Below are 72,089 nucleotides of genomic sequence, written 5' to 3' on the forward strand. Positions count from 1 at the left end.
GCACTACAGCCAATCCCCAGCAGAGCAAAGCTGCAAGAAGACTCATGGGAAGCTAATACACTAACTCAGAAAACATTTAGGGCAAAGTTTGAAGGCTGAATAATATTGTTAATGCAAATTTCCTCTTCAAATAAAATGATTAATCCATTGGTTGGATAACAAAAATTCATTGTATTTTCTAAGCAAAGTACCACAAATGTTTGAAAACAATAGAAACACCTTGGAGATCAGGCAGCATCTGTGAAGAGTTGACATTTCATGTGGGTGACATGCCTATATTTTGTGTTTACCTTGCGCTGCAAAACTCCTTTTTTTAAATATGCAATGATCAATGACTTTGAGAGCAATTTTTAGTTATGAATGTGCTGAGCTTAAAACACGTGTTTTCTGCATTGGACACAAGTCTAGGCCTCCATTTATTGGTACTTAAGTCATTACAAGTGTTAGCCAGGTAGTGGGCTTGAGATAAGGAAAGCAAATTGCATTCCTTAATGATAATGGTAACTTTACAGTTGCCAATATTATAATTCACCATCTAACATTATTTTGAAATTCACTGGTTGATAATATTATGACTATTCTGTAGCTTTGTGGATCCCAGTTTTTTTATTCAAAACTTATTTTATTTCAGAATTTAAATTCTTTAGCTCCTGTGGTTTGATTTCACTATTGCAGCATTTGTCTCGGTCTTTGAACGCTAGCACAGTAACAACCATTCTGTTCAAAATGAAACAGGCAGCCATGTGAATGTATCAGATAACTATTACTCAACTGCAAATTACTTTTAAGTGAGAATGGGATTCACAGAGCTATAGATTTACACAACCCTGCATTGTGAACAAAACTACACCAGCTTGCTATCAATACCAGCAACTACTTCCAAAACTTTTCAAGGCTCCTAATGAAAGCATGTCCAATATCATTAACTTATGCTGGCAAATGGTTTTTACTGGTACCTTGTTATGATTTACTCTTGATGCAGTCAGTACAAATAATCAACTTGCAACCATCTGCTCATTGAAGTGAAAGAAGATACAGTACAACGGGCAGGAAAACTCCTATTTAATGTGTCTATGGATTTCAAAACACTACAGATCTCATATAGAACATAGAACAGTACAGCACAGGTACGATGGGTTGGATAGTTTGAAGTGTGTATATTTTAATGCTAGTATTGATGAACTTAAAGCTTGGATCAGTATATGGAACTACGAAGTTGTGGCCATTACTGAAACTTGGTTGAGAGGGATAGGAATGGGTGATTAATGTACCAGGTCTTCAAAGTTTTAGAAAAGATAGAGGAGCTAAGGAGTTGGGGGGAAGTTGTACTACTAATCTTAACTACATTCTATAGAGGCGTGGTTGAGTGTGCTAACCTTTTGCATCACAACCTGGTACTCCAGCTGCAGTGCTGTCAATAAAAAAGCCTTGCAGAGGGTGGTTAGGGGAGCAGAGAAGGTTATTGGTGTCTCCCTACCTTCTGTCCAAGACCTCTTTCAGAGTCGATGCCTCCAGAAGACACGGTACATCATTAAAGACCCCTCACACCCTCTCCATGAACTATTTGTTCTTCTGCCACCAGGCAAATGTTACAGGAGCATCAAAACTAAAACCACAAGGCTACTAAACAGCTTCCTCCCACAGGCAGTCAGACTGCTAAATTGCTGCTCTACCTGACTCTGCTTTTGGACACTTTTAACTCGCACTGGACACTTATAACTTGATTTTAACTGACATGTGGCTGTTGTGTTTTACTATTTATTGTTATGTTATGATTGCACTGTTCCTGGGAAATGCTGTCTCATTCTGCCCTGCAGAGCTGATGTATGGTTAGAATGACAATAAAGTTTTTTGAATCTTGAATCTTAATCAGGGACAATATCATAGCTGCACTCAGAGGAGACTTAATGGAGGGGCCGGGCACCGAGTCCATTTGGTTAGTACTCAGGAATAGGAAGAGTGCAATCACAATACTGCAGACCACCCAATAGACACCAGGACATTGAGGCACAGCTATGTAATCAGATTAAGGAAATGTGTAAAATTAATAGGGTTGTTCTCATGGGGGAGTTTCAACCTCCCTAATATAAGTTGGGACCTTCAAGGGGTTTAGATGGGGCAGATTTTGTTAACTATATCCTGGAAAGTTTCTTAAATCAATATGTGAAAGGTGAAAAGTGGAGGGGTCGTATCTTTACCAAATTATGAATTATATTACTAAGAGAGTGACCATGTCGCTCCTTGCAATAAGTTAGTTTATACCATTATTTCTCCTTCTTGAAAGGGATTATCATTGACATAACTGAGTTGTGGTTGCACTGCAAGTTTATAAATAGGGGTGCCAGTGTAAAATATTTGGCAAGGACAACTCTTGTTTTCACAAGTGATGCTGCCTTGCAGCTCTACTGACCTAGGTTCCATGTTGACATGAGTAGTAAATGTAAGTATCAAAATTTTGCCCTTCATGTTAGCTTTGGATGTGCCCAAAGTCACAACAGACCTTCAGAATTCTGACCAATAACAGCGAATGCAATACTGGCTCAATACCAGCATCTTCGAAAATTTAAATATACAAAACAAGGACTCTTTCTGCAAACGCACCAACTGTGACATTTCCAACCAACTTCCCCACGGGCTGCAAATGGAATTTGAATTGAACAGTTAGCTGGGCTCTTTCAAATCACAGTTGAGAGTAAATTACTTGCCTGGGTCTGGATTAGATTTCCTTTCATAAATGATATTAGTAGACCAGATGGGGTTTTTACTGATAACATACAAGTTTATGATCTCCATTACTTATGCAACTTGTTTAACAAGCTACAGATTTAAACTTAAATTCATCATCTGCATTGATGGAACTTGTATTTTATTTCAATCAATAACAAACCTTTGGATACCAGTAACAATCTATATCCCATACTGTATCCCTTCTTAAAAAATTAGAAATAACTATTGTAGACTGAGAAACAATCAAATCACAATAATTTTGGGAACAGAAATAAACTGCATAGGAAGACTGTATGATTTTACCACAGTTAAGTTTATCATTTGTTGAGTGATTTTCTTAACTACAACACTTCCATGTTTTTAATCTTAAGCAACTGAAACAATCTTCCATTAGAAGAATCAATAGTTGAATAGCCTTAAGTCTTTTAATACATGCAAGATCAAAGACTCTCAAGTGCCAGTCCAAACATGCCCTTTAAAACATGAACTATGAGGTATTTCTAATGGAGAGGCAGGCAGGAAGATTTTAAAGATGATAGAGCAATAAATTTAGTAAATTAATTAGCATACATATGCTACTAGGAAAAAGACTGAAGGCCAAAATTAAACCTGAAACTTTAGTATAGTTCTAAGTTGGTGCAGTACAATAAGTTGGTGCATCAGAAGTACTATTGTTCATTTGAGATGCTAAACCAACTTGGATTTTTCTGGTTGATGTAATCAGCCAGATGGATATTACTATTAAAAAGCAGGGTTCTAGGTGTCTCTCCTGCCAACGTTTATTTCTCAATCATCATAATAATGGATTACCCCTTTCTTGTTTTGAGAGATTGCCTTGCAAAAATAGGGAGCTGTACTCCTTAAGAGCCTTTGGTTTCAATAGGTACATTTAATGTCAGAGAAATATATACAATATACATACTGAAATTCTTTTGTGGTGTCATTGTACAACCTCGGCAACGTGCTTAAAGTCACGTGGGGTATGTAGTTAGTGTGACATTTGAGATATATGAGCTAATGTGGAAAAAACTGAGAAACTACACATCAGTGGCCTACTGCTCACTTGATGGTTGCAACACTAATCCCACGTTAAAGCTGGCTCCTTTTCTTCACACCAGGCTGGGTCACAATTATTTTGGACATTGTACCATAGAGTTATATAACAACTGGAAGATCACATTTGGGAACAAGTCACACTGAAATTTGTTACCCATTAAACGTAGTAAGATGAATTTCAGGGAAGGGATGCAATCCTGAGCACAATAAAACAATAGTATAACTTAAGATTTTAATGTTTTATGTACTGAGGTATGTGTTATAGATATAAAATCAAGTACTCTGATCTTGAAGTCACCAAAATTCTAATGAAAGCTGTTGGACAGAAACAAATGGTAAAACAAACAATAAAACAATCAATCATTAAGTGTCAGTTGCCACAGTTAAGTCGAAAAAGTACTGGCCTATAAAGGTGGGTGGAAAAAATGGGCTAGGACAGTATAGCTGATTAGGTTTTTTTTAAAAAGACCTTAAAGAAATGTACTTTCAAGTGACAAATGAAAAAAATGCTTCTCAGTGTTGGATTTGTAGTTGTTACACAAGATGAAAGAGTGCAAGTTTATGCTTGCTTAAAACTAGTAAAACCACAGCTAAAGGAATACCTTGAGCAATCTTACGAATGATATTTTTTTAAAAAAAAACCTACAGCCAGAATAATGAATCTTTTTTGAGGAAGACTAGTATTACTGCCCATTCCTATCTGACCTTCAGATGGGGGTGGTGAATTATGTTCTTCAGTGTTATTTCCTTTTGCTCCCCCAGATGCTGCAAGGAATAAGGCCTTCCAGACCTTCGAGCCATGCTGCCAAGCAACCCCCGATTCAATTCTAGCCTAATCATGGGACTGACGACTTACAACAATCAATTAGCCTACCAACCAGTACATCTTCGGACTGTCAGAGGAAACTGGAATACCCGGAGAATGTACAAACACCTTACAAGCAGTAGCAGGAGTTGAACCCAAGTCACCTGTACTGCGAATTGTTGTGCTAACCATTATGCTAGCAGGCTGCCCCTAGGTTAACCCTCAAACGGGGACTAAGTACTCCCTACCCTCTTTTGTTGATTGTTGGGTGGAGAGGCCAGAATTTAGAGCAAACAATGACACACGGCATTAGATTTTTAAGTCAGGAAGGGATGCAACTTGGAAAAGAAACTCAGATGGGTGTTCCCTTGTGCCTGCTGCCTATGCTCTTCAAGTTTGACAACCATTGTATACACTCTACAAAATGCACTGCAGTTACACTGAAATTATTAGTAGGAGGAAAAGTGTGAATCATGTGGCAATCAAGTACTTTCCTTTGTTCTGGATGTTAGCTTTAAGTGCTGATGGAGCTCCACTCACGAGGCCAATGGACATTATTCCATCGTACCACAACAGAAATTGGAGGCATGAGCAAGTATCATCGTGGCAGTGGCTGGGCCTGATGCAAGATCTCAACTAGAAATATTGGCAATTCCCTTCTCCTTCACCTCCAGCAGCTTGTTTTTTTTTTTGGCTCTCGACTCTATATTTTACAGCCTCTTGCATCTCTATTCCATCCTATACCCGACGTGCATTATGGATGGAATGGGCATGAGATGACAGAAAGCATATCTCTTGCTATAGGATGCCAGTGTCTGACTTGCTCTGTCAACCATTGTATTTGTGACAGGCCCACAAGTTGAGTTTCTGGGCAAAAATAACCTCCAGATATGTTGATGTGGGACTGAGCAATAAGATTGTCACAGGGCTACTGCAATGATCTGTAGAGCAGAGATTGACCCATTCAAAACCACTACATCTACTCAGTGCAACAGTGAGGTACAGAACAATGGAGATCAAATGCAATTTGCAACTAGGTCATTCCATTCCTGGGCTGAGCATTGAATGCACAGTGATTTTGTCACTTACTGTGTTAAGGGGCTGGACTGCACTGTGCATCTGGCACCCTAGCACATGCTAGCCATTGCTGGCATATTATTTGATTTGGATGCTATCTCTAACATTAAAGGAAAGCTGAATTTCTCTAGTTGAAGCTGATTTAAATGTTAATTTTTAAAATAAATTGTAATCAACTTCAACTAGAGACATTCAGGGACATCTGCCATCACTTTATAGCAGGGGTTCCCAACCTTTATTATGCCAAAGACCAATACCACTAAAGGGATCTGTGGACCCCAGGTTGGGAACCCCTGCTTTGTAGATTAGAATAAGCTTGATGGTGCTGTTAGAGGAGTAGTCAGATTAACTTTGTACCATTTCATGGATTGAAATTACCCAGGCAGCTTTCCATGTTGTCAAAACACTGGAACAAGTTGCTTCTTTGTCAAGCACAAGCAATGTAGCTGCAATGTGTTCTGGTTACACAATCTTCTCAGCTGTTTCAATACATGTAGTGAACGAGAGAGACTTCGATAACGGTGGGGATATAAAAGTTTGAACTGGATCATCCAATTTATCCCTTCAGGCAGGGCACTGTAACAAATGTTTCAGCTTGGCCTCAGTACTAAGATGTTTTTGTAGATTTCTCTTTCCACAAAATGGCTAACAGAGAAAAATATAATTTGTTTTGAATAACAGAGCAAACATTCAAGTACAAGTCAAAGCAGCAAGGGTGTTTTGCATGCATATTATTTAAGTTATTATAGGCCTTAATTGGAATTACTGTTGGAAGCAGCGAGGTGTTATAAGAATATGGGAACATGGAATTTGATTAACTACTCTCAGGTGGAGAATAGACGACTACATAAGCCAAATGATCAATTTTTGACAAAGACCCAGATTAAGCAATGATAAGCAAACAGCCACCAGATTGGACTTAAAATTTACAAAATGAAACTGTGCAAAAACAAGATTTGGTCTTTGTGACAAAGTAACCCATACACTCCCCATAGCTGTCTGAAATGTATGTGCTCAGGAAAAGATATGAGATACTGTATATTCACTTGCACAAACGTGATATACAAAGACAAGACAGAGGCAACCGGTCATTGAAAATAAGACAGAAGTCCAGAACTCAAATTTTATTTAAGCTCTTACTGACATCCATAATGGTACAGACCAAGTTCAAAAAAGCAGTAGTAATGATCACTAATATGAGTCAGTAGCTTCTAATCATCTTGTCAAATCCAACATTTTTCCAAGAATTACACAAGATAGTTCCACAATTAAATTCCGCCTCTTTCTGTATGAGTGTAATCAATAGATTGTGGATCAAGCTGCACATATCAGAAAATGTTCATGAAATAAGATCAGGGTGATAGAAAAGTTGCTCACCAACAAGGCACAAATTATTTGGACTAACTGTAAATAATTCTTTATTGATTATTAGCTATCCAAGTCCTAACTTCCTCTTACAGATGAAGAGGATACATTTCAAAGAAAATCAACAAGGATAATGAAGCATACGTTTGTTGATCCAACGTACATGGATTAATAGTTTGGTAACTTTATAAATTGTTACATTAAAAATCAGTGACTTTAGCAAATTTTCTTTTAACGTTAACCTGCAGGTCAACAAACTAAAAATAAATTTTACATAAATTCATCTGTACAGTTAGTACATTTAACAACAATTGTAGCCTACGTCACTGAAATCAACAAAATAGCTCCAAAAGGCGTTAAATTTTATTTAGGTACCTGCTTTTAGTCTGCATATTCTTTAGGGTGTAGGCAACAGTTATAACAGTACAAAAGCATGTTGATAATGACTGCATTCCCACATTGCAGTATAAGAATACATGCACTTTATGCTTATTTTGCTTTACATAACCATATCTGACCCAGCTTAAATTAGAATTAAATGCTAAAATTGGTCAAACATATGCACAGGTGACACTAGTTTAGACAAAAATCATCCAGACACCAGCACTAAAAAAAATGTAAAGTATCTACAAAATTTACTAAATGACAGCTTTTGCCAAGATTTCATGAATACATTTTACATACTTCCATATTATGGTAGTAAAAAGAACAGATTCAAGACAATCTTAAGTTAAGCACTTAAGCAGCAAAATTCATCACCTGCACAAGGATAAAGTAAGTAATGCAGCAGATAGTGGAGGAGCTGGTAGACTGTACAGCAGAAAATATTTGAAACAGACTTCCAACTTGACCTCAAATGTGAGAGTTACAGCTTAAAAAATGTACTTCTGTAAATGTAAACTCAAAAGTACCTTTATCTCTGGTCCTATTGATCAGAATTCTATGTTGTAAAATGTCATCCTTTCTGTAAGTGGAGTGGACATCTTTTTGGTGGAGCGCATCTTCTCAAATTTAATAGACACTGCCAGAGTGACTGCAATTTTATTAAGTGATACGTTTGGTCTTTCTACTCTCCCAAATACTCAATGAATCGTTCCAAAGGATACATGTACAAACGTTAAGTCTTGAATACAAAAATGCTTATTTTGATCAGTTAAAAGTGTATAAAATATTGGCATTACCTTTAAGGCAATGTAGAACAACAATGGTTAGTACTCTGCTGTCAGCAGCAGAGAACTGATTAAAACCCTTCTTAAATGGAGCAGAACATAGAATTATGCTCCCAATCATGGTGTGGAAGCAAATAAAGGTGATGATCACAAGAAACTTGTTAGCTTGATACATTCATGCTACATTCTGCCAAGCATAGTACCCTGCACAATTAACAAGGCATGCAGAACTAACCAAAGCTAGAAAGGAAATGTGCTCTTATTGTCTTGAGTAAGCCAAAGTACAAATTTTCCTCCTCTTAGAGATACAATTCTAAGATTTGAAGGTCTTCAGAAAATAAACTTGTAAAACATCTTACAATAAACAATGCTACAGTTACAGGCAAACAAATTGGACAAAATACTCAAAGTATACTATTCTAATTACTTATAAAATATACAAGACAAACATAAATAAAGCTGTTACAACTGGCAAATTGTACAGTACTGGTCCTCCAATCAGTATGTCTTCCCTTAACTTTAATCCAGAAGCAGACAGTTTGAACTGAAGTTATTTTCAATCTGTAATAAAATAAAACCCTCCATTTAAAACAAAGCTCTCCACACTTTTTTTTAGAAACATTTGTGATATAGCATTACATTCAATTTTAATAATTGCATTTCCAAACTGAAAAAGGCTTATATTTACATCACCAGTACAGCCAAATACACATTTTATTTAGTGACATATTTTGAGAAATTGGAAGTCACCACCGCAATACTGAATACTTATCTAACAAGGAAATCATTATTACCTATGCAAAAATCTGAACTAGTGACTTGTATTCAAAAGTTATTCTTATCCATTAAGAGCAGATTCAGATTTATTTAATTAGGTCCTGACGAAGGGTCTCGGCCTGAAACGTCGACTGCGCCTCTTCCTATAGATGCTGCTTGGCCTGCTGTGTTCACCAGCAACTTTGATGTGTGTTGCTTGAATTTCCAGCATCTGCAGAATTCCTGTTGTTTTCAGATTTATTTATCATGTGTACAACCAAACATACGGTGAAATGCATCACTTGCATTAACAACCCACACAACACCCTAAGGATGTGTTGGGGTCAGCCCAGAAGCGCTGGCACACATTCCAGCATGTTCACATTAATCAGAACACCACAACCAACAAAAACAAAAACAAACATTTTTCACACACTCCCACCCACTCATGAAGGTGGACAGACATCTGACTACAGGACAGGCTGCCTATGGAATCCTTGGCCCTGGATTCTCAGACATCAGCCTCTAACCTCCAGCCCCTGGCCCACACTCAGATATCAGGATTCCAACTTCCAGATATTTCAACCCAGAGGCTTTGGCTCTCAGGTTTCAACCTTCAGACCCGCCAACTTCTGTCTTCAACCTTTGACCCTCAACCCTGATTTACAGGACTTTGAACTTCAGGCCTTGACCTCTGAACTTGCACAGACCTCTAACCCTGGGTCTCGCCAAGCTGGGGGAGAGAGAGTTGCCAGCCCTCGCCCTCATGGCCTGACACCCACGAGGACGAGGGCTGAGCAACTCCAAGATTTCTGGCCTTTGTCCATGGAGCACTCCAATCAGATTGACCACTGGCTCCTGCCTGACTCTTCATTTGCTACCCTGACTCCAAACTTGCCCTCATCCTTGTCCCTAATCCCTAATATGATCCACCTCATTGATTCCACGTCTGAGTGATGACCTAGATAGACATCGCAGCTGATGCCATCTTGAACTGGAAGCTTCAAAAGCATTAGATTTCATATTGACAACATTACCCATGATTTTTGCAGAAGTATATGAACAGCCACCCAAACAATCTAGATTTCAACTACAATGAAATCTGAATTAAGTTTTGTACATTAAAAGAACTACTCAAAAAATTGTTGTCAATAAGAGAATTAAATAAAGAAAATTAAGCTACAGGAATTATTTGTGGTATAAGATAATGGAGAGATTTTGGGGATGGGTGGGAATAAAGTAAAATTCTAAAGCTTGGTGATTTCCAACGAAGACTAGAAGATCAACTGTAAAGGCTTTCCAATGTATCATTTTACAAACAGCTCCCCACCCCCCCCCACATTCCAGCTGAAAAATGCTACCTTGCCTATCAAAAGAAAAAACAAAAGGCAACTTACCAATCCCTTCAACAGCTTTAAAACAGACCGCAGTCCTTTAAATTATTCTTTATAATGACATCAGTGACAGCATCAAACACAAACTGCACATTTTTGGTGTCTGTGGCACATGTAAAGTGGGTGTAAATTTCCTTGGTGTCCTTTCGTTTGTTCAGATCTTCAAACTGACATTGTATGTAAGCTGCAGCCTCTTCATATGTGTTTGATCCTGTATAACAGAGTAAACAAAAGCAATGGTAAAACACCAAGCCTATTATGAAATGCTCACTTCCTGTCACAACAGCCTTTATTATATTCTTAACTGCACTATACAGACCATTCTATGGATACAAGGCCCACAAATTATATTTCAAGCCAAATAAGCAGTCTTTTGAGGCATTCTTGTCATGGGACCAAATTGATTGGTATAAGTACTTAGCAACCAAGCAAAACAAAAAACACACATCATTCCTTTAAGATGGTGCATCTTTAAGTGAATTACAAGAACAAGACACAGCACTAGGGACCAATGATTATAATCTCATACATTAGGTTTAAAGACCACATTGAACTGTGGCCTTTCTGCTTGATCAATATCCCGAAACAACCATGCTATGATAGCCAAAATAAACAAAGTAATTGTGCACACAAGAAGTCAAAGCAGTGTTCAATGTGGATTTGCCAAGATCCAAACACCTTACAAAGGAATTCAATTCTTCAGTTACCAGTAATTGAAAAGTTTTTTTTTGACACGTTCAAGTCTACATAGCAACAACACCACCTTGGATTCTGACAGTTTACTATATAGCACAATACTGCATTGCATTCAGCAAATTACCTCATCCAAACCACGTCCTCTTCAGATTAAGTGCCACCTCCCAAACCACACAATCCAGGCTAATTTTGCAACCACCCAACTCCAAGGCCATAGCTGGAATACTACAATCACGTCTGATCCCTTTAAGTAAACAGCACTGAACACACACACAAAAAAAAAACAGGAGACTGCCAGACCTATCAACCCTATCTCACCATTCAGTAAGACTGTGTCTATAACGGCCTGTACACTACTACTGTGGCAGTTCCCAGAACCATCAATTGCTCAATCTTTCAAATATTTATCTCCACTGTAAAGCAATTTGATGGGCTGACTCCACCACCCACAGTGGGGAGGGGGGATGGGGGAGAGGAGGATTGGAGATTAGGCAACCACAGAGAAGATTCACTACCCTCAGAAGAAATAGCTATGAATCTTAGTTTTAAAACAGTGGCTTCTAGTTCTGTAGCCACATTCCCTTGTTTGCCACTCTTCCACTCAGGAAAATATCTCCAGCTTGACATTATCAAGCTATGTTACGATTTTGTGGTCAAAAAGAATCATCCCTCATTTTAAATTCCAAGGAATACATAGTCAACTGTGTCAGAACTGCTTCCTGTGACAGAATGCTCATCCCTAGAATTAGCCTCCTTAGGACTGCCTCCAAAGCTGCTATATTCTTTTTGACGTAGCCTCACAACCACGACAAAATCTTTATATATTCAAACTGATGGGTACAAGAATAGTATCTAACAACCAAGCAGAACAAGACTCACATGTCATTCCTTTAGGGAGGTGCACACTTCAAGTGAATTACACTTAATTATAATAGAGGCCTTCATGCAGTTTACCTCTTAACTAGTTAAGATTTATGTACTGAAATAGCTGGATCCCTCTCAACTTCACTCAGTTGTAGTCCTTCCCTATGTAAATATAAACTAGCTTTTTGATTCCATTTACCAAAGTGCATGATCTCACACATCCCCATATTGAACTCTATTTTCCAGGTATTCTCCCAGTCACTCAATCTATATCCTGTTGCAGAATAACATTACCTGCATAAAAACATGCCCATCACCTAGTTTCACATCCTAGTTTTCGTATCCTTCTTCTAAGGTACTTCACTAGTAATATCCCTCCAGCCTGAAAGGACCTATTTTTTCAATGACGACCGTTTTTCCTTCTTCCTCCAACACTCTGGGCTCTTCATATATGCACCAGTCTCTTATGGCCCTTGTTAAATGCCTTTTGGAAACCTAAATTCATCTATAGGCTCCCTCCGTCAACATTTCCTGAGGATTTGAACAAACTTGTCAAAAAAAAATTTTCTTAACTTCATGTTGACAAAGTTTGGCAATATTCAGCTTTCTTAAATGATTGGTTATTTCATCTTTGATTATTGATTCCACAATCCTGTCAATAATAGATGCAAAACTAACAGGCCTTTAGTTCCCCATTGTCATCCTCCCTTTATCAACAAGTCACAGTAGCTGTTTTTCACACCTACTATGTCACATTTTTATAGACAGATCCACAGAAATTCTTGCCATTTGTTGTGACATATACACAACTTTTCTTTCAGAATCAACTTTCTCTTCTGGTGAGCTTTCAGCATTTTTGCGGCTGGATCCTAAAATCTTTGCTGCTTTCTGGACTATTACCAGCTCTTAGACATCACCTTTTCAACTTAACATTATCCTTTTGTTGACCACTTTCTCATGGAATTCCTTGCTGAGAGCTGGTGAAAAGCTAGCTAAAAAAGGCTGACTAGAAGCATTTTTAACATTTGAAAGGTTAATATGATACCTATCAAGTATGTCATGTCCGGTATTTTCATGCAAATATTGAAGTGTTACCTGCATACTCAGGAAAGCAAATTGTAAGAGGACTCCTCTTTATCTTCTCTTCAAACAGATCTTTCTTGTTCAAAAACAGTATGATAGATGTGTCTGTGAACCATTTGTTGTTACAGATGCTATCAAATAGCTTCATGCTCTCATGCATTCGATTCTGTGCAATAGAATTAGTATAATATTTTATGATTTGATTCAATCTGTACAAATAACCTGGCTTCAATTCAATACATCACAGTTGGACAGCTGAATTTTCAAAATTGTTGTCTTCTAGACCAGTTATTTAAAACCTGTTGTCTGCACTACTTGTGGACATATTAAATTCCCCGGGATTTTTCAAAGAACAATTTTTTGCTAAATGTTCAAACCAATATTACTCCGATAATATCTCCAAGTTTACATCTCGGTAGGCTTAACGTTACATCCAAATTATCAAGACTGACAATCTAGCACTCCCCAAGTCCAACACTGAAGTGTCAGCATGGAAGTTAGCAACAATTCTCTACTGAAACTGCAAACAAGAGAAAATATGCAGATGCTGGAAATCCAAGCAACACACACAAAATGCTGGAGCAACTCAGCAGGCCAGGCAGCGTGTATGGAAAACTGCACAGTTCACATTTCGCACTGAGACCCTTCAGCAGGACTGGAGGAAAACAGAAGAGTAGAGATTGGGGGTGGGGGGTGGAGCAAACACAAGGTGATGGGTTCACCTATCTCCTTGTGTTTCTCCCTCCCCCCCCCAACTCTACTCATCTTTTTTTCCCCTCCAGTCCTGCTGAAGGGTCTCAGCCCGAAATGTCGACTATACTCGTTTTCATAGATGCTGCCAAGCCTGCTGAGTTCCTCCAGCATTTTGTGCGTGTTGCTTCTATTGAAATTGATCCCATGATATTTTGTCTTCAAGTGCCTAACACCAACAAAAATAAATTTTTTAAAGACCAATCCATGCAAATCTTTTCACCAAGTTGAAAGGCTATCAATTTCTTTTGTGAAATTAACATATATTTGCAGCTGTTAATGCCACCATCAGGGATAGCTTTACAAAAGACATACTAGAGTGATGGGTCAGAGACCAATATGTACACAAAAAAAAATCAACATAGTTGACTAATGAAAAATAATGACATTTTAATAATAGTTCAATTTTTAAATATTCTGTAGACATGTCATTTGTTAAAATTGTTCTAATTACCTTTAAAGAAAAAAACAACTATGACCTGTGGTACTGAACTCTTCACTGCAAATTTGTTGCAAAATAATTCAATACTTATGATTACTCCCAGATAATATGCATTTTTAGATTCCACTCCTTCTGCTTCCATCTCTTTGCAAATGATATTTTGACCCTACAAGCCAAATGTACATAGCAATATCCAAATAGATACTGCAGTTTTCCCCAACTATTCCTGATGCCAGTCATCAATGACGAGAATTTTAGTTCAGCAAACAGCCTTATTCTACCCCCAATGTTGCACCAACAAACAGCATTGTACCCTGAATCTGAACTATTGTATCATTTCTTAATGCATGTATTACTAAATAACAATAAAAGAGTACTGCATGTCTTCATAATCTAACAAATACAAGAATGCCACTTCAGCATTAGGAACAGATTACTTGCCTTTGGTGACTAAGAATGCAAGATGACTACCTTTAATTAATTAACAGAAAGGGGGTTAGGGAAAAAAAAAGGGCCACAGAATGTATCTATTTAGGACCTGCTTTAAAAGAGCATCATTCATCCACTTACCATCTCCTCATCTTCGGCAAGCACGAGATCATAATCGCTGAGAGCCACACAAAATATAATGGCAGTTACTCCTTCAAAGCAGTGGATCCACTTTTTGCGCTCAGACCTCTGGCCTCCCACATCAAACATTCTAGGAGGAAACACCAGAGAATATTTTGCATTTAAAAACATCTGATGTAATCAACTTAAAAAGACTACACAGAAATCTGTCAACTCAGGTCACTAAGGTTGGTGTACTTGAGAAAGGCAAGAGATCCTGCAGATGCTGAAAATTCAAAGCAACACACACAAAATGCTGGAGGAACTCAGTAGGTCAGGCAGCATCTATGGAAAGGAGTAAACAGTCGGTGTTTCAGGCCAAGACCTTTCATAGGACTGGAAAGGAAAGGGGGAAATGCCAGAATAAGAAGATGGAGGGAGGGGAAGGAAGACAAGCTAGAAGGTGGGTACAGGAGGATGAAGTACGAAGCTTGAGAAGGACATGTTTTTATAAGTACATAATGGACAGTTATGGATACAGTAGTTACCCTAGCCATGTGCTTCACAAGCTTAACTGTAATACAAACAGTCCTCATCTCAACCATTAAGAACATTACAAAAAATTTGGACAGATCTTCTGAATTCTGAAAATCACAGACCAAAGTACTTTCTACCCAAACCATCAAATCAATAACAGACAAGGACGCAACCTGAATGTAGCAGACACAGGTGCTGCTTAACCACTGTGGCAGCACAGTGTAGTATAATGGACTTGCAGTACAGCTAGAGATCTGATTCACTGATCTAAAGACACAAATTTCAAATTCTTATAGGTAGCTGGGGAAATAAAATTTATTATGAAAACAAAAATGAAATAAAAAGGAAAATATCCTTGATACCATCTGATTTATCGGATTCATTTACATCCTTTGGGGAAGGAAAAATGCTTTCCTTCCTGAAATCTAATCTCAGACCTACCTATGCTGGTTGGCTCTTCACTACCTCAAGTTCTCAAAATATGAAGGTACAAATAATCAACACATTAGCCTACACCTTTAAGAATGCATTTATATTTGAAGCATTATAGGGAATTCTACGAGTTAGTTTGGTTATCCAAACTTTGGTATTTCAATTCAGACTGACAACATTTAGAACTTCATAGGAAGTGTTATTTTTTTTAAACAATGACTGCTAGCAACTGAATAGTGACCAAAGAATGGAAAGTGCCCCAATCTCACTGTAATTGTTTCATATGGATACAATCATGACATGAAATATACCATACTGTTCAAAGCCCTTTCCAAGCCACTTCTCAATTGTATTATTTGAACGTTTTTGGCAACTTGATTAAATGATTCAAAATTTTCTGCAGAAAATTCTTGCCAAAACAAAAAAAAAGTCTAGTTATGCTACAGTAAGATAACTGAATTATGTTCTACAGAATTTACGCTTATAGCCAAAGTGATAATGATGAAAACTTAAAACTCAGAAACAATGCCTTTTAAATTAGAACTGCATGATAGTGTTTTTGTATCGCATCTTACTCTGAATTCAAAGTTAAGTTGACTCAAAAGTACTATCATCACACATAGCTACAATACACACTGCTCAATTCAATTTACTGGACAATCCATATTTTGGTGAAATAGCAAGCTAAACTTTTCTATGCTCATTTTCAAGTTTCAAAACAAAAGTTTTGATCAGTGACGAGATTAAATTATAACAAAAATAATTGTAAGAACTACAATACTTACTTAAAGTGCAGGTCCTTAAACGTGAAATGAGTCTCCACAATGCCTGTTGTTTTAACTCTGGTCCTCAAAACATCTTGCTGAGTTGGAATGTAACTTGCTTGTGCAACTCTATCTAAATCATTCAGATAACTGAAAGCAAAAGAAGTGATCAACACTACGGTGATTCTCAAATCTTTTTCAACGTTTCCATGAACTCATAGTAAAATCCTTAAGGCTAAGTTGATTAAAAAAAACGTTTGAAAGCATTTACCCCTTTTCTCATCCCAAGAACTAACTCCTTACTACTGTCCATTATCTGCACTGATTTTGTTCACTTACGGTCAATCAAAGAACATGGCAGCATACACTGGATAAACTCCTCTGTCAATAACTATTAAGAACTAACAGTTTTATAGCTCTACAGTAGTATTGGCAGTGTTCTAAATAATACTGCATTTCATTTAAATACATAATTTATTATTCAGTTAAACAGCAGTTTGTCTATTTTATACATTTTTAAAACTGTAGACACAATAGGGTCTTTTAAGAGACTCTTGGATAGGTACATGGAGAATAGAAAAGGAGGGCTATGGGTAACCCTAGATAATTTCTAAAGTTAGTACATGTTCAGCACAGCACTGTGGGTCAAAGGGCATGTATTGTGCTGACAGTCTTCTATGTTTCTATCTCAATGAAATGTCCGCTAATTGGGGTAGCCACTTAATTAGGCCAAAATGTACTGATTCTGATGTGTCCAAATTAACTGCAAGCCACTGTATTCAAGTAGTTAGTCTCACATCAAACCTGAGTTGGTAGCTGCTAAGGACATCTCCACACCAGTTGTTGAATGTCATTTAGAAATATGACATTGTTAGATGTGCTACCATTTAACAGCTCTGATTCACTTCCACTGAAATCAGTCTTTTTTAGATTAGCCCTGAATCGTCCAACTGACATTTCCCAGATAAAATGCTGCAAGTTGCTATATAAAAGCTTGCAATGTTTGGAAGCACCACATTAACTACAATAAAATATTTGGAACATCATTTTTTTTTAAACTACAAATTCTCATTCATTTGATAGTATAAAATTGCTTCAGAGTGCTGAAGCAGTGGTGTTTCCCTATTTTCTGGGATTGCCATAGTGTATCATACTTACTATGCAGCAGAGTCATTCAGTTGATATTCTCTGGACCTACTAAAACATGCCTGAACACCACTATCCTTCCAGAGTCTTTTGATTACGCCTGCAAGTTCCACTGTCATAAAACCTTCTTCTGCAGCACCAGCCAAGACAAACAACTGGCGAGCATCATCCTAAGAGAAAATGTTGATATTTTGAATGAAAATTGATTTCAGAAACATCCTTAATGAAAAAGAAACAATAGGACCTAATGTTTGCCTAGAGCATGCTATATTGGTGCATTTTTCTGCACTAGACCATGCTTTGTTCAAGTATGAGAATGGCAACTTTTTTTAACATTAACATAAAATTATTTTAATGACAGACCATAACTCAAAGTAAATAAATCTTCAAAAGAATTGTTACTCTAGCCAAAAGTATGACTTGTATTAAAACAAAATTTTTTGAAACAGCTGACATTTAAAGACAGTGCCAGTGCAAATAAATAAGAAACCATATTATAAACTAAATATTTTAAATCGCATTTTTATTATGATGCGTTTCTGACTGCAGCAACCTTTTCAAGAGATTGATGTTTCCATCGGAATGGCAAAATAAACGTGCTAATTTTAGCAAAACTGGTGACTAGGAGACATATCATTTTGAGTAGGATTTGCTCACCATCTATCAACTTGAGCAAATGGAGAAGTTTACCTGAAATGGCATCAGCAACTTGAATCAGGGTGTTAAAAGCCAACAAGTTACAGGAGTATTTTTACATGTAAAGGACAAGCAAAATTCATAATCCCAAAGGAGTAGGATTGGAAGACATTTTAACTGGTTGTATCACTTTCTGGTATGGAGGGGAGGGGCCACTACATAGGATCAGAAAAAACTACAGAATGTTGTAAACTCATCATGGGCATTAGCCCCCACAAGCATCAAGGACACCTTCAAAAGGTGATGTCTCTAAAAGACCCCAATCACCCAGGACATGCCCTCTTCTCACTGCTACCATCAAGGTGGTGGTACAGGAGCCTAAAGTTACACACTCAACATTTCAGGAACCACTTTATTTTTTATTTATTTAGAGACAGTAAAGAATAGGCCCTTCTAATCCTTCAAGCTGCATGCCCAGCAACCCCTGACAATCACAATTTAACCCTAACTACAGGACAATATACAATGGACAGTTAACCTACGTGGTACATCTTTGGAAAGTGGTAAGAAACTGGAGTAATCCCACGCATTCCATGGGGAGGACAAGCTGAGACTCCTTACAGCAGATGTTGGGATTGCATTACGCTAACCGCTGTGCTTCGTCCCCTCTGCCAAATGATTTCTGAACGGACAATGAACCTTTGTACGTTACATTGCTAGTTTTCTTTTTGCTCCTATTAAAAAATGTTAATATATACTTTGTATTGTAATTTAGTTTTTCGTTATGTATTTTTAAGTGCAGCTGCTGCAAAAAAAATTTAACAACACATGCCAGTGATATTAAACCTGATCCTGATTTTGATTCTGAAATGAAAAATGAAAAACACAATTAGTCTCCCTTTCATTAAATGGATAATCCGCGATGATGCATGGAATGTGAAGCACAAGTCAAAGAAAGGTTGCACATAATCCATACACATATTTGATTGGACACATTTTGAATTGACACTGACGTGAAACAAATGGATCTTCTTCATCCTTCCTACTATATTGACGGTTTCATTGAACTATCAAGTTCAAATTACTCAAGCTTGGCCACATTTTATCTTTCATTTGCATTGGAAAAGCATTTGCAAGATTAGACCTTGGGCGACCATGAAATTAGTTAAAATTTTGCCATTACACTTACTGCTCTCGCAGAATCGCCAAAGTCTATCTTCAATCTTCCCATTGCTCGAATGATGGCAATAATGGACTGAATTGTATTGCTGTACACAACAGCTTTATATTGCTTACATTCTTCTTCTGAATAACCAGCCTCATGTATAATCCTGCAGACAAAAAAGTGTAATAATTTATAATCTCTTAATACAAAAATTGGATAACCCACCATCCCCTTCCCACAGACATCTAGCGCCCAGCCAAAAAAGCACTTACTTCATTTGTTTAACAATGGTGCTTTTGCCAGACTCACCAGCACCTGTGAACAAATGGAAACAAAATCAAATGTAGTTTATGTAAAACAATTTCTGTCACACTCCTCTCTCTTCCTGTCCTCCCCTACCCCACCCACTACAACCCTGATCCATGTCTAACCAAGCTGTCTGACACAAATACTGGAGGGAGAGTACACAAAATAAAATAAGTTTTCATTACAAAATAAATTTACTGTTTCACCAGAAAAATACTGATTTTCCTAGGACACACAAGGATATATCAAATCCCACATTTATAAAGTTACTTCACCAGTGAAATCTAAACACAGGCAGGAGTATACTTTATTTGCCCTAGTAATGGTACGCTATATAGCAGTTCCAGGTGTATTCTTTTCAGTTAGAAAATTACAGCATCTCATCTTAATCAATCATACAGTTGACCTCTGCACTATGGGAGTATAAGGAGTGTGGTATGAGGGAAGCATTCTCATAATTCTAGGTTTCAGAAATTTCTGTAATATCAAGCCCCATCATCCGTACAAGCATCAAGAAAAGTGAGTTGAAAAAAAATACATCTTTTTCCCCCAACTTAAATTTCATAAGAACAAGTTTCTGTTCCATATCCGAGGTTTTTGCTAATGATTTGTGAATTCTGCAAGGAAAATTTCCATTACCCAAACTACCACAGCAGAGAGATCACTTATATTGAGCTTAAAAAGTTCAAAGTGACACTCCAAGGCAATACTGAACGGATGCTGCATTGATTTCCATTCAGCTGAATTGAGGGAAATACAGCATTCCAACTGGAAGTATTTTAATGTCCAAGGTCTCCTGGTGCCCTGATTTGTTTTCACTTCTGAACATTGAGAAGCAAATGTAGCAATAATCTTATTTCTGTTTCACAATCTAATCACATGAATTGAACATCCTACCTCCTGGTACGTCTCAGTAATTGTCTTAAAATCTTATATTTTAAATTCCTTTTAGATAATGCACCAGAGAAAATGCAATCTATTTGAATACAACTTGTAAGTGTCCAACGTTCCTACTAGAAGGCGGGGAGGAGAAGATGGCAGCGCAACGCAGTGCGCGTGACCGCTCCGAAATGATTTCGTATTTGTTAAGTAGGGGCCGTGCACAATCCTGATTTGATGGAGACAGACATGAGAAGCACGGAGGAACATCTGGAGAAACTTTTGAAATGCCTGCTTCGCTGCCGCAACGACTGCGCGATCAAGAATCTCCGGAGGGGAAGGCCCCAAATCCTCGGCTTTGCCTATTGCCTGTTGCCGGGGCTGGGGTCAAAGCACTCGGCAGAGATGGTGCTCAGTGTCGGAGGGCTCGTCGGAGGGTCGAAGTTTTTGGATGGACTCAAGAGTCAGCTGTGGTCAGGTGCTTCCAGGGTGCTGCATCGGCAAGTTTGCGGCGCTGGAGGTTCATGGCAGGGAGAATTTTTTTTTCCTTCTATCGACCGCGTGAGATGATGGGACTTTCGAGAGACTTTGAGATTTTTTTTTACCGTGCTCATGGTCTGTTCTTTATCAAATTACAGTATTGCTTTGCACCATTGTAACTATATGTTACAATTATGTGGTTTTTGTCAGTTTTTCAGTCTTGATTTGTCTTGTGATTCTGTGATATCATTCTGGAGGAACACTGTATCATTTCTTAATGCATGCATTTCTAAATGACAATAAAAGAGGACTGCGTGTCCTCATTATCTAATCTAGCCTAAAATTTTCTTTTAAGACAGCTGCGCAGGCCAACTATTGCTCTGTGCAGGAAATTTTTTTACAAGGCTTGAAAACTGTGTAGTACTTTAAAATCCCAAATAAGAAAACAATCTGCAGATGCTGGAAATTCAAGCACAAAATGCTGCAGGAACTCAGCAGGCCAGGCATCATCTATGGAAGAATAAACAGTCGATGTTTCAGGTTAAGACCCTTCATTAGAGCCAGAGAAAAAAGATTGCATCAAAGAAAGAAGGTGGTGGGGGGAGGGGAGGAAGAAGTGCAAGGTGGTAGGTGATAGATGAAACCAGGAGAGGGGGAGGGATGCAGTAAAGAGCTGGGAAGTCAATTGGTGAAAGAGATAAAGTGCTGGAGAAGGGGGAATCTGATAGTGGAGGACAGAAAGCCATCAAAGAAAGGGAAGGGTGAGGAGCACCAGAGGGAAGCATTTATTATTTAGGAAATTTATGGATTATATTCAGCAATGTAACTTCAAAATTATATTAACATTATATACAAGAAAATTCCAGCTGCGTGGCAACGAAGGTTGTGTGTGCAGGAGCATTTCAGTTCCTGTGCAGCCACACACCTGTACATCTTAGAGGGAACAGTGATCTGTCCCTTGTCTTGAAATGGAGAGAGAACAATATCAGATTAATTATTGTATCCAACCAATTATTAATTATTGTATCCAACCAATTACACCTACATCCTCAATGGAAAGTAATGAGAACAACAAGCAAACTTCTTTTACTGCACTTATTCCCATTTCATAATATTTTTAAAAAGTATTTTGCATACCCAGGAAGCATTAGGTTCAATCTTTCATTGTGCTAACAGCCTTGATAATGCAACACACACAAATTGCTGGAGGATCTCAACAGGCCAGGCAGCATCTAAAGGAAAAAAGTACAGTCGACATTTCAACACTGCTGAGTTCCTCCAGCATTTAGGGTGTGTTGCTTGGATTTCCAGCATCTGCAGATTTTCTCTTGTTTAAGCCTTGGTAATGCAATTATTTTATATACTGTAATCTGAATATTTTTTCCCAACTCCATTTTATAGAAAACTAACAAAACTACTGCTAATCATGCCTAGCCAGTCACAAAAACTAGTTTATCAAACTGCTTCCTCCCTCAAATACACAGGCAATTTTTCCCTTAATTATTTCCTTTATTATATCATCTTCCACATCTTGCTTGCTTTAATTTGGAACACCTGTATAAAGAACTAAACACTGGCTGTTTCAAAGCACTTTCATTAAAGTCCAATTTTATTTATTCTCCTTGAGGAAGCAGATTTTAAATGGCCTGAAAGGTCTTTGTCCAAAATGTCAACTGCTTATTCCTCTCCACAGATGCTGCCTGACCTGCTGAGTTCCTGCAGCTTTTTGTGTGATGCTGCTCTACATTTTGAGCATCGGCAGAAACCTCTTCTGCTTAAGGTTTTAACTGGGTTCATTCTGAACAAACTAGTATTCCTAACCTTTTTACATTTCAAAATGAAAAGCCTTAGTTGTTTTATGTTTGCCTAAAGGCCTTATATGTTGTGCAGAGATTTTGAGAAATTAAAGATAAAGAATATTGAGTGCAGAAATACACAAAGTAAATTGATCAAGAGCAGAAGGAAACAGTTAATATTAATATTTCCAGTGTTAACCTTTTCTTAAATTTTCAGTAAATTTCTAGGATAAAATTAATGTACATTTACTTAAAACAATCTGAGTACATTACAAAAATTGGCTACACAGGAGCATTAACCACCCGCCGACATAATTTTCCTACAGTTAAAACATACAGGGAAGTTACAAACTTTGTATTTTTCCACTGCAAATTTCTCAGAAACAAAGGTACCTGAAACAGCCACAAGTTTATTTCATTACTGCTGCCTACATTAGTACTGTTACATAGCTTAATTAAGAAAGGTATCAACAAAAGCGATTGTTTGTCAATTTCCAATGGCCTCCTATGGTGAAACTTGCAGCCTGTGTTAAGAGACAATTGCAACTGCTACAGAGACACGTAAACCACTATTTCCACTCCCCAAAGGAAGACTTTTATTTTGCATTCGTCAATTTCCAAAGTAACTCCGCAGTGGTGTGCTTGTTCCTGAACAAAATAACGCTATCACTAATTCAGCCCAAATTTATAACTTTATAAACAACCTGCTTTATGGAAATGTGTTATAGCAGAACTGCCTGCGCAGGAAACCAAAGAGATACAATTTTGCAGGAACATGGTGAGGAAATATTAAATGACCAAAAGTTTAAAATAAATTTATGTTTTGACGATTCTATTCTTCTAACTTGATGCAATGCACAGAAGTGAACAAATCCATTAAGCTATAATTAGAATGTAATACAAAATTATACCTTTTTATAAAAACAGCAATTAAAGTCTGAAGCTGGTGGTGGGGAAATGGGGAGGGTGCTGTGGGTTAGAGAAGTTTGTCAGAAAGCAAAAGATATTATGGTTAAACTAGGTTGCCAAATATAAATTTGACAAAATAGTGAATTCCAAGTGCCCTTAAAAATGGAGGCTTTGCCATTCTAATCAGATATTGATTATGAAATATGAAAAATGGGAACAGCATACCTTGAAAAAAAAATGGTCTTACATTGATACAAGCTGGCAATCGGCTTAACTGAAGCAGCTGTGGAAACCTTTATAGAAGAGGGGAACCGCGTAAACATCACTCAACTACAGAGACTTGATGCAAAACAAAAGAGACATTTCCTGGTGTGACAAACCATAATAAATATTACGGATATAATTTATATCACAGATGATGCCTTAAATTAAAACTTCCGGCAGAATTCTGCACTAAGGATCCTGATGGTATATTTTTTCTTTGCACTTGAGACTTAAATTTTGATTCCCCCTCCCCCCCCCACTCAGTTTCAATTCTTTAAAGTACAGATGTTGCCTAATAACATATTTCTCTATATGATAAGGATTTTTTTTTCCTTTTTTCTTTCTTTACCAAACAGCTCCAATCTTGGTAGTGGGTTTAGATTTTTTTTTGTATAATAAAATTATCACATTTCAATATTATGATTTAGTTTAATTTACATGAATACAGGGTAATGAGATTGCAAGTGTCACTCAAATATAATGTATTTGGTATTATTTTATCTTTTTTGACTTTATAATATATATATCTTCATGTATTCTTCTACAGAGAAATTAATAAAAATATTGAAAAAGAAAACTTCCTATATCTGGATTAGACTATTCTCTCCCTTGGTAGATTTAGACCAGAACTAACTACCAGCACTAAATCAAGAAAGCGTTCAATGATTTTCCACACCTGCTACCTTAATGAACACAATTTTTTTAAACCTTGGAAGTTGCATGGCAAGATGACAACTTCCTTTATAAAATGCAGTTATTGGCCAGTTGGAGACCTGAATATCACATGTATTGTCCCTTAAAAAAATTGAAAAAAAGCACTCTCTGCCCATTATATTCACAGCCTACAAAATCAATCTAATCTGACATAAATGATCAATTGTTCCCCTTATCACCAAATTTGCAATCTTAGTATTGTTAACATATTATGTCTTTATTTAGATCGTCAGTGCACATGCAACATTTTGATTCTATTACTATCCGGCTAAATATAGCAAAAAGAGAATTGAAGGCTGAAAAATTAAGTAGTGGAGACTGACATTTCTACTAAAACTCATGTGCAAGAAGCAGTTTAATAACTAAAAATAAATCACTTTAATGGACCTGTATACCAATTCATTTAAACCTGGAATGTGCCAGGGAGATCTACAAATGTTTGTACTTTTGAGGATAACAAACCACCTAAATAGTCAAACTTAAAATGGCCAAAACTTTGTGCATAGTCTCTGTAATTTTACTCCAACTGGGTACTATGTTTAAAAGTGGAATAGATTGACTGAGAGGTGCCACTATGCCCACTCATTTAAGGAATATTCATTGTTCATTTATTTTTGAACTGATGCTAACACAGTAACTGGAAACAAATGTTTGGCAGCAACATGCATGAACTATTCCCTTTCATGAAAAAACTCTTCTTAATGCATTTATATTAATTAGTGTAATTTTCATGGTCTCATAAGTATTAATTCACAAAACACTGCAATATTTTAGTCCAATCAATAGCAACAGCCTGAAAAAAGATAACAACCACCAATTACCTTCCACTACTCAAAAAACCTTGACAAGGCAAGTATCCCATTGGACATATACTGAACCACAACCTGAATATACAGCCCTAATTCAGTACAGAACACACTGAAGAATGGAACTTGTCCTTAGCAAACCCAGATCACCATCCACCAAGCCGAGCGTTCAGTTAGTTTCCAGTTTCAAACTCAAACATTTCCTGCAGTGACCATGGATGGCATTGTTCTAATTGTATTTTACTATAGCATCAGTAAAATATTTTGACAATTTTCTAACCAATCCTTCTCAAATTGCTTTCGCCTTCTCCTCACAAAACTCAAATTCTCCATTTTTTTGTACAACAAATTACTAAGACAGACAATACAGCAAATAATTAGTCCCACTTCAATGAGGGAACAAAGGAAGTAACCAAGATTTTCACTCATTTCCTTTTGCATTGTTTTCCAGCAAAGTATCCACACATACAAGCAAAGATGGATTGGATACAACTGTGATCTGGCTCTACTGCCAAATATGACAAGCTGCTTCAAAATCAGGTTTATTATCACTGTCTTATAGTGCAAGAAATTTGATATTTTGCAGAAATGCAAAGACACCATTAATACAAAATAAATACAGTGCAAAAAAAGGAATAACGAGGTATCAATTCATGGACCATCAGAAATCTGATAACAGAGGGGGAAGAAGTTGTTCCTTCCTGACACTATTAACAGAGAACAAACAGCACAGTGCAGGTCCTTCAGCCCACAATGTTGTGTTGAACCTTTAACCTATCCTGAGATCAATCTAACCCTTCCCACCTACATAGCCCTCCATTTTTCTATCCAAGAGCCTCTTAAATGTGCCCAATACATCCATCTCTACCACCACCACCACCTCTGGCAGCATGTTCCACACACCCACCACTTTGTGTAAACAACTAACCTCTGACACCGCCCCCCCCAATACTTTCCTCCAATCACCTTAAAACGATGTCTCCGCATATTAGCCATTTCCACCCTTGGAAAACGTCTCTGGCTATCCACTCAACCTACGCCTTTTATCAGCTGGTACACCTCTAACAAATCAACTTTCATCCTCCTTCATTCCAAAATGAAAAGCCCTAGCTCAAACTATCCTCATAGGGCACTCTCTCTAATCCGGGCAGCACACTAGTAACTCTCCTCTGCACCCTTTCTAAATTGTGCACATCTTTCCGATGATGAGGCAAGCAGAACTGAACAGAAAATTTCAAGTGTTGTCTGACCAGTTTTATACAGCTGCAACATTAGCTCGAGGCTCTTCCAAGGGCACGCCCTGGATGGTAACAATACTAATGGATCAAAACTTTTTTATAAAATGGTCATATTGGGGAGGGCAAGGAGAGGAACATTTGCACTTCGGGGAAAAAAAAAGCAAATTAGACTCTGGTAACCACAAAATTCTTACATTGTGGCAGAACAAAACATGAAATAAATTACTGCTTGGAATAGATTAAATTTTTAATCCTTTGTGTTCTATAATGTTATCTTTGCTGGATTATTCACTTTGTTGAACAAAATCTTTGAACTGTGTCACAACAATAAACACAAGTTCTTGAATATTTCAAACCCAAAAATCTTGAAAACCACTCAAACAGTGTCAAAATTGAAATCCCCATTGCCCATATTTGGTAGTTTCCCTACAATTTCTCAAATATTACTCAGCCACGTCTGTTAACCATATCAATGATTTTTATTTTAAATGACTAGGTTCTTGACAATTGCAACCTAGCTTCAAAAAGCAATCTGACTCAAGACTCTGAACAGCTAATTCCAAAACATTTAAGCTCTAAAAATAGCACAACTGGAAGTTATTTCAAACAGCTCCACTAAACAATGCATTCCATTAAAGGCAAGCTACACAAAGAGCCAATAACATCCCATCTAGAATAGGTTTTATATTAGTTTTCTGTATTAAGAATCTTCCAAAAGTGATTACATCCAAAGTGTAGCTGAGTACAAATACAGAAAAGCACCAGTAAAAGTAGAACCCAACAGCAGAATTCTGCCGTGTTTCTCGAAACCTTCAAATTGTGGGAAACAGTAAGCGTCCTCCAGATTAGATTTAACTCACAAGCCACTATGACTAATTCAATACCATTTGAAAAATCATATGTATTTGCAGGTTTCTTCACTGAAATCTGTATGCACTAGCAAAGATGGATTGGACACAGTGGTGTTATCTTACTGCCAAATAACAATATCATGAACAGTCATTACAAAATGTGATTGATAAAAAGCGATTTATAAAAAGCTCATTACATGCAACCATTCCCCAGGACTTCAACCTAAGTAAATAGAATGGGAAGTGGGTGAGGAAAGGCACATTTAATTGTGTTAATGAAGGGCCCTGACCCGAAATGATGAACTGTTTATTCATTTCCATAGATGCTACCTGGCCTACCGAGTTCCTCCAGCAATTTGCACATGTTGCCATAAATGAAAAGGTGTCTTCAGCATTAAATATGGTCAAATTCATCTTTTGAAAGTACTAAACTACCTCAATGCCTTTGAATAGCTCTAATAACTTAAAAGCTTACAATATCTTGAAGATTCAATTTTTGCTCACCGTAAATTGCAGATTACAGTCCAAGAATAAATTTAGATCAAAGTGATCCAGCAATTTAAGAGCTAGAAACATTGGAATATAAATTAAACACTTACTTAAAAAGTCAATGGATTTCATATAAAATGTTTGCTGTTAGATAGCACAGCTAGATTATAGTGTCAAAGTTTAGAAGTATTAGTTCCAAATCTACCACTTAATGCCATAATCCTCATTTTGAAATAAGATTATTCATTCCCTTCAGATCTTTCACTAGAGTGAGCATAAAATTTAGCATCCATAAACTATTATGGATAGAATATAAAAACGTTCTTGGGGACTTGTTCAACGTCAGATATTAATTCAATATCTTGGCCATATCTGGGCGACCTGCACTAGCTGAAGCAAGCAATAGATGTGCAGTAATTCATATTACAGATTAATTAACTCTGCAATACTAAGGGAATTCTGGAAAGGCAAGACAGATTTTAAATTTAAGTACACTCAATTATATCCTACAAAATTTATGGTATAAATTTAATCCTGAAAATTAAATTAAAATAATACCATCTGAGCATTTCTCCTGTTGCACTCAAGTGTGAATATACTGCTTCTAGACACTTGGGGGAAAATCCCCCTTTTAAAATATATTTTAACTTCTGCCACATTCTAAAACTCAGAAGATAGAAATGTTTACTTCATAAGTGAGAATTACAGTATGCTGCTTCAAGACTTCAAATTGATTATAACCACAATGCTTTATTTTTTTAAGAATTGATCAATTAAGACAAATACAAGTGTAAAAATAAGCATTTATGCTCATGACATCATAACAATAAACTGAACAGCCCGGGGGGAAAAAATCAGCCATTTTGCATTCCAATAGAAGTTTAAGGTAAATAACTCCTCTTCAAGGCCTAAATATTTCTTTCCACAAAATTTATAATCTTGCCAATATTAAAAAGCCGAAGATGTAAAATTCTTTGAAGATTACATGCAAAAAGGCAAAATGACATCAGACTTAACCTTCTGATAAAACAAATCAAATAATAATGTAAATACCAACCAAGCAATCAGACATTCGTGCAGAGTAGATTCAACATCTTATCATTAAACATTAATTTGTTCCTCTTTCCACAGATACTACTTGAACCATTTAGTAATTTGTGTCTAATTTTGTTTCACCACATGTAGTGAATTTCAATTTTATCCTTCTGAATTTGAGGATAAACTACTTAAGTCTTCTTTTCCCCACCAGCCCTCACACCTCCTCATCAACCCAATCGCCCTCAAATGTTAAGTATTCAACCACTGAAGATGTTACGATTCTAGTCCCAAATTTACGTGCTACTTCAGTCTTATCAGATCTAAGACAGAACAGTCCAATTCAGCTCAGACTGCTGTGCTTGTTGCACTGAAAACCACAACAGTAAATACTTAAGGAACCATGTGCTCTGGGCCATTCCGACCTCAAGCATAAAATGTAGATTTGCTTGTTTGTACTGGCAGAACCACTGGCCAAAAGTCTGGTCTCTGCAGTAATAGTTCTTGACTGAATGCAATATTAAACTACTTGGATAGGAGCATAATAAAACAGCATTATAGAACATCTCATTTAGGGTCAATGATTATTGACCATGTGATTAGCCTTCTGATGGATTTTAAAGATTACCTTTACATTACTTAGATCAAGATACTTGTGTATCAGTCATTCATTTTACTGGCCATCTTGCATCACAGCTGAAGTCCTCCACAACAAGGTGATAAAAGCTATCATCTGACAAGTTTGATGACTTATTATTCTACTGACCAGTTTTCTATTCTTGCAATTGAAATTCAGAATTGTTTCTTTCACCTTTTAATATCATTCAACTTGAAGAATCCTATAGAATCCTACAAGACCAAAAGTAGTTTTAGGGCCAAATTTACTCAGAGGCAACAAACTGTGATGTAGAGGCAGTTAATCACAGAAGGAAACACATCTGCTATTTATCATTGATGCAAGAACAATTATTTAACACTCTTCTGCCAATCATATTTAGGTGCCCAGGGATCTGTTATATGAATATTCCCAAAGGAAATACCTTAGTGACTTTGTTAAACATTAGGGTAGTAATGATAAAGATCAGATTCTCAGATGCTCGAAATCCAGTGCAATCCACACAAAATACTGGAGAAAATCAGCAGGTCAGGCAGAATCTATAGAAATAAATAAACAGTCCACATTCGTTGCTGAGAAGTGATCAGTGCTGAAGTACCAGTGATCACTAAATTGGGGGGAAAACTGCAAAAATCCTATCATGTTTTACTTATATCTCTCTACATCACCAGCACACAAGTAGAAGCTGAGGGCAGCTTCAAACTCCTGGGCGTGCTCATCTCGCACAACCTCTCACGATCACAGAACACATCCGACACAATCAGGAAAACTCATCAACGCCTCTACTTTCTGTGGAGGCTGGAGAGAGCTGGACTATGCAGATCTATACTCACATCCTTCTACAGGCAGTAGTGAGCATGCTATCATGCTGCATCACTGCATGGACAGGAAAGCTCAACAATGGGTAGCCAAAACTGCCCAAAGCAACTCAGCACTAGTGTACCTGTGATAAGGGCCATACATACATATATACATATAGACAGATAGAGAGAAGGGTGCTGAAAAAGGGCCAGTAACATCAAGAATGATCTCACACACCCTGCTCATGGACGGTTTGTCCCACTGTCACTGAGAAGAGGCTATGCAACATCAGGACCACAAGAGCCACAAAAGTCATTTTCCTCAAACACTATACCCCCCGTCATCACATTTCCTGTCAGAGTCACCTTTTTGTACAAACACTCCTATCCCTAATATCATTTTATGGACATACAATGTATTTAAACTATCTTGTATATTTTAATTTTTTTTTAAAGTGTATCTTATTGGTTTATTTGAGCTGCATCAGATCCAGAGTAACAATTATTTTGCTCTCCTTTACACCTGTGCACAGAAAATGACATTAAACTAGGTTGAGCTTAAGCCAGAACTTTGGGGCAGAAATCTACTTCCACCTTCCCACATTCTTATAGCATATTAATCTGCTTGATTTAATTGGAAATTATTTGCCACTTTTTGGGCTGTATTCATAGTCAATGGAATTCACTGCCCACGGTGCATTACTTTTTCATTGTTCCTAAATATATACTCACTCCAAGAATGTATCAACTCCACATATTGCACCAATTTACGCAGTTTTCTCTTTTTCCCCTCCAGGCTCAAATTCCTCTTACAATAAGGTGTGGCTTCAAGAAATCCAGTACCAAAACTTCATTTCAAACCTATGGCATGTATTTATTTTTACTATTTTGGTCCCAGAAAGCCAACAGAAATTTGAAAACTAAGCTACCAAAAGTAACAATCATTGGGTGTCAAACCAAACCCTAAATCCACAATCGCTTAAATCCAAATATGTTTTTTTTACTGTAAACATTGGGAATCAAACAGAAATTATTCTTTCTGTCCCAATTCTATAACTCAGCATTAGAAAAGCAGAAATGCCAAGCCTTTGACTAGAAAATGAATGCTGGAATATTCAACAGTACTTACAAAATTTACTATTTCACCACTGCACCACTGACCAGAGACATTACCAAATAGCCTTTGGAGAAAAATGTGTTTCATTAAGGCATTCATCAACAGTCGGGTTTCATTCTCGGACAAATGAGTCAACCAAGTCAACCTTCAGCCAAGTGAACTTTTCATGGCTTTCATTGCCCTCTCCATTTTTTCAATATACAGTGGATTCCAGTCAATTGGGACACATCACGACCAGTATATTTTGGCCCAATTAAGCAGCTGCCCCATTAGCCAAAGTTTCATGGAAATAGTTGAAAAGGTATAAAAAAGACAAACTACCATTTAACCAAGTAACAATTTGCGTATTTAAATGAAATGCAGAACAAATCAGAGCACAACCATTATCTCTACAGTACTATAAAACTGTGTTAGCTCCAATAGTTATAACAGAGGAATTCATCCATGGGGGTGGGGGTGGGAGGCACATCACCCTTGGTAGAGCGCACCAGCTCTGACGCCTCTCTTCTGGGAGTTATTAACAGGCAACGCTGCAGCTTGAGGTCTAGCTCCTGCACATACAAGATGGCTAGCACAAATAGGATATCAGTTAAATACAACCATGCAAATTAAACCGGCAACATCGTGGGTTGAAGCCTAGTCAGCTCCCCTGCCATCCATCCCTGCTCTCCACCAATAAATCGGTGAAGCAAACCTGCAGCATAGCACAATAACAATGTCTAAAAGGATCTTGCGATCACAAGACGGTCACTCGCTATTTGACTGTAGGCCTCCTTCAACTCAGGCAGCAGCACATTGCGTAGCTCCTTCATTTTCTCCACCAGTCAGCAACTTTCTGATGGGGTAGACCTGCAGTATTTTGTTCTTAATGTGTAGCAGGATCTTGAGATCACTAAAAATATATTTAAATACGACAGTAGCACCTTTTGTTGACCCCACAGAAGCTGCTGCAACTAAACTCATTGCCATCTTATCAGACAAGCATGGAATGGCTGCTAGAAACTACACAAATGCACGTGACTTATGCTAGTTGGAAACTGTTCGGAAACAGTCTCCTGTTCCATTAAGTAGCACAGAGTCCCAAATAATTGAAAGGACTCCCAGCTATTTTCTCAATTAGTTTTTTTTTTGTTCTTTAAGAGTTGTCCCAAATAAGCAGTTGCCCGATTAACTGATGACCCAATTAACTTGCATCCACTGTACTGAATATTTAAAACACAAAATAATCTGCAGATGTTGTGATCAAAGCAACACTTTCAGTACGCTGTTAGCAACACTTTCAGGATTTTTTTCCTTCATTTTTTCATTTTTCATTTCATCCAGCATATTGAAAGTGTTGCCTTGAATATTTAAAGTTGGGAAGTACTGCCATTGTAAATATCTAATTCTGTAAATTTACCTGACTATATTCAAAATGCTAAAATAGGTGATTATATCAATTGAAACTGTTGTTAATCATTTATTATCTTTGAAAACATCGTGTCATAAGGAAACCAAATTATCTTGGGACTCTCTCTTGAAGATCTGCTGTGTGAATAAAGACTCCAACAACACTCCAAATGTAGTCTGACCAATGCCATATAAAACCACAGCATTACTTCGTATCCTGATTTTATATTCCAGTCCCCTCAAAATTAATGCTAACATTGTATTTACCTTCCTTATCAACAAATCGAACAGCAAGTTAACCTTTAGGGAATCATGCACAAGAACTCCCAATCCCTTTGCATCTCTGATTTCTGAATTTGCTCCTCTTAGAAAATAGTCTATGTACCCCTATGTCAGTAACTTTTAATTCCTTCTACCATATACTTCTGTATTCCAGTGGTTCCCAAACTTTTTTTTGAGTTGCAGCCCCCTTGGCTCCAAGACCACATTCCTAGCACCCCTTCTCCCTTTCTGGCCATTACATAAAAACTATAAAGAATTCTGATTTATGATACCCAGTGAAAGAAAATAGGAACTGCAAATTCAAAGCAGTGACAAATAATTACAAAAATTATTCAAGTTTACTTAAAGCCACAACTAAAATTTTATCTATATTTAATTACGGTAAAAACAATTTTCATCAACAACTTTAGAAATCCGAATTAGCCCATGCAGGAAGTGATGTGAAAACAGTTTACCAGCAGGAAGTGATATTTGTACAAAACAAACTGCATACAAAATGCACACGCCTCTAGAGGCAGAACACTCGCCGCCTGACATCCATGACGTCAAACTTTAACCACTGAAACAAAAAGTCAAATGATTATTTCATTACATCTTTGACAAAAGAATGGGCAGTCTCAGAGACTAGTCTTGAAACAGTCTTATTGCACAGGTGAGCGATTGAAAATTTGGCTGAGTGGTGTATTAACAAGGTCCTCTCACTCAAGGTCAATAAGACCAAGGATCTGATAGTAGTCTTCAGGAGAGGGAAACCAGAGGTCCACCAGCCAGTAATCACCGGAGGATCAGAGGTAGAGAGGTCAGTAACTTTAAATTCCTGGTTGTCACCATCTCAGAGGGCCTGTCTTGGAGCCATCATATAAATATTATTGCAAAGAAAGCACAACAGCACCTCTACTTCCTCAGGAGTTGGCAGAGATTCAGCATTACATCAAAAACCTTGGCAAACTCCTATAGATGTGTGGTGGAAAGTGTGCTGACTGGCTGCATTACAACCTGGTATGGAAACACCAATGCCTTTGAACAGAAAATCCTACAAAAGGTAGTGGATTCTGCCCTGTACCTCACAGGTAAAACCCTCCCAATCATTGAGCACATCTACGTGAAACACTGCCGTAGAAAAGTAGCATCCATCAAAGATCCCCACCATGCTCTTTTCTCACTGCTACCATCAGGTAGAAGGTACGAGTGCCTCAGGACTCACACCACCAGATCCAAGATTCCCTCCGCTGGTTGGAATCATACCTGACACAAAGGAAGGTGGTTGTGGTGGTTGGAAGTCAATCATCTCATCCACAGGACATCACTGCAGGAGTTCCTCAGGAAAGTGAACTAGGACCAACCATCTTCAGCTGCTTCATCAATGACCTTCCTTCCATAAGGTCAGAAGTAGGGATGTTTGCCAAATGACTACACAATATACTGCACCATTTGCGACTCCTCAGATAGTGAAGCAGTTCATACTCAAATACAGCAGGACATGGACAATATCAAGGCTTGGGCTGACAAGTGGCAAGTAGCAAGTAACATTCAGGCCAGGCAATGACAATCTCCAACAAGAAAGGCTCTAACCATTGTCCCCTAACATTCAGTGACATCACCATCACTGAATCCCCTACTATCAACATTCTGGGGGTTACCATTGACAGAAAACTGAACTGTCCAACTATATAAACACCATGGCTACCAGAACAGTTTCAAAGACTAGGAATCCTGCGACGTGCAACTCACTTCCTGACTCCTCAAAGCCTGTCCACCATCTACAAGGCTCAGGTCAAGAGTATAATGGAATACTTGCCACTCACCTGGATGAGTGCAGCTCTATCAACACGCAAGAAGCTTGATACCATCAGTACAAGGCAGCCCACTTGACTGGTACCCCTTCCACGAGCATCCAGTTCCTCCACCATCAACAAACAGTTGCAGCGGTGTGTACTATCTACAAGATGCACTGCAACAACACACCAAAGTTCCTAAGGCAGCACCTTCCAGACCCACAACCACTACCATCTAGAAGAACGAGAACAGCAGACAACTGGGAACACCACCACTTGGAAATCTTGCTCCAAGTAACTCACCATCCTGACTTGGAAACATAACACCGTTCCTTCATTGTCACTGGGTCAAAATTATGGAATTCCCTCCCTAACAACACTATAGGTATACCTACACCTCAGGGACTGCAGCAGTTCAAGAAGGCTGCTCATCACTAATTTCTCAAGGGCAACTAGGGATAGGCAATAAATGCTGGCTTAGCTGGCAATGTCTACATGCCGTAAGTGAACAAATTAAATTAAGAACAGTCACTACTCCTCATTCATCAGGCTCTTCAACAAAAAAGGATAACTACAATCATTTAAGGATTCTTATCTTGTTATTTCATGCTTGTTATTTATTGCTATTTATTTATCTGTATTTGCACAGTTTACAGCTCCTGATGCTTACAGTTTACAGATCCTGTTTAGTTACTGTTCTACAAATTTGTGAATTATGCCCGCAGACAAAGAATCACGGGGTTGTATGTGGTGACGTGCATGTACTCTGATAATAAATTTTATTTGAACTTTAACTGTCCTCACTTTGAAATGTTGTCCCTGATGACATCTTTATTTGCTCATGGCAATGTCTGATGAGCAGACCAGTGACAGGGTGCTCACCCAGAATGACAATTGGGTGAGGTACTTCTGAAGTGAGTTGTGCTCTCTTAATATACCCTCCAACTTGCTGCAGCGCCTCAGAGTCAAGAAAGAGAGAGTTCATTAAGGTAAATTTGGATTGGGAGAGGATTCTGCTTTGTGATGCACTGCACTTCCTTTGCATACCCATGCCTTCGCTGATTCAGTTACTCTACACTGAGGATGCTTACAACCACTGCGAAGGCTGTCTTTGGTTACTCCCACCATCTTCTCTTTCAGAAATATACTACTCTCAAATGGTCTGAAAATGACACCCATTTTCCAAGACATTAATCTTCAAGGTGCTGACGGTGGACTGATGAGTATCCATTATGAGGCACAGGCAGACTTGACCCACTGTGAACCAACCCAGGTCCAGTCGATGAGCACAAAGTGCATCATGCCGGCCACTGTTCACATAACTTACGTGCATGGATAGTGTCTCTGTCATGCAACAGGAGAACATCAGTAGAAGAGTAATATCGCTGTTAAGATGTGAACGACCTTGTGCCGCTTGTTGTTGGGAATATGGTTGCAGTCAGTGAGATTTGGCAGGGGTGAGCAGACCTACCCTCCCACTGACACTGCAATAAATCGACCAGTTCTGCCTCCTAGAACTTCTGATGTTCCAGAACATCAGTGTCCGGGGAAATAGCAACATCTGATGGATGCTCAGATATCTCACTGCCGTGCTCTGCTGCAGGTGTACTGGAACTAGAAGCCCAAGATGCTGGCCCTCAAATTACAGTTGTACCTGGGTCTAATTCTTCTGAAATATAGGTAAGCTTTTGGCTCAGTTTCCTGAAGACCACTGGTGCTTGTTGCACCGTGTATCCATTCATGTTCTGCAATGTATTGTTACTGCTTCTCCAGCTCTCCTTGCTACCCTCCCCAGATTCTTCATCATGATACTGATGAATATCTTGTTCACATTTGGACTGACTGGTTCAGGGCTTCTCTAGCCAGACTCAGCATGTTACTCAAACTATTGTCCAATGGTAATCTACCATCACAGCCTGCTGCAGCCATGAGGGCTGTGCAGTTAAGCCTGGTTTATACTTCTGCGTTAACTGGACATCATAACCTACGCAAGTGGCCTGCGCGTGTTGTGAGCATTTATACTTGTGCGTTCGTTTGTCTGCATTGCTCTGCAATTCGCGCACGTCACGCATGCGCACTCATCTGCCCGCGCAAGGCTTCATGGTCATGGTAGTTTCTCAGGGTAAACAAGACGCGAGCGTCTTTTTTCGTAAAAGCGAAATGTGTCCTCCATAATTTCGAAGGTCTGTAAAGCTTTATGGAAAGCATTGCAGCCAGAGTTCTTTCCCTGCCCTTCAGTCGCCCAATGGGAACCTATTGCAGCATAGGATGAAATGCAATGCTACCAAGCGGACCAATCACAGCTGTTGCGTTCTGCGTTGCCGCGACGCGCAGTTACATTTTGGGAGAGGTGCGCATCGCAGCAACGCAGGCTCTCGCGTAGGGTTCCGCGTCAGCTTTGCGGCGATGCAGACCTTACGGTGACACGTTGACGCAGAAGTATAAACCAGGCTTTAGTTCTGTGGTAGCTTTTATCAAAAGGTGAGCCACTGTTGCACTTGGTGCACTGTTCAGCTCATTGAGAGGTGAACACCCATGTGTTTCCAAATGGGGTGACTCACGGGAATTTTCAATTTGTTCCTTAAATGAGGGTTCTTCGTTCTTTGGGTTTGAATGAGGGTGCAAGTTCAGGCAAAGGACTGGGAAACGACTTGGTGTGAAGCACAACAGGAAGCTGGTTCCTATCTTGGTCTACTGCTTTGATTTTATCTTTTTGAGCAACCATGTCACATTAGAGGGCTTGCACTAATGGTCTATAGACACACGGTTAGGATTAGTGACTGTGGGCATACTATTTTAGTGCCAGAAGCATAGTGACTCCTGCAGGCTGTCCAGCACAATCCTTGCTAATTTGAATTGAAGCAAGCACTGCATTTTGTAACACCTGTGTAGTGCTCGTCTTTATCTCATGTAGCTGGTCGCCACACCCTTTATGAGAAAATCTACTTATATAGTTCTACACTAGGTGCTCAATTAACCACCAGCGACAACCACCACTAAGTCAGCTGCTGCTTCACATACCTTTGCCTCTAAGGCAGCCTCAGCTTCACACTCCTTGAGTGCACTCAGTGCAGCTTTTACATGAGCCTTCTCCATGTCTGTGCACTCTTCCTCCAGGTTTACATGAGTTTTTTCCATTAGCAGTTTAGCTTACACTGCTCTCATTCTTGCTGTGGGCTTGTGTTGAAGCTTGTGTGGTGCTTAGCATGCTTTTGCTTGAGCGTTATGAAGATGCAATCAATGCGTCACGTTCTGACCCGCCTCCAGTTCGCAGCAATGCCTTTGAAGACCACTTATCTTTTCAGTTGACTATCATTGCATTGCTCCCTGTTACTATTGATGGTGAGGACCTACAAATACCTGGGAGTGCACCTGTATGACATACTTGAGTGGAGCACCAACACAGAGGTGTGAAAGCAGGTCCAGAATCGCCTATACTTCCTGAAGAGTTTGAGGTCCTTTGGTGTATGCAAGCCTCTCCTTCACATGTTCTACCAGTCTGTTATTGCCAGTACAATCTTCTACATGGTGGTGTGCTGGGGCAACAGCATCAACACAGGTGATACAAGAGGCTCAATACATTGATTAGAAAGGCTGGCTCTGTTATAAGAGTCAAACTGGAAGCACTACAGGCTACGGTAGAACACAGGACCCCACAGAAAATCCTGGCAATTCGGGACAATGTTTCTCACCCTCTGCATGCCACCTTGGCTCAACAGAGGAGCACCATTAGTATAGACCAAGACAACTGTGCTGCTCCAAAGAACGTTATATGAGGTCATTCCTACCCTTGGCCATTAGGCTCTATAATGAGTCAACATATAGCCGGAAAGCAATGATCCCCTCCTGTTTGAGGCAACTTACCTTTTTTTTTATTTTTTTCTTACTTCTCTTCTAATATTTGTATATTTGACATCTGTGCACTTGCAATGCTACTATGACACTATAATTTCCTCTGGGATCAATAAAGTATCTATCTATTCTCACAGTACGTTCTGTACAAACCTAGGAAGGAGTTAAACACCTTCTCAAAAATCATCTGAGCCACCAGCTTTCTTAAGGGTTTTTAAAATGAGAACTTTGTTAAAAGACATTGCTGTTTCAAGGTCAAGTAAAGAGTGGATGGAGATGAACTTTTTTTTTTAAGACCACATGTGCTTCAAGCCGAAATCCAAATTAGCCGACAAAGAAAGTAATGTGAAAAAAGCTTACGAACAGGAAGTAACGTGTGTACAAAATGAACTGCATTCAAAACGAACAGCACCTCCAGAGGCAGAATAATCATCTGGTATCTTTTTTCTCCTCCAACTCAAGAGTGGCTCAGAAATCGGAGACGGTCAGGAAGGCCAATGCTGCACTTAAACAGAATTAACTTAGACACAGGTGACTGATTTGACTTTGATAAGACTTACATCATTTCCTTGCAACAGAGTATCAATTCCATTAAACTTTGCAAATAATTCTGACAAATAAGCAATGGCATGCTTAGTATTCTTGATGGCTTAATGAAGTTTTTAAGTCGTCAAAGAACTTTACCAGCTTCAAAAAGCGCACAAGTGTCACAGGCAGTTTCCTTTTGAGAGACATCTGACTTCTGTGTGCAACAGCAAGCGTTCAAACTGTTCATCATTCTCAATACAACACTCACAAAATAGCTGAGAATTGACAGCATGGGATGATTTTTTAAACCACTGTGATAATGGTATTTAATCATTTGTTCAGCCAATCACATAGATTTTCTGTGGCAAGATGTTGTCTGTGAGACATTTATTTAACAAAGCAGTGCAGAGTACACCCTTAGAGCCATGCCACCCCCAGCAACCCCACAACCCAAATTAAACCTAACCAAATCATGGGACAGTTTACAATGATCAATCAACCTACCCAGTACATCTTTGGACTGTAGAAGAAAACCATAGCACCTGGGAGAAACTCGCACATTCCACAAGGAGGACATCCTGAGACTCGTTACAGAACAGCGCCGATATTGATCTCCGACAACAGCGGCAATCCAGTCTACCAAGCTCTGAAATCTTTGTAACTTACTACATAGTACTTTATATGGTTTATTAGTACTTTCTATTCTATGATAATAAATTAGGCTCAAGTTACTTTTTGTGCTTGTACGCTTATCACATTTCCTGAACACTCCAATTGGTTTCGGTCCCCTGGGTCTCATCATCTCAGCCCATTACAGGATACTCCACTCTCTACACTTCTTTGCTGGTTTGGCCTGCTTCTGCCAATTCTCATTATGAATTAATGATCACTGTCAATCGCCTGTTGTTTAAGCCCAACATGAAGCACTGCATCAATAAAGGGGAAAGGTATGGCATCATCATAGCTCAGGCAAAGCCTGACTCTCTGCCTGGAGGTATACAAAGTAGGGCAGTGATATCTTGGTTGGGTCAAGGGCTCGAGAAACGCAGTCAAGACCATTTAAAAGGACAGATTCTTGTCTTTACCCATTGAACACCACACCCCAATTCAAAAGAATTGTCACTGCATGAGTGGAATATGGGAATCATGCTAACACTAGTAACTAGTCTTACTAATTACTATTACTAGTTTTTACTGTTCACCGCTGTAGCATGCAGTACAGCAGTGAAAGGCAATAATACACAGGCTGGGCCCAGATATAACATCATTTCTTCAGTCCAAATTTCTGATGATATGCCAAATACAGAAGTGTTACATTGCTTTTCAACAATTATAATATGCTTCGAGCAAAGTCTAAGAACAATGGGTTAGCAAGAGGAGTGATTACATGATCATTGTAATTAATTATGAGGCACTGAGGATCAAATGCTTATAATAAATAATTCATTTCTTAAATTAAGTCCATAAAACCTTAGCTGAGCTCTTGCCCCACCGCCCCCTATATCTTTATCACCCTCTTAGAAACTCTCACCAAAGTGATATCACACTTTGGGAACCACTGGTCTCAGGAATAAATATTAGCTAAGACATTAAGCATAGTGTCTTGAGATTTTGTTTAATGATTTTAGATTTTTTAAACTTTTTTTTAAAGAATGTATTGGGATTGTTATATCACTATGAAATCCATCATTTAGCCTATGTCCTTGACTTAAAGTTGCTCAGCGAGCCACTTCAAACCACAGCTTCTTAATATTGTGCCTTTGGGGAAAAATTCCCAGGAATCACATCAGAATCAGGCTTAATATCACCAGCATATGTCATAAATTTGTTGTTTTGCAGCAGAAGCTTAATAAAAATCTAAAGTATATACAAAAAAGAAAATTAAGTCATGCAAAAGAAAGGAAAAAATACTGAGGTAGCTTTCATGAGTTTATTGTCTATTCAGAAATCTGATGGGAGGGGAAGAAGCTGTTCCTGAAACACTGCGCCATCAAGCTCCTGTACCTCCCCCCCGATGGTAGCAATGCGAAGGTGGCATGTTCTGGGTGTTGGTAGACTTTAATGCACCTTTTCCAGGCATCACCTTTTGAAGATGTCCTCAGTGCTGGGGAGACTACTGCCCATGATGGACCCGAGAGAGTTTACAACTCTCTGCAGCCTTTTCCGATCTTGTGCAGTGGAGATGACTCAAACGTGCGAAGCATTCATCACAGTAAATGCAAGTGCCACAGGGCGATAGTCATTGAGGCAGCTCACCCTTCTCTTCTTGGGCACTGGTTTGATTGTCACCCTTTTAAAGCAGGTGGGAACCTCCAATGCAGGGATTTAGTCCCTGCAAAGGAACTATAATATATTTTCCAAGCCAGAGACATATAAGTTGGAGGTGGACCTGCTTCAACAGGTTTCAATAGGTTCAATATAATGTCAGAGAAATGTATACAATATACACCCTGAAATTCTTTTTCTTTGCAAACATCCACGAAAACAGGAGTGCCCCAAGGAATGAATGACAGTTAAATGTTAGAACCCCAAAGCCACCCCAGCTCCCCCCTCCCACACATAAGCAGCAGCAAAATGACAGCCACCCCTCCCCCACCAGCAAGAAAGTATCTGCACCCCCCACCGAGCACTGAAGCGTGCAGCAAAGCATTAATAAAGATACAGACTTGCAGTACCCCAAAGACTACTTATTTATTTGGTAATTCGACATACCAATAAGGGAAAATGCGGTGTCCCTGTTTCACAGCGTGAGAGGAGACATAACAAAACAACTCGCCGATTTATGGTGTTAAAAGTCCACTGCATCACTTTTTCCGAGCTTCTTTGAGGAAATTACACATAGGATAGGTAAAGGGGATGCAGTAGGTGTTTGGACTTTCAGAAGGCCTTTGACAAGGTACCACACATTAGACAGCTTAGCAAGAAGAGCCTATGGTATTACAGGAAAGTTACTGGCATGGTTAGAGCCTGGGCTGATTGGTAAGAGGCAGCAAGTGGGCATAAAAGGATCCTTTTTTGTTGGCTGCCACCGACTAGCAATGTTTCGCAGGGGTTGGAGTTGGGACCACTTCTTTTTATGTTGTATATCAATCCTTTAGCTGATGGAGTAGATGGCTTTGTTGCCAAGTTTGTAGATGATATGAAGATTGGCAGAGGGGCGGGTAGTGTTGAGGAAACAGGCAGGTTGCAGAAGGACTTAGACTGATTAGGAAGGAAGTGGGCAAGAAAGTGGCAAATGAAGTATATGGTCATGCATTTTGGTAGTAGAAATAAACATGCAGACTATTTTCTAAACAGGAAGAAAATCCAAAAATATGAGATGCAAAGGGACTTGGGAGTCCTTGTGCAGAACACACTAAAGGTTAACTTGTAGGTTGAGTTGGCAGTGAGGAAGGTAAATGCAATGTTAGCATTCATCTCAAGAGGTCTAGAATACAAGAGCAGGGATGTGATGCTGAGGCTTTATAAGGCACTGATGAGGCCTCACCTTGAGTTTTGTGAACAGTTTTGGGCTCCTCACCTAAGAAAAGATATGCTGGCATTGGAAAAGATTCAGAGAAGGTTCACAAGGATGATTCTGGGAATGAAAGGGTTATCATACAAGGAACATTAGGTCTGTAGTCACTGGAATTTAGAAGTATGAGGGGGGATCTCATTGAAACTTTTTGAATGTTGAAAGGCCTAGCTAGAGTAGATGTGGAAAGGATGTTTCCATAGTGGAGAAGTCCAGGGCAGGAGGGCACAGCCTCAGAATAACGGGGCATCCAATTAAAACAGAGATGCAGAAAAATTTCTTTAGCCAGGGGGTGGTGAATTTGTGGAATTTGTTACCACAGGCAGTTGTGGAGGCCAGGTCGTTGGGTGTATTTAAGGCAGAGCTTGAATAGGTTCTTGACTGGACATGGCATCAAAGGTTACAGTGAGAAGGCAGGGGAGTGGGGCAGAGGAGGGGGGTAAAAAAGATTCAGCCATGATTGAACGGTGAAGTAGGCTCTATGGCCAAATGGCCTAACTCTGCTCCTATGTCTTATGGTCATGTTATTTTTTTCCATTCATCTTCTTGATGATAAATAGTTTGGATATCAAGAGACCATTGCTTGAAAGGCATTTTCAACAAGTTCTCAGTATTGCCTGATTACATTGTAATACTCAAATTGTCGAAGTGGGAATTGAATCCATACCTAGAGTCAATGGTAAGGAAATTATCGACCTAGACAAATGTTACCAATAATAAACAGTTCTGTGGCAAGGTAAATATAGTAAGTTACAGGAGGTTGGAAATTTTAAAAGATAAACTTCGACTACTCAGCAGATAGTCATCTCATTATTCTAACAGAAACCAAGTTTAACTCACAGTATGCAGCAGATACTATCTCACCTGGCAAATATTTCACCAGACTCATTTTGTTTTGAGTAATGTTTCTGAAGTAGAGACTCCATGAGTTAACAAATTACAGGGCATGTTTTGAAATAAAAAGTCACAGTATTCACAACAAAATATTTTCAATTTTACTGCAAGTTATGGGTTGATACATGTCAAGAGATGTCAGTAACACAAACAAAATAGATTTTGCAGATGCTAGAAATCTTAAGCAAAACAAAAAATACTAGAGAACTCAGCAACTCAGTCAGCATCTATGGAGGGAAATAAATTGTCAACATTTCTGGCTCAGACACTTGATCAGGTCTGGGAAGGGCCTCATAACGAAAAGTTAATTTGCTGAGATCCTCCAGCAAACTGTTTGTAAAAGATGTTAGCCGGTGAAGTGCTGGATTTTAATCTGATAAAACATCAAACTATTCCTAGGTAATTATTCCATGAATTTGGTGGGTGCACTCTGCCACTGCAGTACTCACAGAAATCTAGCAGAGCAAAATTTTGCTGAATTTCCCTGCACTTACTCCAATGAACTCAGTCACTGAACTAGGACGTTTTTGAACTATTTTAAAAGAGGAACGGCTAGAAGAAAGGAGGGCAACTGGAGAATGATATTTGTTATTCAATTGCATTCAGTTCAATGTTCTTAATTATTTATTTTCCCAATGTTCAATTTTTTGGTATAAAAATTGATTTTTAATGGTTTTCCATTCATTGCCCTTAATGGACTCCGCCAGCTGCTAGACTGTTTAGACGTTCAGTGGGTGTGCTTCACTAGCCAAGTAACATGAAAGCATTCCATCATGCACAGCTCACCATTTTGGATCCTGACCTCACCAGCAGGTTGACAACCAGATATGTTGGAAGGACCAGGCCATGAAAGATAACCTCAACAGCCTGCTGTGGCCAACAAGCTCCAGCCTACTACTGTACAGAAAAAAAATATGGAATTTGGCACCTCCCTATCTAGCAAAAATCCAAGATGTGCCATTTACAAGGAATCAAGAAGTACCGTTCAGAAATTACCAAATTAAAACATTACACATGATCCCTTTCATTAAAAATCACTCCATACTTGCTATGGACACAAGACCAATGTTAAATTCCAAGCTCAACACTGGCCTTCAAGCTCTGGATATGCACTGAAGCATCAAAACAATAGTCACATTGAAACTTTCTGGGCACCATGCCAACTGCCAGATAGCTTGTAAACCTAGCAAAAATTTACAGTAATACCAAAGATGCACCACTTCAGCATTTATAATCAGTATTTTAAAGCGTATTCTTAGAGCTTTCATTCTTCAGTTTCAAAGAGATAAATGAAAATGTTTGTAGGTTTGCTTGATTAAATATCAGTTTTTCTAGCTTAACAGTAGCAAGCAAATTAAGAATGAAACCAAGAGATATTTCAAGCTGCAACTTTCTTTTTACAAATTCACTCATCAATGATTGTTACAGGGGTTAGAAAATAATGCAGGTTATGATGTAAAATTTGGTGATTAAGGGGTACAAATGAAGGTACGAGAGAAGGAGAAATGAAGATCATTCTCCCTGAAAATGAAATGGTTCAGGTGAAATCGACTGAAGTTACACAGAATTATGTATAACTTAGGCAATGAAGATAAACTATTACCACTGCTATGCAAGCTAGTAGCTGAAGTTTATCTGTTTTAAATATGTTCACATGAGGTGGATATCACTGTTAATGGTGACATATATTATCCATCACCAACTGGATATATGCTAGAAGAGAAAACATTATAAACCAAAAGGCAAACAGAATGCTGCAATTTGGGTACCTCTTTCACTTTTCAGCACAACAGTTAAATGGCTTTGTTCCATTTAAAACAAAAATCGAATTAAATATGTTCACAATTTACTTTTAAGTATGACTCCTAGCCAAAGATTGCAACTGTTATGATCTCATTTTATTTCTTTTGCCCAATATGATTAAACGTAATTATGGTTTTATGTGCTGTGTGTGGTATGAGCACCATGGTCTGGAGGAACATTGTTTTGTTTGGTTGTATATATGTACAGTTAGATGGCAATAAGCTTGAACAATCGCTGAAACATCTAACTAACATCCCAGTTACACAATGGAGTTTCAAACAATAGCAGAGTAAACCAAGAAATGTTTCTATATAGTTTGGTTCAATTCAAAATTCTGATGTGCAAATGTTATGTAGATTTTCTGTAATTAGTTGCATTCAAAGTTTACTACAGCAAATTTTACATAGATTTTACATGTCAATCACTTTAATGCAATATATTCTGAATATTAACCTATATCAACACAACCAAATTGATATTTTAGTTTACATTCCTAACCTCCAGGTCAACGATTTTTTTTAAAAATTCTAGTACAATATTTTATGAAGCATGACTCTTAAAGGAACAGTGCTGTTTTCATTTCATCTCACTTCCCAGCAATACCTCAGAATTCGATTGCAAGATGATAATACACACACGTACACACAAATAAAATCCAATATTACAGTAGTATATGTACACTGCTAAACAGCACCGGGTTATAGACTTGATGATTTTAAATTTAGAATATTCCTGCAAAACATTTATAAAGGACAAAATGCTAGTGGTAAAAATTTGAGGTGATAAATTTATAAGTCTTACTTTGTCTTTGATATATTACACAATATTTCTCCAAAAAGAAAAATAGATACTGAGTAAGAATGCAGAGCCAGAAACACAATTTGCCAGATTACAAATAAACACTGACATGCAAAGTTAATAGCACTAATCCACCACAGGTTGAAAAAAGTTGCAGAACTGTTGTTAACTTGCAGAGAATACAAGATTGTATAATACTACAAGTATACTCAATAACACAATCACTTCATATCCACTTTTATGGAAAGAACTGCAACACACTGCATGGTACTTCAGCTAACAACTCCCTGCTACTTAATGGTGTGGCCAATTTTATGGATAAGTTCAAGTTTAATTGCCATTCAACCATACACATGCATACACCTAAACAATGTTCCAATTCAATGCTTTCTAAAGAATATAGGTACTAGTAATACCAAATGCACAATTCAATGCTCCTCAAACCCAATGTAGGCAAGTAGCCTTCTGAAATCTCCAAATCTTACACAATTTTAAATCAATAAAACCCCAAAAAACCTGTGAGTACATGCCACATGATAGTGAAAATACTGAGCAACAACTACCAAGGAATCAAATTGAATTTGTGCATTCAATTTGATTCCACAGCATCTATCTCTCAGTATCACAGAATGCTGGTCTAGTCCAATATTATTAGATTAATTAAATAATCCAGTTAGCTGCCACAACAATTGTCCACTGGACAGAGAAACAGACCAATTTATAACTCTTGCAGATATGATTTCCAGTCACCAAACTGAAAAGTATTTGCCTATGAATATTTTTGGCGATTGTAGTCAGGAGGTTCAACAAAAAGGTTACCTCAAGGCTGCTTCCATTTAAATAGCCTCTAAAATGACAAAAAAGGTCCAAGGTACTTCAAAAAATAACTGACAAAGCTGTCCAGTGATGTCAGACCAGCTGAGAGAACAGCCTGACAACATAAAATCTGACAGTCATAAAAATACAAATGAAACACAGTTATAAAGGAGGTATTCTGTAGGTGCACAGAATTAGCAGAGTGCAACGTTTGAAAAGGCAGGGCTAGAAGTTTTGCAAAGTGACCTATAGTGATTTGGAAATAAGGATGAGACATTAAAATTAAAATATTACTTAACTTGGAATAAGCACAGGCGTGATTTTCATTTCAAAGCCAATTAATTTATAAAACTATCTCCAGCATCAATTTACAGTGATTGCATGGCAGTGCCAAAAGAAAATAACAAGAATCATTTTTAGAGACATTTTCAACCCTAACTTTAAAAAATCACCAGTAGACTGAAGTAGTAATCATAAAAATCAACTGGCAATTTTGCATTATTGGCTAAAATTATAAAACTAGAAAGCACACTTAAAATTTCCATCAATTTATACTTTTTGCAAGGATGGTATTCTTCAGATAATTACACATTAAATCGAATTTTCAAAAATGGAGTGAAGGGAAACATTTATTCATTGTGATGTGCATGTTCTAGGACAATTACTTTGAGGCAAGAAGACGTGTCCACGCAATGAAATGATTAGTAGCTGCATTGATTTAGTCTCTTGAGATACTTCACGTGAAGATTTTCAAGAAGTGTCTTTTCTAAACAGATTTCATATCCACCGACTTTCATTGAAAGCAAAACAAACTATTAGGATCTCTTTAAAGTCTCAGTGTACTTTCTAACTAAAAGATCAAAATCAAACCACGATATTGTACCAATTTAATCTAAACACATCCAGAGCTTTAACGAAAGTGGACAAGTAGAATTCATTGTTTGTACAATCTGTTTTTTTTGTATCAGTCTGTCAAGACAACAAACCTGTAGCGCTGTAAGGGAAGAGGACTAGCGGTTAAAAAAAAATCTGCCAAATTAATCATCCAAAATAGCCTCAACTAGTATTCGCCCAGGATTGTTTTAGTCAACATTATCAAAACCACTAAGTAAATACTAAGAAGCACTAAGGTTCAACTGGAGTTGATATCAAAGACAAATTTTTAACATCGGAAAATCTGTCGGTATTAATGGGGGAGGGGAGAAAGATTTAAACTAAAATACCAAAAAAAAACAATCATTTAGGGTGCACAGACTCGCAGGATACAGATCAAATACAAACTTAAAAAGAATACTACCCCAGGAATCTAAGTGGAAGGATTGAAGGAAGATCGATTCAGTACAAATGGTCAAAGAGCCATTTTACCCCACTCCATTTCATTCCAACTCCCACACTCACCCAAAAGCAGCAGTTTGACTTCTCTCGCCGCTTTCTCCCCATCTTCTCGCAGGTTTCTGTCGATCATCTTGGACCTCTCCACTGCATCTTTGTCCTCGGTGCTGAGCGTACACCCCATTCTCCTGGCTTCAGCTGCCCCCCCCTCTCTCTCTCTCTCTCTCTCAGACGCAGCAGCTCCTTCTTAACCGCCCTGCAACCGAGCCGAACACGCTTCCGTTTCCCCACAGAACTAACAATCACTCTCAAGACGCAAGCCGAAACTCGAGTGAAGACGCCGGCGCCCGAACACGGCGGCTCCGGGCCGTAGTTTGAAAGGTGGACGTCGCCGGCGCTAGTTGGCTAATTTATTTTCCTTTGAGCACGATCCCATTCACACCTCCACCGCAATCGCCAGCCGCTCGGCAACTCCCGGCGCATGCGCTGTACCTGCCGGGGCATCCACGCCTCACCAAATCTGGGACCCGGATGCCTCGTTACCCAGTCTTAAAACCTGCGCCTGCGTCAACAGGACGGAAGCGGGCAGTAACCCATGGCAACGTCCTGAAAGGCCGCCTTCCGACCCGGGAGGATGTCTGCTCATCCACCCACCCGACTTCTACATTGGACAGGGCGACCGAGCATCTTCCTCCGGAGTAAAGTTACATGTAGTGTGGCGCAATCAGTCGATCTGGTCTCAAACTGCGCACGATGGTTCAGCCAATATCAAGTCATTGATGTCACATGCTTACACAGAGTTTGTAGCTTCCCTTTTAGTTTAATGATATTTGCAGATTTACCGAGGAGCTGGGTTTCAAATTGGCTTCGGCCGCATTCTGCAGTAACTGTTAAGTTGTGGATTCACTTCAGGAGTTTATTCGAACTCACACTTTTCCTTGATAACTTTTGTATGCTGTGCTGCGATCAACTGGTTTGCGCAGACCCCTCCAGCCCCTCTCCATCTGCTCCTGGTAGAGCTACCTCACAACTCAGGGCGAACCTTGAAGTGGCTGACTACATCATCATCTACGAACATCATCTCAGTGGCCACTTTATGAGATACACAATGTACCTAGACTGATTGTATGAACATAAAGTAACGCTGGGTGATGTGATGGCGGGGGGTGGGGGGGGAGGAGGTTAGCAGGTGGAGGTTAACAGGTGGAGGTGTTGATCAGCCTGTCGGCTTGTGGGAAGTAACTGTTTTGAGTATAGTGGTCCTGGCGTGGATGCTGCATAGCCTCTTCCCTGATGGGAGTGACATAACAGTTCATAAGATGAAGGTGGGTTCATAAGATGATATTGCTGGCCTTTGAACGGCATCTTTCTGTATATTCACTCAGTGGCCACTTTATTAGGTACCTCCTGTAATCCACCCACTTCAAGGTTCAACGTGTGTGCCTTCAGAGATGCTTTTCTGCACACTGCTGTCGTAACAGTTGTTTATTTGAGTTCCAGTCATCCTCCTGATAGCTTGAACCAATCTGGCCATTCCCTCAATAACAAGGTGTTTTCACCCACAGAACTACTGCCACAGATTTTTTTTTTAAGCACTCTTCTCTGTAAGCTCCAGAGACTGTTGTACACGAAAATCCCAGAAGATCAACAGCTTCGGAGATACTTCTACCATCCTGTCTGGCACCAACAATCATTCCATGGTCAAAGTCACTTAGATCACATTTCTTCCCCCAATCTGACGTTTGGGCTGACCTACAACTGAACCTCTTGACCATGTTTGCATGCTTTTACGCATTGAGTTGCTGCCACTTGATTGGCTGATTAGATGTTTGCATTAATGAGCAGATGTACATGTATACCTAATAAAGTGGCCACTGAGTATGTGTCTTTGATGGCAGGTCGACTGGTGCCAGTGATATATTGTCCATACTAAATTAATTGCATTTCAGAGCTGCTACATTCTTCTAATAAAGCTCCTGCCACAATGTTACTGGTCAGCAATCTTTAAGTTAGACCCAACAATGCTGAAAGATAGCAATATATTTCCATGACAGGACATTGTGTAAATAGGAAGGTAATTTGCAGGTTATAAGTCTGTTGACTTATCCTTAGTGGTACTGTCCTTGTCCTTGCAAGTTTAGAATCTACTGCCAGAATACCCTATATTCTTTAATTTAAATGCATTTTGTAGGTAGGAAACTCCCATGGCATTTGTCATGAAAAACAGAAGGGAATGAATGTTTAGGAAGGGAATATTTAAGATGGTGGAAGGGCTGCCATTAAATAGGGTGTTTTTCTTCCAATATGGTGTTGAGCCTCTTGAGAATTGATGGAACTATACTCATTGAGGAAGTTTGAGTGTATTTCACCTAGATCCCTGCTTGGGCCTTATAGATGGTGAAAGGGCGACAGAGCATCAAGACGTGAGGCATCCACTGCAATATACCTCACCTCTTACCCACAGTTTTAGAAGCTCTATGTTGCTGGCCCAGTTGAATCCTCATCAGTGGAAGTTGATTGTAGTTGCCTTAGCAGTAATAATGCCAATGAACATTCAAGAGTAGTTTGTTAAGAGTTGACCGCCACCTTGCAATCTGGTGCAGAAACGTTAATTGCCACTTATCAACCCGCGTCTGATTATTATCTAGGTCTTACTGCATACATATATGATTCACTTCATTTACTGAGAAGTTATGGAGTTGAACATTGCCCAGTCACCAAGAAACATGCCCATTCTTAAGCTTACAAAATGAGGAAGGTCATTGATGAAGCAACAGGAAATGGTTGGGCCAAGGAAACTGCTCTGAGGAACGCCGGTAGTGATTTCCTCAGGGCTGGGTGAATAACCTCCAAATAACACATCATCTTCTGTGCAAGATAAGACTTTAACCCTTAGAATGATTTCTCTTTGGTGTCCTTTACCTTCCCTTTTACCAGCATTCCTTGACTGCACAATGGACAAATGATGCTTTGATATCAAGGGCAGTGACTCTCAGCTCATCTCTGAAATACAGCATTTTTTTTTGATATACTATTAGACCATGGTTGTAATAAAGTCTGGAACCAAGTAGTGCTGATAAAACCCAAACTGGACATTGGTGAGCAAGTCGTTGGAAGATAAATGGTTCTTGGTAGCCCTCTTGGTGACACCTTCCATCACTTTGCTGATTTATTTACTTATTTAGAGTTACAGCGTGGAATAGGCCTAATGAGCTTCACTGCCCAGAAACCCACCTATTTAACCGTAGCCTAATCACAGGACAATTTACAATTACCATTTAACCTACTAACTGGTATGTCTTTGGACTGTGAGAGGAAACCATGGGGAGAACGTATGAAATCCTTACAGACGACGCTGGAATTGAGCTCTGACGCCTCAAGCTGCATCGCTGCAGTAGCATGCTGCCCCTGATATTTGGTAGTAGTCTAAATGGGCTACTAACCAGATTGGGACTTCTTGTGCTTTTTTGTGAACAGACTACTCTCAAGAGATTTTTTGCATGGTCAGGAAGATGCCCATGATCTATCTCTTCTGGCATATCATGTAATCTAAACCAAAAATCTTTACATCTTTGGTAATTAAGTTTGCTTTGTTTCAGCTTCCCCCCTTGAGATAGCATCATCCAGAGCAGGGGGTTCCAAACTTTTTTTACGCCATGGACTAATACCGTTAAGCAAGGGCCCCTGATCGAGAGTAATCTTTGCTTCAATATTTCCACAGGAGCACAAAAAAACAAGCCCAAGAGAAGGCCACCCCCCCACCCCCAGGCTCCTTAAATCTGTCCTGCCATTCAATAAGATCACACTTGAACCTTCCCCAAGTATGGAGACCAGAACTGCACACTATACTCCAGGTGCGGCCTCACCAGTACCCTGTATAGTTGCAGCATGATCTCCCTGCTCTGGAATTCAATCTTTCTAGCAATGAAGGCCGACATTCTGTTTGCCTTCTTAATAACCTATTGTAAATCAACATTCAATTGCATCCAGTGTTTTTAAGATAAGGGAACCACAACTATGTAGAATGGAGTGGAGTCCTCGGTGACTTTCGCATTTGGAGCGGAGTTCTTGGTGACCGTGACTTACAGACTTGGCAGACTTGCTGGCTAGCTTTACCGGGTCCTTTCCTATGTTGGGCCAAAAGACAAAGCTCTGAATTATTGCTTTCATTTTCACAATGTCACATGCTTGAAGGAAAGTTCTTCCATTATTCCACTTTGTGATTCATATGTTATAACTGCTCAGTGGTCTCATTTGATGTTGTTCCCCTTTGTTAACGTTCTCACAATTTCTACAATGGAAAAGCTTTATATTCTCATTTCGCCATGTGTGAATCAGTCCAGCCACTAAAAGTACAAATTCATATACTAGTTTTCATACTGAATCCTGTGTAATTTTTTCTATTTCCACTGTAGTTACAGGGTAGTGAACCTTTATTACTAATGGGGTAAATGTTCCATTCATTATGCCTGTGTTATTTTCTGTAAGCCAATATGTACAATGTACCAAATGTGCATTCTGTTTAATCAGTATCACAATTCATTTGCTTTGGGAAAAATTACTCCACTGCTTTCTTGAGGTTGCCATTGTGGTAGTTTTGAATCCGAGTCCAAAAATATCCAGCTAACATTATGGTCAGTAACAGCATATGAGGTCTGCTGAGCAAGAGTAAATTAGATAAGTTTTGATCCAACATATGATTCCCAACCTTTTTGTATGTGGTTGTAGCTTTTCTCACTCTTTGTTAATGTGCTCAATGCAAAGGAAATGGGACTATTAATGACCATTGTCTGTAGTTCGGACTATCACTATTCCAGCTTCATAAATGGAGTCATCATAAGCATACCTTAGCACGTGTATAGTGCATCGGTGTAGGCTTTTTTAGAGGTCATGTGCCGCATGCTTTTCCTTTCCCTTCCACAACAGACCAAAACAGAGCTCGGAAAAAGCGACACAATGGACTTTTAACATCCTATATCAACGAGTTGTTTGTTATGTTTCCCCTCTCGCTGTGAAACGGGTACACCTTTTTTTCCCATATTGGGGAGAGAGAGAGCCTGTGGTATGTCGAATACCAAGTGAACAAGTAGTCTTTGGGGTACTGCAAGTCTGTGTTCTTTGCTGATGCTTTGCTGTACTCTTGAGTGCTCGGTGGTGAATGCCAATGCTTTTTTTTGCTGGTGGGGGAATCGTTGCTTTGTTGCTGCTTACACGTGGAAGGGAGGAGCTGGGGATGCTTTGGGGTTCTAACATTTAACTGTCATTCATTCTTTGGGGCACTCCTCTGTTTTTGTGGATGGTTGCGAAGAAAAAGTATTTCAGGATGTATATTGTATGCATTTCTCTGACATTAAATGTACCTTTAAAACCTTTGAAACCATTCTACTTCAGTAGTTGTCACAGTGATATTCTTACTATTGCAAGTATTAGCGGAAATGTTGGACCAACCAAGGAGGAACTGAAATTTAAAGAGATTCTTAGGTTTTCTAGCTCTTACAAAGTATACTCAGCTGTTTCTATGATCAATTTGTCTCCACCCAAATAAATCATCTGTTTTACACAAAGGCCTATTTAGTCTTCTCGAGCATAATGTCATAAAGCTTCGGAAAGATCAACTATTTGGAGCTTTTCCTGCTTGGTGATGGTTGTGAACAAAACATCATTCTAGATGCATTGACAGCATTGGGCTTTCCTTTGTCACTTATGGACAAAATATTTTGGAAGATAACTTTATACCATAAAGTCATTTAGTATATGAAAAAAACTTATTATGGCTATTAAATATTACATAGTGTTGACCTTTTATATTCACATTTAAGTGAGCATATACCAATGACAGGTCCAACTTTTGAGAGACCTTGGGTCACACAGATTCAACATTTTGTTCCCATAGCTTGGGAAATAGCTGTAATTCAGCATGCAAGGCTCCTTGAAAGTGACCTTCTGTGCCTGTTGAGCAATCTTACCTACTTAAGGCATCACAAAAATAACTGTTGTCCAATCCATATTGCGACCATCACAGCATGTTCACATTTGTACAACTCTTCCTCTACTTGAGCCTTCAGCACATATGGTACAGCTCTAGTCTGCCAGTGAATTTGCTTTGCATTTAGTATAACGTATATTTAGTCCCTGTGGTCTTTAATGCTGGTGAATGTATCTGCATATTGTTCTACAAGCTTATCTAGTTGCGGTTGTGAAGTCCTCACAATAAATATTTAAAACTCCTCATTTAATTCTTTGTGCTAATCTTTTTACAATGAAGTTGGTCTGCTGTGTATTCAGCAACTCTGATTGGTAGTTTTATCTTTTGAGCATTATAACACTTTTTGCCAAAAGTACTGCCTTCCTGGCACTTTTTGGCACTTCCAGGCTTGCTTCTTGGCACTTTTGCACAACTTGTTGATATAAGTATCTCCAGCAAAATTGAGCAATCAGCAGCTAACAGTGAAACATTGATCTTTAACTTTCACTGTAATTTTAAAATTGCTACATTCTTCTTGTTGCATGTATAGTATATACTGTATGCTGATTAATCATCACTGTTCCCACTGTTTTAATATTGCACAAGCCTTTTCTTTATAGCTTGCTGTTGTAACATTGGCTTCATACTGAGAACCAACTTTGTTCTGGCTAATGCTTCTGGCTAATGCTCCTGGTTTAGCCTTACATGCAGATGCTGTATGCTCCTTTTCCATTTGAAATATTTTACTACTCAAAACTGCACTCTTGTAATGGATTACCTCTATTGTCTCCATTAAATCCATTCTCTCTGCAATCTTGCTTTTCCTGCAAACTCATTCACATGAAATAAACTTAATACCTGCTTCAAACTCTTGCCTATATACAACATTTTATACCACCAAAGTTCTTACAGTATTTATAACAGCAATTCTACGTGCACGTACAAATGACCCGGACAGCTATGTTGGCTGGAGCCAGGGCTTTATGCTTTGGCTCTTGGTAGGGTCACTTGTGCCAAACAGGTCAAAGGGTAGATGCCAGACTAAGAGTGGTCTACTGGACCTCCAGGTTTGGAGGTTCAGCTCAGGGCTAACAACTCTGACTGGTAAAGCAAAATTATTATCGAAACAGCAATGAAGAATCCTTCCACACATGTGTGAAACAGTATTCCTGAGTCTCCACCCGGGACTTGTGTGACTGACAATAGGAAAAACCAAGGGAAGCTATTGATGTGATGAAGAAAGCCCTGAACACCACCAGAGATGGAATGCCTTCATTGCTGCCCTAAATGCCAGTAGTGTAACAGGCATTTCTGTACTGTTCCGTATACAAGTGTCACATGTTTTATAATTTAGATTGAATTTTCTCCTATGTTTAACTGCATGCTCTATTTAGGAAGATATCAATTATAGTGTCAAGGTAGATTCTTCAACATTCCTACAAAATTAAATGGTCTTGTCTTAGCTGTGTTCTGGTTCATCTAGAAAATAATGACTTGGGTTTGTTATCCTGCATTTTACTCAGTTGATAGATTGTTTGAATTAATTTTCTACAGGTAAGCCACTAATAGGATTTTGGTAGGATAATTGTAACAGGATCTTGGGAATGACTTAAACCCATTGGAATTTAATTGGCTTATATCCTCTTTTAGCTGGCCAAATTCTAAATTTAGAAATTATAAATGTGGTCATTTTATAAATGAGTTTAGCAAGTAATAGAAGCACTTTCTGAGCTTGATATGTATTCTTTTTCTTGCTACACATCACATGTTCCTGAAAAGTTCAGCGAAAAAATGTCACATTATAAAACTAGAAACAGAAATCAACAGAATAAAAAATACACAATTAGTCAGTCGGAACTGGGGCAACAAAACACTAATTGATGTTTCTGACATAGATAGATGATTTGAGTCCAGAAGAACAGTATTACTGAATGTATTGTCACTGCTTTGGCTGTTGAAGAAAGTGATGATATTGGGAAAGGGGTGGAGAGAATGTAAAGAGCTACCTTACAGGAAAATATCCTTCCAGAAAATGAGAAGGAGATACACTCAGTAATAAGATCATGTGTATGTCTGAATATGATTTGTTGAATATGACGACTGATGGCAAAGGCCTCTCTTATTATAAGAAATGGATCATAAGCCATATAAGACGATATTGAAGGAGAAAAGTACAAGTTTAGAACCACGGGCATAATCAGAGCAGCTGTGGCTAATGCACTATTTCATGATTATCTGTATCTGTGTAGTTGTGCTTTCTTAAAACTGCGTTTAATATTGTGGACCCATTACTTAATAAAAATAGAAGAAATGGAGCAACAGTTGTCCTCTCAAGGCTGCTGTATTCTTCAATAAGTTCACGGTAAAATAAAAGAAAAGCACAAGACCACATAGTTTTCATCTTTTTGGACAGTACCAAATCAACTAATTAGACTGAACTATGAATAAGCATGTGAATTTCTCATTTATTGATCTTCCGATAACTGACACCTTCTGTTATTACAAGGTCTGCTTGAGATTGTAAAGAAAACACAAAATAAACTTTGTAAACAAAAGTAATGTTCTACAACAATCCATATAATCTCCCTTAGTGGTTACCTTGACTATTTTCTCTGCACCTTTGTCTTTCCTGGTGCTCCAGTTCATTGTCTCTCCTGCTGCTACAGGATGGATGATGGACAGCTGTAACTGGGCTGACACACCAGTCTAGAACAACTCCGGGTCCTCTCGGCCCAGGTTCTAACATGAAATGCAGCAATTATAAAGCAATAAAAATTATTATTTCAAGACTTTTTCAGGATTATTGATATACTTCCTGCAGTCAAATTACCTAATTTGTATACAATGCTACAAATTTGGCCTCATCAACATATCATACAACTTCAACTTAACATCCCAATTCCTGTACTCAGTGCAGTAATTTATGAAGCTCAATGCACCAAAAGTTTTCTTTGTCACCTACCTACCTGTGACTCTACTTTCAGGGAATTATGTATCTATATTCCTAGATCCCTTTGTTCTACCACACACACCTCACTACCCTACCATTTACTGTGTGAGTCCTACTCTAGTTTGTCCTGCCAAAGTATAATGCCTCACACTTGTCTACACGAAATTCCATCTGCCATTTTTAAAACTAATTTTTCAGCTGGTCCAGCTCACGCTGCAAGCTTTCATAGCTTTCCTCTCTGTCCTCTATACCTCTAATCTTAATGTCATTGCAAATTTGCTGATACATTTTAGTATGTTATCATCTAAATCATTATTGTAGATGACAAACAAATTCCATCTGCCATTTTTAAAACTAATTTTCCAGCTGGTTCAGCTCATGCTGCAAGCTTCGATAGCTTTCCTCTCTGTCCTCTATGCCTCTAATCTCAATGTCATTGCGAATTTGCTGATATGTTTTAGTATGTTATCATCTAAATCATTATTGTAGATGACAAACATAATGCATCCAGCCCCAAACCCCACGGTACACCACTACCCGCAGGGAGACACCATTTACTATCACTCTCTGTCTTCTCCCACTCGGCTAATGCTGAATATAATTTACTACACCGTACTGAATGCTAAGCAACTTAACCTTCTGGACCTTGTGGGATTTCGTCAAAGGCCTGGTTGTCCAGAGAGGCAAGATCCACTGCATTTCCTTCACTAACTTTCTTCATAATTTCCTCAAAAGCTCTATTAGATTGGTTAAACATAATCTACAATGAGAAGATAGTCTTGTACAGAAATGACATAATCTGACAGCACCATGGGAAACTATGTTAGGGTGAAACCACACTGTATACTTTTAGTAATGAATCATCAGTGTGTTTGTGTTTTTATAAAACTTTATTGCCCCCATTTTAATATTCTCCTGAAAAACTACTTGTTTCTTGAATTCTAAGATTACAAGCTAGATAAAGGTTTAAGCATCTATGCATTGTCAATTCAAAATTTTGAATGAGAGAAACAATTTAACTATACCATGCAAAACATAAGCAGGTTTTAAGTGAAATCTTTATCACTGTCTGGACCCACATGGAGAAATAAAATGGCTGCCTGCAGCAACAATGTCAGCAGTCTATTAATTGGGAAGAAAGTGCAAATCAAAGAATGGATTATTGGTTCTGTTTCCTAAACAAAAACTAAAATTGTGATGCAACCAAAATATAATGTATTCAAAATGCTCAAAAATAAGATTAGGATACAAGGAATGATCTCTGTAATCCATAGGTAGGCCTGACAGGTAGACTATATTGAGCATCAGGCCTCATTATCGTACACCTGCAAGTTGCAATCACATTAAAGTTTTCCCAGAGAAAATAGTTCATGACAGGAAAAAGATTGGGTGACAGGAAAGGAGCCATCAAGGTCAAGACCAGAAGCTTCATGTTCAAAGTTCAAGTGCATGAATTTTAATTGTTTATCTTATTCCTTTCAGCCTGTAACAGCAAATTTTTGAACTCAGAGATGATTGAGATTGACTTACATCTTGACCAGAGTCCTGCTTGCCATGATCGATGCTTGAGTGCCCATTTAATACAGGTACAGCAGTGTTCTATTTCTAAGCTAATGTTTCTAGTTAGGGATGTGGTTAAAACACCAGAGGGAATACAAGCTAATGACGATAGAACCACCTTATTCTTCTGAATCATTGATGCAGTAATAATATTTCTTTAATTTATCACAAAACTAAATTACTAATCTCAGAAGAGAATGGCAGAAGAAGAAAAATGGTTGGTAAAATAACTATTAAAAATACCTGTATGAATATTTTTCAATAGCTGAGTTATTTATGAGTTATGTAGAGCATCCCTACAAAATTAATCAATTTGATTTAACAAATCTCAATTAATCTTCATAACAAACTATAGCTATGTTAATGCGGTAGAATCCGGAAGTGAAATTTTAGTTATAGATTTAGAAGTATTTAAGATAAACTATGAAGCAGATATCTTCCACAGTAAACAACATTTGATAGGCGATATAGGGAGAAGCTGTTTCCAGTGACCTACAATCAGTAAATATGAGGGGTGATTGATATGTTCATAGCCTAAGGTAGAAGGAGTCAATTTTAGAAAATTTAGCACATTTATTTTTCAACATAGTCCCCTCCTACATTTACACACTTAGTCCAATGGTCGTGGAGCATACGGATCTCGGACCTCCAGAAAGTGTCCATAGCAGGGGTAATTGATAAGTTCGTGGCCTGAGGTAGAAGGAGATGAGTTATACAGCTCTTGTTATGTGCACATGCAGTTCAACTCTTCGAGTGATTATGCAGAAAGTTTGAAGTTAATAACTCATCAGGGGTGATTGATGAGTTTGCGGCCTAGGTAGAAGGAGATGAGTTATTAACTTCAAACTTTCTGCATAATCACTCAGAGTTGAACTGCATGTGCACGTAACAAGAGCTGTATAACTCATCTCCTTCTACCTCAGGCCATGAACTTATCAATCACCCCCTCTGCTGTGGTCATTTTCTGGAAGTCCAAGATCCGTATGCTGCACGACCTCTGGACTAAGTGTGTAAATGTAGGAGGGGATTATGTTGAAAAATAAATGTGCTAGGTTTTCTAAGATTGACTCCTTCTACCTTAGGCCACAAACTTATCAATCACCCCTCGTAAATACAGATTTAAGATACTTGGCATAAGAGCAAACGGTTACACATAGATTTTTTTCTTACATCTTATTCTTCCTGAAAAAAGTAGTGCAATTAGATTCAATAAACCTTTCAAAAGAGAATTGGATGAATTGAAAGAAAAAACAGACTTCATTTTCATAATCCATCAATGTCCAATGTGACTTACTGACAATGAAGTGTTTTTGCTGTGCCATCATTGTTATTATGTAGAAAAAGTCAGAGGAAAATAACTTACACAGTAACGGGTATGAGCCAACGTGAATGACTTATTAAAAAGGAGCCTCTAAAAGGGGTGCAGAGGTCAAGATACAAGATTATACCATATGCATTGATTGCAATGCAGACCGCATCTCAATTTTATGCTGACAATTCAATAAAATTGATTTTGGCATAAGAGTTGCCTGCACAACTTAAAAAAGAGATACAGATTGGCTGTAACAGGTCATTGCAGCCATTTAAAAAATCTCCTTGGGAAGGAGTAGGTAGCAAACAACAGGAATTCTGCAGATGCTGGAAATTCAAGCAACACACATCAAAGTTGCTGGTGAATGCAGCAGGCCAAGCAGCATCTATAGGAAGAGGCGCAGTCGACGTTTCAGGCCGAGACCCTTCGTCAGGACTAACTGAAGGAAGAGTGAGTAAGGGATTTGAAAGCTGGAGGGGGAGGGGGAGATGCAAAATGATAGGAGAAGACAGGAGGGGGAGGGATAGAGCCGAGAGCTGGACAGGTGATAGGCAAAAGGGGATACAAGAGGATCATGGGACAGGAGGTCCGGGAAGAAAGACGGGGGGGGCGGAGGGGGGGAGTAGGTAGAGTTGTTTTTGAGCCCTGCACTAATGACTTGGAGGAAATATCATGTCAGGTTTCCTGACATATTTCCTCGGACCTTGAGAAAGACTAGTGTAGAAATTGCAGGGGCCCTGGCAGAAATATTTAAAATGTCTTTAGCCACAGATACCAAGTTGGAGGATTGGAGGGTAGCTCATGTTGTTCCATTGTTTAAAGAAGGCTCCAAAAGTAAACCAGGTAATTACAGTCTGGTGGCCTGACATCAGTAGTAGGTAAATTATTGGAAGGTGTTCTGAGAGATCCGATGTACAAGTATTTGGACAGCCAAGCGCTGATTAAGGATAGTCAGCATGGCTTTGTGCATGGTAGATTGTGTTTAACGAATCTTGTAGGGTTTTTCGAGGAGGTTACCAAGAAAGTAGACGAAGGAAAGGCTGTGGATGTTGTCTACATGGACTTTAGTAAAGCCTTTTTTTCAAGATCCCACATGGGAGGTTAGTTCAGAAGGTTCAGACACTAGGTATCCATGGAGAGGTTGTAAAGTGGATTCGAAATTGGCTGTGTGGGAGAAGACAGAGAGTGGTAGTGGATGATTGCTTATCAGACTGGAGGCCTGTGACTAGTGGTGTGCCTCAAGGATCTGTGCTGGGACCATTGTTGTTTGTTGTCTACATCAATGATCTAAATAATAATGTGGTAAATTGGATCAGTAAGTTTGTCGATGACACTAAGATTGGAAGTGTTGTGGACAGCGAGGAAGGCCTTCAAAGCTTGCAGAGGGATCTGGACTAACTGGAAAAATGGGCCAGAAAATGGCAGATGGAATTTAATGCAGACAAGTGTGAGGTGTTGCATTTTGGAAGGACAAATCAAGGTAGGACGTACACAGTAAATGGTAGGGCACTGAGGAGTGCGGACGAACAAAGAGATCTGGGAGTTCAGATACATAATTCCCTGAAAGTGGCGTCACAGGTAGACAGGGTTGTAAAGAAGGCTTTTGGCATCCTGGCATTCATAAATCAAAGTATTGAGTATAGTAGTTGGGATGTTATGGGGAGGTTGTAGAAGACAACCTCCCCATAACATCCCAAATTTGGAGTATTGTGTACTATTCTGGTCACCTACCTATAGGAAAGATATCAGTAAGATTGAAAGAGTGCAGAGAAGATTTACTAGGATGTTGCTGGGTCTTCAGGAGTTGAGTTACAGGGAAAGATGTAGAAGAATGAGGGGGGATTTGACAGAGGTTTACAAAATTATGAGGGGTATAGACAGAGTAAATGTGAATAGGCTCTTTCCACTTAGATTAGGAGAGATAAGTACGAGAGGACATGGCTTTAGGGTGAAAGGGGAAAGGTTTAGGGGGAACATTAGGGGGAATTTCTTCACTCAGAGAGTAGTGGGAGTGTGGAACAAGCTGCCATCTGATGTGGTAAATGTGGGCTCACTCTTAAGTTTTAAGAATAAATTGGATAGGTACATGGATGAGAGCGGTCTGGAGGGTTATGGACTGGATGCAGGTCAATAGGACTAGCGGAATAATGTTTCGGCACAGACTAGAAGGGCCAAATGGCCTGTTTACTGTGCTGTAGTGTTCTATGGTTCGATAAAAGTAAGAACACTGCAAGCAGGCAGCTGTGGGTGTCAGTGCCACAATGCAAGCCCAAGAACTTGCATGCAGAAGATTTAAATCAGTGATCAAAATCAGTGATTGCATTTTCAAATGGCTTATCTTAATAACTAAACTGCCAGCCTCAATAATAACTCAGTACGTCACGCCCACTTCATTTACTAACAATTTTTGTCATAACCAGCGTTCTTGTTCACCTCGCCGCAATATATTTGGCACTGTTCGAAGGCCAATGCTCATTTTTTACAGTTGCAGACATTGCCAACTACTCCACCATATCACACAAAAAAATTGTACAACGCTCTTTGGTGCACTTCCTTCTCTCTTCTCTTCCGCGACAATGTACCAAACATGCAAAAGCAGGAAGAATCAAAGGATAGGTGGGCCTGTCTGCATACCTAACTTGCTTCAAGGATGAGACAATAGTGATTATTATTAGAACATTTATTGTTGAGGCTTTGTCTAGCAGTGGGTCGAAAAAGCCAAAGAATCTTACATCTAGTCCTACTTCAGATCTCTCATCTCCCCCGCCCCAACTCATTTTCTTTTCTGAATTACAGACTGCAGACATCAGCAGTACATTCCTCTTACTCTTTTCATATTGGGCAACATACCTTCTTCAAATTCTTAGGACTACAACCATTTCGGGCAGTGAAAGGACAGCAGAACAGTGAATATGAAGACATTCTCAACCTTGCTTTCAAACTGCAGTTATCAGCTCAACTGGTGGTCACTGCGTAAATTAATGATTAGCATAAATAAATGAGATGTACATGTAGCATGTCACTGGGTCCAAAGAAACTTGGGGAAAGTATCCCCTTGAAATATAATTTTGATGGTTACTTTTTGGAAGTCAGAATTTGCCGTCTTGCTCCTGCTCTTTTAACAGTGCCCTGATTAATGCCAACTTTGACTCCTGGTCAAGATGAGATAGTCAAAGGCCAGCCAAATATACTAGGCCCAAAGATGCTCAAGGTTAACTTCCAAGCCATTTTATAGTCTGCGTCACCAAATCATTGCAGCCTTTCACCAGCCATGCTGCAGCCAGTAAGCTTGCACTGTATGGAGTTGCCTGGGCAGACAAAGCCATTAAAGATGGACAGAAAAGGGTTGAATAAGTGGCATTAGTTTCAATGTTTAATTGCAACCTGGTGAATACTCTGATGGTTAGTGACAATGGGCCGATCTAGTTTGGGACGTGCAAAAATGTGGAATTGGGGTTGTGAGGCTCTACTATACTGAGGTAACTAAGATAGAAAGAGATAGAAAGCAGAGACACGGAGTGGCTGAGCCAAGTCTCTACTTTTTTGTTCTCGACAGAGTACTACCCCGTGATTGATAGGATGACAATAGCTGTTGATAGCTCATACATTTGAGAATCTTCTTCAGTGAAGCTGCCATAGGTCCCAAAAAACACGCCTGCACATACAATTAACACGTCTTCTTTAATGCACCACCTTCTAATTGTGGTATAGTGTTCCTGAAACAAGTCTTCTAATCTGCCAGCATTATTGTTATTCAGCTGTCCACATTTCATAAACTAACCATCTGGTATGGTCCAAATAATCAACTTCACAGGAGAAGAGAAAAACTAGCCTTTTGGGCCGTATTTATCTGTAGCTGCTATTGCATGGAGAATACTGAACATCTCTCTGTTTCCCTACTCCTGCCATAACTATGAAATAAAGGCAGCCATAGCAAAAACCTTAAAAATAGATGTAAAACCAAGGAAAGTCATTGAATCACAGCACAGAAACAGGGGAGGAATATTACTTTCAATGACGCTAGTAAAGAGTTTTGGACTGGATACTCTTTCCACTGAGAAAATAAATAAAAGTAAGAACAGATCATTCAGTTCCTCGTGCCAACTCCAACATTAAATAAATTATGCTGATCTTTTAATTCTGCATTTCTTTTCTGTATTGAACTCGTATCATTTGATTCCCTTAACATCCAAAACCCTTTTGGTCTCTATTTTGAACATACTAAGCAACTGAGCTCTTGGGTAGAGACTTCCAAAGATTCTGGGTGGAGAAATTTCTTCTCAAATTTGCCCTGAAAGGCTGAAGCTCATTTTGAGACAGAGACCCCAAATTCTAGAGACCTAGCTTCAGGAAAACATTTTCCTCTATATGTCAGAATGTAGGATTTTTGCATGTTTCAATAAGTTTACTGCTCATTGTTCTAAACTCAAGAGGTTATAGACCTGCTCTGTTTAACTTCTCTTTATAAATCAATACCCCATTTCCTCACAGATCCTCCAGCACTCACTGGACATAGCCTCCCAAATGGAAATTTTCTAGATCCCATGTCGTGACTGTAAACAAAGTCACAAGAGAAACACAGCTTGTAGAAATAAAAATCCTTATTTGTGACACACCCAAGCTGACAGCATTTGAAGTCACTCAACAGAGAGAGGGGCTGACTCCCCGACCCAACAGTATAGCACATTTTTATATGTTAAAGAACAAAGGTAACGGGACAATTTATATAGTTACAATGCCTTCATAATGCTTCTTTTGAGCTACATGTAATCTGGATCTTCCTACCAACACATCCAAAATGAGTGTTAATTATCATTGTCTCTAAGACATATTCATGACTATGCAGAATCTTAGGTCAATGGGGTGTTGATTGCATTCATGCACATACAGATATCTCAGTCAATTAGGTTTTTCCTGATCTGCAGTTTACTCTAAGATGCAGCTTCAGGAAGACCATTATTCCATGCTGCATTTTAAATTCAACCTACAGTCCATATTCAGATCTGAAGACTGATTGCTGTTGAAATTAGTATTTGCTGTTTTGCATATCTCCAGAATACATCCTCACACCCCACTCTGTTTTTGTCCATTAACCCATGCTTAAATCATAACAGTGTATTTTCCACAATGCCACATGCTCTAATTTTGTTTAACATTCTATTGTGGCACTTTACTAAAAGTTTTCTGAACATTGATATATACCCATTGTTTCCCCTCTATCCTGCCAATCGCATTCTGAAAAATTTGTGAAATTTTATTTCCTTTTCATCATTATAGGTTGATCTTGCCAAATCCTATTCTTATTTTTAAGTATCTTGTTAGCACTTGCTAGATGTTAAATTAGTGTACTTACTCTCCTATTGAGTTCAAGTTCTCTGTTTCCCGTCTTCTTCCTTTATGTAGTGGAGTTGCACTTGCAATCTTCCAGTTTGTAGGAATAATTTCAGAAATGTTCAAAGGTGTCATCTGGTGTATTTCGATACTCACATCTTCTCTTACCACCAAACACATCTGTACCTCCATCCCACTCTCCACTCCACAGGGCTCATTCCCTCTGTGATTGCCTTCTCCATTCATTCCTACCCACTAATCTCCTGCCTGGGATATATCCCTGCAAGCGCCAGAAATGCTACACCTGCCCATTCAACTCCTCCCTTACCTCCATTAAGGGCCCCAAACAGTTGTTCCTGGTGAGGCAATACTTCACCTGTGAATCAGTAGGGGTCTGTTGTATCCAGTATTCCTGATTCAGCCCCCTCTACATTGCTGAGACCCAATGTAAATAGGGGGGACCGCTTTGTCAAGCACCTCCAGTCCATCTGCCAAAAGTGGAATTTCCCGGTGGCCAACCATTTTAATTCCTTTCCCCATTCCCGTTTTGACATGTCGGCCCATAACTTCATCTTTTGTCACAATAAGGCCACTCTCAGGGTCGAGGAGCAATACCTCAAATTCCGTCTAGATAGCCTCCATCCAACCTGATGGTACGAACATCAATTTCTCCTTCTGGTAATATTTTCCCTCCCCCTTCCCTCATCTTCTATTCCCCATTTTGTTTTTCTTTTCTTTTAAACATTAAATACTGTAGAATACGGATATCCTTGTCTCTACTATGGCTAGTTGATCAGTTCCACTTATTTCATTTTTACTACTCAATTTATTGATATCATCACGAATGCAATGTTCATTCAGATAAGTTTAAAATTCTAATTGGAGGTACAACACCTACATTTGTACACTTCATCTCTTCCTGAGTATACAAAACATATCATTACCCATTTTCCTACCCTGCACCTTGTTATTCCTCTTATAAAATTTTAGAAGTTAACAATCTGCTCTACTTTAAATCCTTATTGATGGCTTCAATAAGAAGGAAAATGGAGTAAGGTGATGAATAAGTGGCTAATTTTCTGTTATCTGCATTCTGCAAATACCAAAAGCTAAAATCATCCACTGTTGAGACAAACAATCTGCACCAGAAAAATTGTTTAAGAACATTTTGTCTCTTGTCACCATTTTCTTCTCCCAAACATTTTAAACAAAATTCTGTCTTCAGTTGAACATCTGGGCATATGAGTACCTTCTTTATTTATGAATATTAAACCACCTTGTTTATTTATATTCATCACAGCATGTAGGCAAGGTTGACAATCTCAATGTTTTAAAGATTATCCCCAGCTGGTCTTATAGTAACTCAAATCACATTCCATAGTTGGCAACAAGTACACCAATGCATTTCTTAATCCTATCCATTGCAGAGGGCAATTAAGAGTTAATAAAAATGCTGTAGGTCTAGAGACTAAAATCGAGATCAGATAGATTAGCAGGTTTCTTTCCACAAATGGCATCAATTGGGATTATATAACAATCTAGTGGGTTCATAGCCACCATTTTGATGATAGTTTTTATTCTGTGATTTATTTAATAACTACATTGAAATTGCCCTGTTGCTGCAGTAGGATCTGAGGTCCCAACTGTGGATCATCAGTTCTGGACATGTCAAGCTGAAGTGGGGTGCATTACCTCAGCATGTTATTTATATCTAATTTGCTTGCATATAAGGACATGCCTGCAAGCAGATAGTACTTGCTGAAAACAAAAGCAGCAGAAAACAATGTAGGAGGAAAAATAAGCAATATCCAAGCTTCTGCTCTTTTTCCCCCCCTGCTTGTTTTGACAAATGTTAAAGTGTAAATTGGGGGAAATAGATGTTAAACAATCCTAATTTCATGAACACACTGGTATCACAATAGTTGGTATTTACACGTAAATTGAGCTCTACTGCAACAAAATTTCACCTGGTTATGATCAAGCCAATTTGACCATGAGTTACAAGGTAGTTAATAGGGGCAATTAAGTCCAGAACTGAAGTAACACCATAAATAAGGACAGAGGTGCTGAGGTGGAGAAGCTTAAGCTGAAGTGTGAATAGAGTGGGATGATATGGAAATATATATAAACTTAGGACTGCACTTGAGTTAGTATATACCATTAAACATTCTATTTTACCCTTCACATCCATCAAATAAAATGGATCCTTGTCTTCTGCCCACTGAATGGAGAACTGATTAAGTAGGGCAATTTGCATTCTTCTACAACCCTGTCTCCCCTGTTGAAAGAAACCTGCTGTTGCAAGAGGAAGGTATTTGCTGTAAACCTCTCACTTTCACGAAACTGAAAATACCAGTCAAAAATGGGGAAATTCTGTTACCTCCTCAGTGAATATATATTCTCTCAAAAACACAGTTTCACCAAGAGGGATAGACACCAGCTGATTAAAATTCGATGTCATAATGTCTTGCGTGTTTTGGTAAACAGCAGCCTTATATGCTGCAATATTGCCACCTACAGGAGGAGCAATATGAATTGGAATCAGAATCAGGTTTAATTGTCACTGGTATATGTCGTGAAATTTGTTGTTATGCAGCAGTACATTGCAATACATAATAAAAACTGTGAATTACAGTAAGTATATTATTTAAAAAGTTGAATAAATTGTGCAAAAAAAGAGTAAAAAAAATAATGAGGTAGTGTTCATGGGTTCAATGTCCATACAGTAATCTGATGGCAGAGAGGAAGAAACTAGATTGGAATCAATATGGCACACACAACAATCAAAAGCAGAATGCTGGAGAAACTCGGCAGGTCAAGCAGTGCTCATGGATGCAAAAGGAGTGTAGTCGACACTGCTGGTCAAGACTCTGCAATGGGATTGAGAGGGAACAGCAAAGATAGCCGGTGTGTGGGGAGAGTGGGACAGACTTTGGTTAATAATTGATGAAGCCAAATACAGTGATTATATTGGAAAATGGAGTTTTGTGGTGGGAGAGGGGTTGAGGTGTGACTGAGGTAGAGCTAGATTAATGGGGGTTTAAGGACAGATGGAATCAAATGAAAGGGGGATACCAGCCTTTATAACACACAATCTCTCCACCAGCTGGTTCCATCTACCCATTTTATTCTCTCACCAGGTTCCACCTATCAATTATCAGCCTCTATCCCATCCCTACATACTATATACTGGCTACCCTTGTGTTCCCTTCCAGTCCTGTGGCAGGGTCTTGTTCAGAAACGTGCTCCACATAGGAGCAGAATTAAGCCATTTGGCTCATCGATTCTACTCCACCATTCAACCATGGCTGATCCTTTCTTTCCCCACCTCAGCCTCACTTCAAGGTCTTCTCCCCGTTACCTTTGATGCCATGGCCAATTAAGAACCTGTCAATCCCTGCCTTAAATACACCCAAAGACCTGGCCTCCATAGCTGCCTGTGGTAACAAATTCCACAAATTCGCCACCCTCTAGCTAAAGAAATTTCTCCACATCTCTATTTTAAATGGATGACCCTCTATCCTGAGACTGTGCCTTCTTGTCCTAAACTTCCCCTCCATGGGAAACATCCTTTCTACATCTACTCTGTCTAGGCCTTTCAACATTCGAAACGTCTCAGTGAGATCCCCCCTCATCCTTCTTAATTCCAGCGAGTGCAGACCCAGAGCTATCAAATGTTCCCCATATGATAATCCGCAGTCTCAACACCAACCCCTGTGGAACAGCACTAGTCACTGGCAGCCAACCAGAAAGGATCCTTTTATTCCCACTTGCTGCCTCCTACCAATCAGCCAATGTTCTAACCATATCAGTAACTTACCTGTAATACCATGGGCTCTTAACTTAGTAAGCAGCCTCATGTGTGGCACCTTGTCAAAGGCCTTCTGAAAATCTAAACATAAAACATCCACTGCACCCCCTTTATCTATCCTACTTGTAATCTCCTCAAAGAATTCTGACAGGTTCATCAGACAAAATTTTCCCTTAAAGAAACCATGCCAACTTTGACCTATCTTGTCCTGTGTCACCAGGTACTCCATAACCTTATCCTTAAAAATTGACTCCAACATCTTCCCAACCACTGAGGTCAAGCTAACTGGTCTATAATTTCCTTTCTGCTGCATCCCACTTCTTAAAGAGTGGAGTGACATTTTCAATTTGCCAGTTCTCCAGAACATGAAAGTGTCCAATGATTCTTGAAAGATCATTACTATTGCCTCAACAATCTGTACCACTACCTCTTTCAGAATCCTAGGATGCAGTTCATCTGGTCAGGTGACTTATGTACCCTTAGGTCTTTTAGCTTTTTATACATCTTCTCCCTTGTAATAGTAACTGAAGTTACTTCTCTTCCCTCACACCCTTCAACACCTGGCACACTTCTAGTGGCTTCCACAATGAAGACTGATGCAAAATACTCATTTAGTTCATCTTCCATCTCCTTGACCCCCATTATTATTTCTCCAGCCTCATTTTCCAGTGGTCCGATATTCACTTTCATCTTTCTTTTATTTTTAATATACTTGAAAAGGCTTTTTCTATCCACCTTGATATTGTTTGCTAGCTTGCTTTCATATTTCATCTTTTCCCTCCTAATGATTCCTTTAGTTGCTTTCTGTAGGTTTTTAAAAGCTTCCCAATCCTCTATCTTGCTGCTAATTTTTGCTTTGTTATATGCCCTCTCTTTTGTTTTTACGTTAGCTTTGGCTTCCCTTGTCAGCCAAGGTTGCTGTTTGAGGTATTTCTTTGTTTTTGGAATACATGTATCCTGCACCTTCCTCATTTTTCCCAGAAACCCACGCCATTGCTGCTCTGCTGTCATCTCTGCCATACTCCTTCCAATTTACTTTGGCCAACTCCTCTCTCATACCACTGTAATTTCCTTTACTCCACTGAAATACTGCTACATAAGACTTTACTTCCTACCTATCAAATTTCAAGTTGAACTCAATCATATTGTGATCACTGCACTCCTAAGGGTTCCTTTACCTTAAGCTTCCGAGTCACCCTATTTTCATTACATAACACCTAGTAGCTGATCCCCTAGTAGGCTCAATGACAAACTCCTCTATAAAGCCATCTCATAGGCATTCAACAAATTCACCCTGTTGAGAGCCATTACCACCCCAATTTTCCCAGTCTACCTGCATGTTAAACTCTCCCATGACTATCATAGCATTGCCTTTTTGACATGCCTTTTCAATTTCCCATTGTAATCTGTAGTCCAAATCCCAACTACTGTTTGGAGGCCTGTGTATGACTGCCATCAGGGTCCCTTTACCCTTGCAGTTTCTTAACTCAACCCACAAGAATTCAACATCTTCTGATCCTATGTCACATCTTTCTACCGACTTAATACCATTCTTTACCAGCCACCTCCTCTGCCTACCTTCCAATCCCTCTGGTACAATGTGTAACCTTGGACACTTAGCTCCCAACTACAACCATCCTTCAGCCGCGCTTCAGTGATGGCCACAACATCATACCTGGCAATCTGTAATAGTGCATCAAGATCATCCACTTTATTTCTTATACTCCATGCATTGAGGTACAACACTATGAGCTATGTTTCCTCTAAGCTGTGTGCGTGTGTGCGCGCACACACATTTTTCAACCAGCGCACAAAGGAAGTTAATGTGCCAGACATCCCACATCTCCCGGAAGTTCCGGGAGTCTCCCGCATATGAATAGTGGCTCCCTGATGCCCGCAAATTATAGACAATATCACGGAAATCAATTTTTTTGAGAGCGAGCGAGAGAAAGCAAGAGAGAGCGCGAGAGCGACCACGAGAGAGAGCGTGCGAGAGAGAGAAAGCAAGCGAGAGAGCACGAGCGAGCGAGAGAGCGAGAGAGCGAGAGAGAGTGAGAGAGAAAGCCAGCGAGAGAGAAAGCAAGCGAGAGAGCAAGCGAGAGAGCGAGAGAGAGTGAGAGAGAGCGCGAGAGAGAAAGCAAGCGAGAGCGCGCGAGCGAGAGAGAGTGAGAGAGAGCGTGAGAGAGCAAGCAAGCAAGAGAGAGAGCACGAGAGAGCAAGCGAGAAAGCAAGCGAGCAACCACGAGAGAGAGAGTGCCAGCGAAAGCTCGCCATGGCAGAGTGTTCCAAAAAATATATGAAACATACGTCACCCCAGACTACCCTAAAGTGTACCCCTGCCTAATAGGGGTCAAAATAATGACAGTGTTGCTCGCTGCACTGTTTGCGACAGTGACTTTTCTATTGCCCACGGTGGGTTAAGACTGTAAAAGACATGTTGAGGTGAGTTTAACAGGTGTCATTT

At 39.0% G+C, this 72,089-nt stretch overlaps 1 protein-coding gene across 1 annotated transcript; it reads right to left on the reverse strand.

Moving 5' to 3' along the window:
• Positions 1-6,764: 6,764 nt before the first annotated feature.
• gnai1 (guanine nucleotide binding protein (G protein), alpha inhibiting activity polypeptide 1) lies at positions 6,765-49,191 on the reverse strand. The gene is made up of 9 exons (XM_063072810.1): positions 48,763-49,191; positions 19,686-19,728; positions 19,438-19,579; positions 17,625-17,782; positions 16,488-16,616; positions 14,755-14,884; positions 13,005-13,158; positions 10,353-10,560; positions 6,765-8,760 (listed from the first exon to the last, which is right to left on the reverse strand). Exons 1-8 carry the CDS (start codon positions 48,878-48,880, stop codon positions 10,370-10,372), a joined length of 1,065 nt encoding a protein of 354 aa, XP_062928880.1. The 5' UTR covers positions 48,881-49,191; the 3' UTR covers positions 6,765-8,760; positions 10,353-10,369.
• Between the last annotated feature and the right edge of the window lie 22,898 nt (positions 49,192-72,089).

This window comes from Mobula hypostoma, chromosome 20, assembly GCF_963921235.1.
Source record: "Mobula hypostoma chromosome 20, sMobHyp1.1, whole genome shotgun sequence".
Taxonomy (NCBI): Eukaryota; Metazoa; Chordata; class Chondrichthyes; order Myliobatiformes; family Myliobatidae; genus Mobula; species Mobula hypostoma.

Excerpts from the sequence above, each read along its gene's own strand:
- gnai1 (XM_063072810.1), bottom strand. The coding sequence starts at position 48,880 with ATGGGGTGTACGCTCAGCACCGAGGACAAAGATGCAGTGGAGAGGTCC. Across the intron at positions 16,617-17,624 it reads CTGAATGACTCTGCTGCATA|TTATCTGAATGATTTAGATA; the intron begins GTAAGTATGATA and ends TTTTGCTTTCAG. Across the intron at positions 13,159-14,754 it reads TTGCCGAAGATGAGGAGATG|AATCGAATGCATGAGAGCAT; the intron begins GTAAGTGGATGA and ends TCTATTGCACAG.